Source organism: Amblyraja radiata, chromosome 38 (genome assembly GCF_010909765.2).
Source record: "Amblyraja radiata isolate CabotCenter1 chromosome 38, sAmbRad1.1.pri, whole genome shotgun sequence".
NCBI classification, from domain to species: domain Eukaryota; kingdom Metazoa; phylum Chordata; class Chondrichthyes; order Rajiformes; family Rajidae; genus Amblyraja; species Amblyraja radiata.
In genome coordinates, this window is record NC_045993.1 from 7,204,350 (window position 1) to 7,265,559 (window position 61,210).

Consider the following 61,210-nt stretch of genomic DNA (forward strand, 5'->3'; position numbering starts at 1 on the left):
TCCCTTTAGCCACAAGGGCCACATCTAACTCCCTCTTAAATATAGCCAATGAACTGTGGCCTCAACTACCTTCTGTGGCAGAGAATTCCAGAGATTCACCACTCTCTGTGTAAAAAATGATTTTCTCATCTCGGTCCTAAAAGACTTCCCCCTTATCCTTAAACTGTGACCCCCCTAGTTCTGGACTTCCCCAACATCGGGAACAATCTTCCTGCATCTAGCCTGTCCAACCCCTTAAGAATTTTGTAGGTTTCAATAAGATCCCCCCTCAATCTTCTGAATTCTAGCGAGTACAAGCCGAGTCTATCCAGTCTTTCTTCATATGAAAGTCCTGCCATCCCAGGAATCAGTCTGGTGAACCTTCTCTGTACTCCCTCTATGGCAAGAATGTATTTCCTCAGATTAGGAGACCAAAACTGTACGCAATACTCCAGGTGTGGTCTCACCAAGACCCCGTACAACTGCAGTAGAACCTCCCTGCTCTTATACTCAAATCCTTTTGCTATGAATGGTAACATACCATTCGCTTTCTTCACTGCCTGCTGCACCTGCATGCCTGCTTTCAATGACTGGTGTACCATGACACCCACGTCTCGTTGCATCTCCCCTTTTCCTAATCGGCCACCATTCAGACCACATCCCCGAGCCCGTTCCCCAGCCCGACCAGATCAGGAAGCTCTCATCTGAGGCTTCAGCCACAACACAAGTTCCCGATGTTGGGGGAGTCCAGAACCAGGGGCCACAGTTTAAGAATAAGGGGTAAGCCATTTAGAACGGAGACGAGGAAACACTTTTTCTCACAGAGAATGGTGAGTCTGTGTAATTCTCTGCCTCAGAGGGCGGTGGAGGCCGGTTCTCTGGATGCTTTCAAGAGAGAGCTAGATAGGGCTCTTAACCATAGCGGAGTCAGGGGGATATGGGGAGAAGGCAGGAACGGGGTACTGATTGGGGATGATCAGCCGTGATCACATTGAATGGTCCATTTTTATCAGCATATGACAGTCCCGCCATCCCGGGATTATGGTGTTGAAGGTGGAGCTATAGTCGATAGCTTCTCAGAAATCTATCCTCATTGGCTGTGCTATCTCCCCCTGGTGGTTAAGGTCCACTCTCAGCTGCATGGTTGCTCCCAGTTTGTTCCTCACTCCAACTCGGGCGGTCTTGTGAAAACATCAGCCTTCCTGACAGCTGGAACCGCAACTCCTGAAAAATCCTGTCACGGAATGCTGAGTTGCTACTCCTACGAGACATGTTTCAATTATGAAATCTTACTCCCACTTATCTGCCCCTCTCCTCAATTCCTTGATTCTTTGTGCTAACGTTAACCAATAAGCACTGCTGGAGACACAAAGAACTGTAGATGCTGGTTTACAAAAAAAGGCATGAAGTGCTGGAGTAACTCAGCGGCTCAGGCAGAATCTCTGGAGATCACTGATAAGTAACGTTTCACTTCGGGAACCTTCAGGCTCTGGAGAAGGATCCCGACCCGAAACGTCACCCACGCATGTTCTCCAGGGAGGCTGCCTGACCCGCTGAGTTACTTTTACTAAGCACCGTTGAATGACTTTATTTGTTTACGGCCATGTGCAGCGGCAGGTCTGGTTCGCCACTGTGAGAAGATAAGAGAGTATTTTGGAATCTTTGTCAGCGTGGCGACTCTTTGCAAGGAGGACAATCCCTGGGCGACTGCCTAGGTCAGGGGTCGGCAACCTACGGCCCAGGGGCCGGATCCGGCCCGTAACCCGAAATCATCCGGCCCGCAGGCGTATTTTTTTTCAATTAGTTTTCGCGACCTGGGAACTGTAGAAAGTCCTGGGGACGCGAGCTGATCTGGGAACTGCAGCTAGTCCCGGGGCACACAGACGACCTGGGCAATACAGCCAGTCCCAGGGCAGGTGAGCCGATCTGGGAACTGCAGAAAACAAATTGAAAAACACTTGAAAACGAATGCGAAAAAAACCACCAAGTGTCACGCTACGGTGGCCCACCATCCTCCCCCAGGCACGGGTCCTGGCCCCAATGCAGAACAAGGTTGCCGACCCCTGGCCTTGGTGAAGCCTGCTGTATGGTTTTATCGAATTTTATGCAAAAACACAGAATTTCACTGTACATGTGACAATAACTTTTCATTCATGTTTTAGTTCTGTTTCCCACGTTTACCAGCCCCTCATATCCCCCGTTTATCGTTGCCTCCTCTCCTCTCCGAGTCAGCTTCCCGGCCCACCTGTTTGTAACAGTGGGAGGGATAAGAGTGAGTGGGACTGAGTGAGTGTGAGAAAGGATAAGAATGGGTGTACAAGTGTTTTAATAGAGTGAACACGTGTGCGTGTGGCCGCACTGATCTTCACACTGAGTGTCCGTACACACCCACCCACCAGATGCAACTTTTGTTTTCAGTGTAAACCCAGTCAAGTCACATTGACGTCACGCTACAATGATGTGGGCCCTGACCCACCCTTCAGCCCAGGGCAACTGCAAGAGAAGCAAAGAACACCGGAGGAGGTGAAGACTGTGATCACCAAGCCCAGGTGAGGAGCGCTGCAGTGGAGGAGGCTGTTCAGCCCTTCGTGCGATGTCCTAACCCTTTGAAACAACCCAATAGCCGCTCCCAAATTTCCATCCCTTCCCCACAACCCTGTTTCCCAAGAATATGTCCAATGCCTCTTTGAAACCTATTACTGAACCTGCTTCCTCTTCCCCTAACACTCGCTGCTGCAAGGAGGACAATCCCTGGGTCTCTCCACCGTTCCTTGATCATCGCTGCTGGCTTTGATTTGTTCTTTTCATACCTCTAATTTCCCTCTCCCCTGCCTGACTCGGTCTGAAGAAGGGTCTCGACCCGAAACGTCACCTATTCCTTTTCTCCGGAGATGTTGGCTGGCCCGCTCTTCAACGTCGATGCCAAGCTCAGTTCAATGCAAGGCCATGGATCAAACTAAAGCCCAGTGTTAATCAACGCCCTCTATAACCCTTTGTTTAACTGTTGGTGCCCAAATGCCAATGGACCTCTGGCTTGGGATGAGAGTTGATGCTGGTCATTTCACTTGTTCAGTTCCAAGTCAAGCAGCTTGTTCTGACCCTTGATGTGCACCAGACCACTCCCTTGCTTCATTAGAGTCATAGAACACTGAAACAGGCCCTCTGGCCAAATGTTCACGCCAACCAAAATACTAATCGACCCAAATCCCTCTAAACCTTTCCTATCCATGTACCTACCCATGTGTTTTTAATACTTCCAACATAGTTTAGATGCTAGACACAAAATCCTGGAGAAACTCAGCGGGTCAGGCAGCATCTCTGGAGAAAAGGAATAGGTGACGTTTCGGGTCTGTGGAGGCCGGTTCTCTGGATGCTTTCAAGAGAGAGCTAGATAGGGCTCTTAAAAATAGCGGAGTCAGGGGATATGGGGAGAAGGCAGGAACGGGGTACTGATTGGGGATGATCAGCCATGATCACATTGAATGGCGGTGCTGGCTCGAAGGGCCAAATGGCCTACTCCTGCACCTATTGTCTATTGGGTGGAGACCCTTCTTAAGAAGTGGTCTGAAGAAGGGCCTTGACCCGATTCCTTTTCTCCAGAGATGCTGTCTGACCCGCTGAGTTACTCCAGCATTTTGTGTCTATCTTTGGTTTAAATCAACTTTAGTTCCTTCATACACATGGTTTAGATGTTGTTGATTTCAGGCAGAATCCACTGTCTGTCTGTGTCTCCTCACCTGCTCTGATCAACAGAAATAAATGACTCTGCCCCTAATCTGATGGGCAATTTACCATCCCAGTCTGGCCTTCAAGGGAGCCTTGGCATTATTAGTAGCTCACCATCAGGCTTGCCTGCTGAGTGCCCGGGCCACACATCAGACCCTTCCAGAGAATCACCAGGGACTTCCTGATGCTGCTTTGCTTCAAAGCACATTGGCACAGCAGTAGAGTTGCTGCCTTACAGCGCCTGAGACCCGGGTTTGATCCTGATCTCGGGTGCTCTCTGTACCTTCTCCCTGTAACCTGTGTGGGTTTTCTCCGGGTGCTCCAGTTTCGTCCCCACACTCCAAAGACGTACATCCAACCAGGCTTTGATAAAATTATAAATCATCCCTAGGATGGTGTTAGTGGGCGGGGATCGCTGGCCGGCGCGGACTCGGTGGGCTGAAGGGCCTGTGCCTACACTGTATATCCAAAGACCTCTAATTGCTTAACCCTGCCTACTTGGAGACTCACACTCTCAATAGTTAGATGTTCCTGAGTTAGAGTAGCGTTTGTACCCATTATCATTGAGAATCAGAGTGGGGTTAATGTTCTGGACATGTGGGGTCGGTCAATGTGCTCGTTACGAGTGATGTTTATAGGTTTTAGGTATATTTTTGTCACCTGTACCGGAATATAGTGGATATAGTTTGTTTTGCAAGCTATCCAATCAGCTCAGATAACGCCATTCGGTCTCCTAATCTGAGGAAAGACGTTCTTGCCGTAGAGGCAGTACAGAGGAGGTTCACCAGACTGATTCCTGGGATGTCAGGATGGCAGGAAGATTGTTCCCGATGTTGGGGAAGTCCAGAACAAGGGGGTCACACAGTTTAAGGATAAGGGGGAAATCTTTTAGGACCGAGATGAGAAAAACATTTTTCACACAGAGAGTGGTGAATCTCTGGAATTCTCTGCCACAGAAGGTAGTTGAGGCCAGTTCATTGGCTATATTTAAGAGGGAGTTAGATGTGGCCCTTGTGGCTAAAGGGATCAGGGGGTATGGAGAGAAGGCAGATACAGGATACTGAGTTGGATGATCAGCCATGATCATATTGATTGGCGGTGCAGGCTCGAAGGGCCAAATGGCCTACTCCTGCACCTATTTTCTATGTTTCTATGTTTCTATTGATAAATACAATCAAGTCAAACTCTAAAGAGCAAAGGGGAAGATACAGAGTGCAAAATATAGTTCTCAGCATTGTAGTGCAACGGTCCCAGAGAGAAATGAATGTTTCCTCTACACATCAATTGGATTATGCCCCCTGTAAGGTGGACTGAGTGGCAGGTTAGATTGTCCTGAGCATTCCTCTTACCCCCAGCTCCAACCCTGACCTGCCCTTGGAATATTTCCTGCCCCTTTCCAGAGAGGAGCCCGCGTCCTGCCCCTGACTATCTCTTTGTGATTTTAGTCCCCGTGTCGAGGGCAGCTGGTCCCCCCCTGACCGATCCACACACCCGGCAGAAGGAGAGAGGCATCGGATTGTTAGCCTGTCCTTCGCACTCGCCACTGAAGCCTGCCAACGCAGACAGATCATGGCAGGTAAAAGGCACAGAACTAACACGCAAACTCACCAGCTTCTGCTCACTGGCTTCTGGTAACCGGCCTTGCACTAACCGGCTACTAGTTACTGGTTTCCCCTCTGATTAACTTTTGTTAAACTCCAATAACCAGCTTTAGTTTCTGCTAACCGGTTTCAACTAACCAATTTCTGTTAACTGGTAGTGTGTAAGAAGGAACTGCAGATGCTGGCACAAAAATAACTCAGCGGGTCAGGCAGCATCTCTGGAGAAAAGGAACAGGTGATGTTTCGGGTCGAGACCCCAAAAGTCACCTATTCCTTTTCTCCAGAGATGCTGCCTGACCCGCTGAGTTACTCCAGCTTTTTGTGTCTATCTTTTGTTAACTGGTGTCTTGTAATCAGCATTTAAGGAGGAACTGCAGATGCTGGAAAATCGAAGGCAGATAAAAGTGCTGGAGAAACTCAGCGGGTGCAGCAGCATCTATGGAGCGAAGGAAATAGGCAACGTTTCGGCACGAAACGTTGCCTATTTCCTTCGCTCCATAGATGCTGCTGCACCCGCTGAGTTTCTCCAGCACTTTTGTCTACCCTCTTGTAATCAGCATCTGTTAATCGGCATCTACGGACTGGGTTTCCACTCATTTATATTGCACCCATGTGTTTCTGGGCCAATACAGCCCATCACACCCACAGCCCACTGTAACAGAGCGCATGGCAACACAAGCGACAAGTTCCTAGATGTACTAGAAGCTATTCTCTGGAAATCACATTTTGGAATGTGAGAATGTCTCGTGTGTCTGGTTTAATTTACGGTGTTTACAGTCAGCTTCTGCGATCCTTGTACTGCAAAGTGAACACAAAGACAGCCTGTTCCGAGCGTTGGTTGATGAATGAATGAGGCCATAAAAGAGTCGTCGGTTTATTACACCAGAGAAGGGCACAAGCCCGTCTTTGCCCATTGCCCCCGGAGAGTGCAGTATGAACTGCTCGCCCTGTTCCAATCCATCCTGTTCATTAATAAAGGTGAATTATTGGCCCGAATGCGCTTCAATGATCAACACGTTGCTGATCTGGATTTTGGCCAAGGAAGTCCCCAATTATTAATCACAAATACATCACTGGGAAGTGAAGTCAACCTTGCCTGCGTAAACCACTTGCAGTGCAACCTACAAGGAGAGTAATGCCCCTGTCCCACTTAGGAAACCTGAACGGAAACCTCTGGAGACTTTGCGCCCCACCCAAGGTTTCCGTGCGGTTCCCGGAGGTTTTTTGTCAGTCTCCCTACCTGCTTCCACTACCTGCAACCTCCGGCAACCACCTGCAACCTCCGGGAACCGCACGGAAACCTTGGGTGGGGCGCAAAGTCTCCAGAGGTTTCCGTTCAGGTTTCCTAAGTGGGACAGGGGCATTAGACACAGGCTGAACGCACACACACACACACACACACACACACACACACACACACACACACACACACACACACACACACACACACACACACACACACACACACACACACACACACACACACACACACACACACACACACACACACACACACACACACACACCTGTCCTAGCAGGGGCAACATTGACTAAAGGTCTCTCTGCACTGTCTGCCCACTCCCTCATACACTCCCTAGAACTGTGCCAGCATGTGTGTGATACAGAGACTATTATCTGACCCTGTAGCCTGGACCCATAATTGACTGAGTCCTACCCAGGGCCCCTGTTGAAGCAGACTTCCGCAGCTTTGGCCATTGAATCTGAACGTTCCCATTCTGTTCTTAAAACTCCATCTGGTTCACACTGTAAAAATAATTTGTGGAGAGGAGGAATGGTTGACGTTTCGGGGTCGAGAGCCTTCTTCAGACTGATGTCAGGGGATGGGGCGGGACAAAGATAGAATGTTTTGTGACTTCAGATAGCCTTTGCTTTCTCTCTCCATCCCCACCCCCTTCCCAGTTCTCCCACTAGTCTTACTGTCTCCGACCACATTCTATCCTTGATCCGCCATCAGTCTGAAGAAGGATCTCGACCTGAAACGTCGCCCATTCCTTGATTCTTGGTTCTTGGTTTCTTGGTCCTCCAAAATATTCCAAATGGAATTTAAACTGGAGGTGGTGGAGGGAAGACTTAAGCCAGAAAGGGTTTTTGGGAAGAAAGAGCTACCTTAAATTTAGTTGCATCTGGTTGGGTAACTATAGTAGGGTGAAGATTATTCCATGCTTTAATTGTGCGGGGGAAGAACAAATTGCTGTACACATCTGTCTTGGTAGCTGGAATCCTTCTCTCCAAAGATGCTGCATCACCCACTGAGTTACTCCAGCATTTTGTATCTACCTTCGATTTAAACCAGCATCTGCTGTTCTTTCTTACACAAAGGGGAAATAATTTGCTGCCTTTACCTAATGTGGCCAACCTGTCCTCGAGACCCACACAATGTGGTCGATTCTGAATGGGGTTCAAATTGGCCAGCAAGTCACTAAAGATAGACACAAAATGCTGGAGTAACCCAGTGGGCAGGCAGCATCTCTGGATGCCGGAAGGAATATGTTTCGGGTCGAGAGCCTTCTTCAGACTGAGAGGCAAGGGAGAGGGAAACGAGAGATAAGGAAGGGTAAGGTGTGAAAATGAGAGATCAAAGGGGATGAAGCTCAATGAATATGTAGAATAGATCTCGTGGAGTATATGTCGCTAAATATAGGATAGAATGTAAGAGAGGGTGATGATAGGATAAGTATAGAAGGTACACAAAAATGCTGGAGAATCTCAGCGGGTGCAGCAGCATCTGTGGAGCGAAGGAAATAGGCAACGTTTCGGGCCGAAACCCTTCTTCAGACGAAGGAAAACACTGGATGGGTCTGGAGGGGTGTGAATGGGAGCAGAACAATCTGTTGGATTTGGTTTGGGAAGTGGTGCAGGGACGGTTCAATCTTGCTGATTTCCTCATTTAACCCAACGTGAAGCATGTGCCTCTGGTTCCTTTCAGCTAAAACCCTAGCCGAGCTGGAGAAGTGGGACGAGGTGAAAACCAGTGAGAGGGCGAAGGACAGAAGGCGGCCAGACGATGGCGACTCGGTGGTGAAGCTGGACAGAAACCTCCCTGCTTTATCGGGACACAGAGTGGCAGCCAATGCAAACTCAGGGTATCGTCAAGAATTGGACAATTCAAATTCAGGATAGGCGTCCCCTGTCTCGGAGCCAAATGACAACAGGGAAGGGAGCAACCAATGTTCTGGAAGACAAAGAACCCCCACCGACCCCAAGACTAATGTATGAGTGGGGGCAGGATCTCACCTTGGGAGAAGGTGACAACTCTGCTGCCAGTCTGAACCCCAGAGGCAGTTCAACAGGCAGGTTGTTAAATAACCTCAGTTCCGTGGTGGTGGTAGATTGCTGTCTTGGTCTGGAGCAACTGGTTGGAGAGATCGTGGCAAACAAGACAGCGAGTAGCCAGACTGCCCAATAATGGGGCAGCCTGTGAGATCTGTTAAGACCAACTCCCCTCACTCAATCTCCTAGCGACTCATTGAATCTCCAAGACCATGCTCCTCGTTGCTCACTTAGGTATATCCACCCCATCTCAGTCAGAAGGTAACATCTGGTAGGTAACCTCTGCCAGTGAAGGACTCCTGCCTTGGGGGGGGGGGGGGGGCTTGGCTGCAGAACAAAGACTGGAGGGATTGAAGCGACCTAGCTTGTCCTTGGAATCAAACTGAGATTTCACTGTTGCTTCTGATCAGTTTCCCACCTCACACGTTGATGAAGGATCAGCCCAGATTGCAGAGCGGGTCTGGTGATCTGACCATTGTTAGGTTCGTGGTATCAGAGTCTGCATCTGGGGAGGGTCTTTACCTGCTCAGTTGCTGGGTTAAAATGTCGGACATCTATTTGACCACCCTAGAGATTCATTCTCCCACCCTGAACTCCCCCGTCCAGTGACTCCCTACATATGGGGCTCATTACCTTTAACTCTCCGCCCCACATTATGTATCACTAACCCTTCACCTTGGACAGTTCAGAGATGTGCTGGAGGATCAGCCTTGATCCCCGTAGACAAAACTATGCAGAGTTCTGAACTAGGTACACAAAATTGCTGGGGAAACTCAGCGGGTGCAGCAGCATCTATGGAGCGAAGGAAATAGGCGACGTTTCGGGCCGAAACCCTTCTTCAGACTCTCTCCAGAGTTCTGAACTAATCAGCTCTCAGCTGTAATATTTTAAAATCAATGCATTTCAATTAACATACAACTAAGTTCATAAAGAGTGTGCAACACCATGAGAGGAATTGATCGGGTAGATGCACACAAAGTAAGAGACCAGAGGACATCGGTTTAAGGTGAAGGGGGAAAGATTTAATAAGAAGCTGAGAGGTAACTTTGTCACACAAAGGGTGGTGGTTGTATGGAGTGAGCTGCCGGAGGAGGTGGTTGAGGCTGGGACCATCGCAAATTCGAAGAAGCATTTGGACAGGTACATGGATAGGATAGGTTTAGAGGGATATGGGCCAAACCCAGGCAGGTGAGAATAATATAGACGGGACATGTGGGTCGGTATGGGCAAGTTGGGCCGAAGGGCCTGTTTGTACACTGTATGACTGGAAAACAGCAGCATCTGTGGAAAGCGTTCATGTTTCAGCTTTAGTTCACCGTTGTCATGTGTAGTCTTTTGGCTAACTGGATAGCAGGCAACAAGAAAGCTTTTTACTGTACCTGAGGTTAACATACAACCTGAGGTACAGTGAAAAGCTTTCTTGTTGCCTGCTATCCAGTTAGCCAAAAGACTACACATGATTAGGTGTCCTTGAGACTCTTGAAAGGCGCCCATAAATAAAATTTATTATTATTATTATGATTACAGTCGAGCCATCAACAGGGCAAAGTCCAGGTCAACGGCTTTGTATTGGAACAGCGACATGTTTGAGTGTTAAAAGCAAGTCCGGAGACCGGGAGAAAAGGAGGTGAAGAGAGGGTGAGAAGTCACGTGGTGGAGTGAGGCCGGGTGGGATAGAATGAGAGACGACGGAAGAATGGTGCAAGGCAGGAGAGGGTGACGTTGGGGTGAATTATAAAGTGAGTGGATGGGTCAGGGGCACGGTGGAGTGGAGTGGAAGAATTGTGACCAGTATCTGTAACATGAGAAGCTAAAGTAATGTCACAGGTTAAAATGGTGGAGTCAGTAATGTGCTCGCCATCACCCAAACCCACCAAGTTACTACTTCCGGAAGTTTCTGTTATGTTTGTACAGTCGGGGAATTGGGAATTGCAAGCGGAAATCTCCACTTCACATTAGTTCCTGTCCATAATTGCCCCTGAGAAGATGGGGTACGAGGCTTTTTTTTATTTTTTTTCTCGAATTTATTTTATTCGAAGCAATTGTACAAGGGGTCAGGCGATCGACATAACAGTTATACAACTATTGTACAGCTTCGTTTTTAACATTGAAACCTACATTTAAAAAAAAAAAGAAAAAAAGAGAGAAAAAAGAAGAGAATGAAGGAGAAGAACAACAAAAGAAAGCAAGAAAAAGACCCCTAAGCTACTAAAGAAGTGCAAGTGAGAAGAAAAGAAAAGATGGAGATATACCTTCCCCCCACCCCACCCATCCCTGGCATCGGGTTTAAATTTGTGTTTAACCATTCTGTTGTTGCAGAAATTCAGTGAAAGGCAACCATGTCTTGAGAAACTGATCTGCTTTTTCAGCCAAGACAAGCCTAATGTTTTCTAAATGTAGTGTCTCGGACATATCGGTAATCGGTACGAAGCTTTTATTGAGCTGCTGGAGTTGTGTTGTGAAGGTAGCATAGTGCTTGTTGGCAGGGAGTGCTCAGAGCCTTTGGCCATAATGATCAGGGATCTCTGCAACGTTATATTTTTTCAGGTCAGGATGCTGGAGGTGACGGGATCCTGCAAGTGGCGGTGCACCCGGCAAGTGCTGCCCCCTCCCCTGCTGCTTGTGGGTAGACGTTGCAGGTCTGACAGGGGCTGTCAACAAGTCAAGTCATTTATATTTCTATAGCACATTTAAAAAACAACTCTCGTTGACCAAAGTGCTTTACATTGGTGGAGGTACTAACGTTATACAACATTGGTTCATAGATTGAGGGGGGATCTTATAGAAACTTACAAAATTCTTAAGGGGTTGGACAGGCTAGATGCAGGAAGATTATTCCCGATGTCCAGAACTAGGGATCACAGTTTAAGGATAAGGGGGAAATCTTTTAGGACCGAGATGAGGAAAACATTTTTCACACAGAGAGTGGTGAATCTCTGGAATTCTCTGCCACAGAAGGTAGTTGAGGCCAGTTCATTGGCTATATTTAAGAGGGAGTTAGATGTGGCCCTTGTGGCTAAAGGGATCAGGGGGTATGGAGAGAAGGCAGGTACAGGATACTGAGTTGGATGATCAGCCATGATCATATTGAATGGCGGTGCAGGCTTGAAGGGCCGAATGGCCTACTCCTGCACCTATTTTCTATGTTTCTATGTAAGTACATACATAAATACATACATATAGCCCTCCCTCAGGATGAGTTTTAAGTCTCAACTTAAAGGAGTCGATGGAGGGGGCAGTTCTGATGGGAAGGGGGATGCTGCTGTTCCACAGTCTAGGAGCTGCAACCGCAAAGGCACAGTCGCCCCTGAGCTTATGCCTAGACCGCGGGATGGTCAGTAGCCCCAAGTCGGCCGATCTGAGGGACCTGGAGGTGGAGTGGTGGGTAAGCAGACTTTTGATGTAGGTGGGGGCAAGCCCATTGAGGGCTTTGTAAACATAAAGAAGGATCTTGAAATGTATACGGAACCGCACAGGGAGCCTGTGGAGAGAGGCCAGGATCGGGGTGATGTGGTCCCTCTTTCGGGTGCCCGTCAGGATTCTCGCTGCGGCGTTTTGGACCAATTGCAGGCGGAACAGGGAAGATTGGCTGATGCCAGTGTAAAGAGAGTTGCAGTAATCGAAGCTTTAGGCAGTGGTTCATGCAGTGCCTGCAGTGGTTCACATCTGTGGAAAAGCCTGGGTTGATGTTTTCAGAAATGTCCTGCACCTGATTGAGTCCGTTAACACCGCCTTACCCGTCTGAAGAAAAGACACAATGTGCTGGAGTAACTCAGCGGTTCAGGCAGCATCTCTGGAGAACATGAATAGGTGACGTTTCAGGTTGGGATCCTTCCTCAGACTAATTGTGGCAATAAGTGTGTGAAAAGGAACTGCAGGTGCTGGATTATACCAAAGATAGATACAAAGTGCTGGAGTAACTCAGCGGGTCAGGCAGCATCTCTGGAGAAAAAGAATGGGTGACGTTTCAGGTCGGGACCCTTCCTCAGACTGATTATGGTAATATTGATCAGTGGTCTTGGGGTGAACTCCCTCACCATTCCACTTTCAATCTGAAGGATGCCGTACCGAAATGTCGCCCATCCTTTCCCTCCAGAGATGCTGCCTGACCCGCTGAGTTACTCCAGCACTTTGTATTGTGGCAATGAGTTGATTGATAAGAGGCATGATGGATAGGTGATTGATAGATAGATAAGAAGGTGAGCGAGTGGAGTTGAAATTGTCACGGTTGAGTTGGGAGGAAATGTTTTTGGAAAGTTGGGTGCATTCCAATGGGAGAATGGGATGGCGATTTGCCAATGAGAGCGTTTCAAGGATCTTTGGAAATCATGGAGGTGAATTGCAGGAAAAGGCCGACTAACTTCTCAGGAACGTTTTTCTACGGCTATTTGGGTTCAGTTTAACTGTTCTTTTGGGTTAGAAATTGGGATTTTGTTTGGGGCTGTGACTTAGCAGAATATTAATGCTTGAAAGGGAAATAATTTAAGGAGTTCCTGTTCTTTTGGATAAGTCTATCTTCCCAATGAAAAAAATGCTGGGGTGACTCAGCGGGTCAGGCGGCATCTCTGGGGAACATGGATGGGTGACGTTTTGGGTCGGGACCCATCCTCTGACTGATTATGGTAATATTGATCATATGTGGACCCCTCACCATGGCTGAGCAATGGGGCAAGAGACATCCATCCACCTCTTGCTTACACTGCCCAGTGTGCAAGAGGCTTCCTTTCCCCTCCCTCCAAACCCCACACACAAGTGATCACCCTGCGAAATAAACACTCCTTGCTTGCTGGAGCAGGTTGTGTGATCGGGAAGATGTGGCTACTTCCAGGCTGAAGGAACTGGAGCCAATTTTGCTCCCGACCTTCTGATCATCCCTTTGGGTTAAGCACAACACCAAGCTGGGGAACGTGATGCAAAGAATGGAATGATATGAAGATGTTTGAGCAGAGATCAATGTAAGATCTACAGTATACAATGCATTAAAGAACCTTCTGCTTCACCTGGACCATGTTTAATGCTTGCTATGCAGGGGCAGGTGGAAACTAGAACCATGCTGGACATGCAACACCTTTACAGCATTCTTCTTCTTGCGTATGGCGTGCACAGCCTAAAGTTGTAGGTCAACTTGTTCTATTTGATTGCATTTGTCGAAACAGGACGGACCACGTGAAGGTTGCAATCTCCCCCCCCCCTTTACAGCATTGATATTAGACAATAGGTGCAGGAGTAGGCCATTTGGCCCTTCGAGCCAGCACCGACATTCAATGTGATCATGGCTGATCATCCCCAATCAGTACCCCGTTCCTGCCTTCTCCCCATATCCCCTGACTCCGCTATTTTTAAGAGCCCTATCTAGCTCTCTCTTGAAAGCATCCAGAGAACCAGCCTCCATCGCCCTCTGAGGCAGAGAATTCCACAGACTCACCACTCTGTGAGAAAAAGTGTTTCCTCGTCTCCGTTCTAAATGGCTTACTCCTTATTCTTAAACTGTGGCCCCCTGGTTCTGGATATTACCTGATTGAATCCAGTGTGTCATTTATGCTTTCTATTTGATCTATTTGTTTGTGCACGTTGGGTTGGTTGCATTAGTCGAAACAGGGTGGACCACGTGAACGTTGCAATCTCCCAGCCCAATGCTGGAGTAACTCAGCGGGACAGGCAGCATCTCTGGAGAAAAAGAATCTAGTGCTTTGGGTTAGGACCCTTCTTCAGTCTGAAGAATAGTCCTGATCCAAAACGTTGACTGTCCATGTTCTCGAGATCAAGTCAAGTCAAGTCAAGTCAAATTTATTCGTCACATACACATACGAGATGTGCAGTGAAATGAAAAGTGGCAATGCTTGCGGTCTTTGTGCAAAAAGACAAACAAACAAACAACCAAACAAACTATAAACACAATCATAACACACATATTCTTTTACATGATAAATATTGGAAGGAAAAACGTTCAGTATAGTTAGTCTCTGGTGAGAAAGGCATTTACAGTCCGAATGGCCTCTGGGAAGAAACTCCTTCTCAACCTCTCCGTTGTCACAGCATAGCAACGGAGGCGTTTGCCTGACCGTAGCAGCTGGAACAGTCCGTTGCAGGGGTGGAAGGGGTCTCTCATGATTTTATTGGCTCTGGAGTTGCATCTCCTGATGTATAGTTCCTGCAGGGGGGCAAGTGAAGTTCCCATAGTGCGTTCGGTCGAACACACTACTCTCTGCAGAGCCTTCTTGTCCTGGGCAGAGCAATTCCCAAACCAGATGGTAATGTTCCCGGACAAGATGCTTTCCACCGCCGCTGCGTAGAAGCACTGGAGGATCCTCGGAGACACTCTAATTTCCTCAATTGCCTGAGGTGGTAAAGGCGCTGCCTTGCCTTACTCACAAGTGCTGAGGCGTGTGATGCCCATGTCATATCCTCGGAGATGTGGACTCCCAGATATTTAAAACAGTTCACCCTTTCCACAGGATCCCCATTTATCCTCAATGGAGTGTAAGTTCTCGGATGATGTGCCCTCCTAAAGTCCATGATCAGCTCCTTCGTTTTTTTGATGTTCAAGAGGAGGCTGTTATCCTGGCACCAGAGTGCTAGACCAGCCACCTCCTCCCGGTAGGCCTTCTCGTCGTTGTCTGAGATCAGGCCCACCACCACAGCGTCATCAGCAAACTTAATTATTGAGTTGGAGCTGAACCTAGCCACACAGTCATGTGTGTACAGGGAGTACAATAGGGGGCTGAGGACGCAACCCTGGGGCGATCCTGTGCTCAGGGTGAGGGACTTCGATGTATTCCCTCCCATCTTGACTACCTGGGGCCTGGCGGTGAGAAAGTCCAGGACCCAGGCACACAGGGAGGTGTTGAGCCCCAATTCCAGTAGCTTCCTCAATGCTGCTTGACCTGCTGAGTTACTCCAGCACTTTGTGTCTTTTTTTTGTAAACCAGCAGAATTAGGCCATTCAATCATGGCGGATCTATCTTTCCTTCTTAAACCCATTCTCCTGCCTTCTCCCCATAACCCCTGACACCAGCACTAATCAGAAATCTAGCTATCACTGTATCGATCTACTTCTTGTTTCTACATCTAGTGTTAAACAGCAAGAATGAGCATTTCGGCAAGTTGCCAGGTGCCATGGATACTGTGGAAACTGAGGAAGTGGACGTTAGCATGAATCCTGAAGTTTAATTTAAAAGCCAACACTGGGTTCCACTCTACTCCACCATATAGACAGAAAGCCATGGACCCACACAGGAGCCTTCCAGATTCAGGATCATTGTGAATTAGGCATTGTTTGTCTTTTTTAAACTCTCAGACAAAGGGAGGAATTAGCTCCAGCCTCCACCTAAGGAATTATGTACATTAACAGCTTCTGCCCTGGGTTTCCCAATACATAGATACATAGAAACATAGAAAATAGGTGCAGGAGTAGGCCATTCGGCCCTTCGAGCCTGCACCGCCATTCAATATGATCATGGCTGATCATCCAACTCAGTATCCCGTACCTGCCTTCTCTCCATACCCCCTGATCCCTTTAGCCACAAGGGCCACATCTAACTCCCTCTTAAATATAGCCAATGAACTGGCCTCAACTACCCTCTGTGGCAGAGAGTTCCAGAGATTCACCACTCTCTGTGTGAAAAAGTTTCTTCTCATCTCGGTCCTAAAGGATTTCCCCCTTATCCTTAAGCTGTGACCCCTTGTCCTGGACTTCCCCAACATCGGGAACAATCTTCCTGCATCTAGCCTGTCCAACCCCATAAGAATTTTGTACGTTTCTATAAGATCCCCTCTCAATCTCCTAAATTCTAGCGAGTATAAGCCAAGTCTATCCAGTCTTTCTTCATATGAAAGTCCTGACATCCCAGGAATCAGTCTGGTGAACCTTCTCTGCACTCCCTCTATGGCTATAATGTCCTTCCTCAGATTTGGATCCAATACATCTGCCAAGCCAATCTTTAACCATGAATCAATTCCAAAGCGTGTCTGGTGCCTGATGTGTTTTTAACTTCACCTTTAGTGAGCTCAAAACACGTGGCCTCAGCTTTGCCAATACAATGCCGGTTGCAATCCAAACCGGTTACAATCAGCCGACACCAACAGCATCATGGTGAACTTCACACAGAATCACAAGGTGGTGACATTTCTTCCCCCACAAATTAACAGGTTTGCGGAACAGACTCTGTGCGAGTAGTTAAAAGGTGCATGAATTAACTTGGTTAAATGAGAACTGCACTGATATTGTGATTGAATATTAGAAGAGACTAATGATCATTATCTGGCAAGGTGAAGTGTCGATGGATGGTGTAATGTGCCTCAGGGTCCAGGAGTTCATCTGTACAGAAAACAGAAACTAGTTCATTCAGTCGTCCTGTCTTTAACCAGACACACAGGGTGAGCAGTGTAGGAAGGAACTGCAGATGCTGGTTTACACCAAAGATAGACACAAAACGCTGGAGTAACTCAGCGGGACAGATAGCATCTCTGGAGAGAAGGAATGGGTGACGTTTCGGGTGGAGATCCTTTCTTCAGACTGAGAGTCAGTGGAAGGAGAAACTGGAGATAGGGTGTGGAAACGACAGATCAAAGCAGACATGGTCGGAGAGCAGAGGGGGAGTAGCGAGAGAGGGCATTGAGTTAGTTTACACAAGAGACTGTGAGACGCTCCAGAGAATGTTCACGTTTTGAAGGAAACTTGAAGATCAAAGAAAACCAGCCCTGAAACTGAGTGTTCAAGTGCCGATGACACGTTTTTTTTCGCCAAAAGGGAAAGTTCCAGGAATGGAGATTGAAGCAAAACATGATTGTAAGTGGAGCATAGATGTGGTGGGACAGGGGGTGGATATTAAAGAATTGGGAGAGTGGTTGGGGTATTAATGGCTGTGGGGAGTGAGAGACAGTGGAGTTTGACTCTAGCTTATTAAAGGATATGAGAGTGAGGGGTAGACCATGGATTACCAGGAGTAATGGATAAATAGACTTCTCCTAAGTAGGACGTTGAATAGTATGGAGAGAGTGAGGTTAGACTTGGTTGGATATTGATAGTGAGTGAAACAGTAGGAACATTTGGATAATAAAGAGAATGGGAGATTGTTAAGGAAAATGGATGATGATTTTTTTTGGTTAAACACTTCTTCTATCATATGTCTTTTAGACCTGCAGTTCTGTTGAGGCGAGCCAGGCCTACGTGTCATCGTCCAGGTCAATCAGACCTCGTTCACCATTCGGTGGCCGGTGTTTGGGGCAACCGGTGACTATGCGCTCCACTGTCAAACACTTGGTGTTCCAAAAGCAATATATTTCAGATGCTGGAAATCTGAAAGAAATAACAGAACATGCTGGAAATACTCAATTGATCTTTCATTAGAGAGCTAGATGGGGCTCTTAAAGGTAGCAGAGTCAGGGGATATGGGGAGAAGGCAGGAACGGGGTACTGATTGGGGATGATCAGCCATGATCACACTGAATGGCGGTGCTGGCTCGAAGGGCTGAATGGCCTACTCCTGCACCTAATGTCTATTGGTCAGGCAGCGTCTGTGGGGGAAAAAAACAGAATCAATGTTTTGGATCTAAAATCCTTCATCAGTAGCAAAATAAGGGAGAAAACCTTATTTTAATTCCCTTTGCCATTCACCAGCACCTTCTCTGAAACTTGCGATTACTCATTTTCTCACTTTTCCAGTTCAGATGAAAGGACTTTGACTTGCAAAGTTAACTTGGTCCCACAATCCAGAGACAAGTACAAATCCTACCATAATATCTGATGAATTAAAAATCAGATTTATTAAATAATCTAGAATGAATTTAAAATCACAGCACTGCTGTGCTGTCATAAAAAAGGAAATCTGCCTCCTCTGGAGTCAAGGGTGTGTTATTGTCATGTGTCCCAGATAGAACAATGAAATTCTTACTTGCACAACAAACTACAAAGTGATGAGGTATATTTGACCCTAAACTCACAATGGTGTGATGATTTTTAACCATCCTTTAAAAGGAACCAGGAAGCATTCAACTCAATGACTATTGTATTTAAGAAGGAACTGCAGATGCTGGAAAATCGAAGGTAGACAAAAATGCTGGAGAAACTCAGCGGGTGCAGCAGCATCTATGGAGCGAAGGAAATAGGCAACGTTTCGGGCCAAAACCCTTCTTCAGACTGATAGAGGGTGGGGGGGGGGGGGGGGGGGGGAGGGGGGAGCCTCCATCACCTTCTCGCACCCTCCATCAGTCTGAAGAATGGTTTCGGCCTGAAACGTTGTCTATTTCCTTTGCTCCATAGATGCTGCTGCACCCGCTGAGTTTCTCCAGCACTTTTGTCTAACTCAATGCCTATCGCTGTGTTAAAGCAGGTAGACCAGTTAGCATTGGCCCTGGATCCAGACACGGCCAACCCAACCTTACAAAGTTCTCCTAAGGAACTTCTGGGGACTAGTGTGGAACTTAGGGGAGTGTGTCATAGGCTTGTCCGTCTGCCAGACTCGTAGAATTATTTAAAAATGCCACAAGCCAGATGCCTTCATCATAATCCCAGGGTGGCATTGTCTTAGTGGAAAAACAGAGCCACTAGAGGTGGAACACAGAGGTAGTGTGAGGATGTTCTCAACACCTTGAGGTACCAGGTCAAGCACAGGCACTGAAACCTGCTGATCATCCCATATTCTCTGAAGAAGGGTTTCGGCCCGAAACGTCGCCTATTTCCTTTGTTTCATAGATGCTGCTGCACCCGCTGAGTTTCCCCAGCAATTTTGTGTACATCCCATATTCTCATATTTCCTTACACGTGTGGAGTCCATTCAGCCTGTTGTGTCAATGCAGTCTCATCAAAACTATTTACCTACTTTATTTTCTTTAGATATACAGCACAGAAAAGTACCTTTAGGTCTGCACTGGCTCCACTATCATGCTTAATGAAATAGACTAAGAACTGACCTGGCAGCTCAGAACTGGGCATTCACGAGGATACTGAGAACCGTCAGCCGCAGCGGAACCGTACATCACCACAATCTGTCACCCCATGTCTTGCTTACTGCAACAAGAGAGAATCGAACCGCCCACCCTTGACACTCTAATGCACGACTAAGGTAAGGCAAGCTATAGGAGAGATTAGGCAAGCTAGGACTTGATTCCTTGGAGCATGGAAGGCTAAGGATGATATTATAGTCATAGTGATAGTGTGGAAACAGGCCCAACATGTCCCAGCAGAATGGCGGTGCTGGCTCGAAGGGCAAAATGGCCTCCTCCTGCACCTATTTTCTTTGTTTCTACACTAGTCCCACCTGTCTGCGTTTGGTCCAAATCCCTCCAAACTACATTGTGCACGTGGCCATTCCAGTTAGTCAGAGTCATAGAGTGATACAGTGTGGAAACAGGCCCTTCGCCCAACTTGCAACACCGGCCAACATGTCCCAGTTACACTAGTCCCACTTGCCTGCGTTTGGTCCATATCCCTCCAAACTTGTCCTATCCATGTACCCCTCTAACTGTTTCTTAAACATTAGGATAGCCCCAGCCTCAACTACCTCCTCTGGCAGCTTTAACCCACTATCATTTGTGTGAAAAAGTTACCCCTCAGATTCCGATTACATTTTTTCCCCTTCACCTTGAACCCATGCCCTCTGGTCCTCTGATTCCCCTACTCTGGGCAAGAGAGTTCGGTTTGTGGTCTGTAGAACGGCATGCCAGAATAACCACAGGCATAACCAACAACTGAAGCTACAACCTGGCACAGCTACAATACATGAACCCTGAAGAGAAAAACAGGATGCAGAAACAGCATACAATACCACGACCAGCAGGCTGGATACTCTGAAGACCTAACATCTCATTATAAACATTAGGAGGGAAACACGAAAAATAGCCAACAAGCGGAGGAGACTCCAAGGACAACCCCACCCTCAATAATCATGGAACTGTGAATGGTAAGCCTGAAAACATGTGTAGCCATTCACAGCCAAGGTATGAAGCGATTCCTCCTGAGCTTCCCACACAATTGGCCACTGGCCAATTAAATTCACAGGTGTCAGAGGTTATGGGGAGAAGGCAGGAGAATAGGGTTAGGAGGGAGAGATAGATCAGCCACGATTGAATGGCCCTGTAGACTTGATGGGCCGAATGGCCTAATTCTGCTCTTATCACCTATGAACTTCAAGTGAAACCAGGAAGTGTGAGAGAGCAGGGGCCAGAGCTAAAGATCCAGCATCACACAACTTGTATGTTACAGTGCTGAAGACTTGCGCCTGAGAATGAGCTGTGTTAAGATGCTCAATACTGCTGGTGCCATTTTAACAGGCAAAAAAACAAACTGTTGGAGGAACTCAGCGGGTCAGGCAGCGTCTGTGGAGGGAATAGGCAGACCCAATTTAAGGTCGGGACCCTTCTTCAGACTGAAGGAGATGGGGAATAACGGACAGATGGAACTATACAGGATACTGAGTTGGATGATCAGCCATGATCATATTGAATGGCGGTGCAGGCTCGAAGGGCCGAATGGCCTACTCCTGCACCTATTTTCTATGTTTCTATGTTTCTATTTAGGGGAGGGGAAGGAGGAGAGGTTTGATTGAACAGCCTGTTCTTGTGATGGAACAGTTTACAAGTTACAGGGCACCAACTGATATCTATTGAGAACACATTGAGGACATCTCTTGTCCAGAGTTGGGGAACCGAGGTCCAGAGAACATCGTTTCAAGGTGAAGGGGAAAAGATTTAATAGGAATCTGAGGGGTAACTTTTTCTCACAAAGGGTGGTGGGTGTATGGAACAAGCTGCCAGAGGAGGTAGTTGAGGCTGGGACTATCCCAACGTTTAAGAAACAGTTCGACAGGTACGGGAATAGGACAGGTTTGGAGGGATATGGACCAAACGCAGGCAGGTGGGACTAGTGCAGCTGGGACATGTTGGCCGGTGTGGGCAAGTGGGCTGAAGGGCCTGTTTCCACACTGTATCACTGTATGACACGGGGAAGCCAATGAGCCCGAAGGGTGCCATCGTTAAGTGTAAGACACACTCAAAAAGCTGGAGTAACTCAGCGGGACAGGCAGCAACTCTGGAGAGAAGGAATGGGCGACGTTTCGGGTCGAGACCCTTCTTCAGACCCAAAACGTCACCCATTCCTTCTCTCCAGAGATGCTGCCTGTCCCGCTGAGTTTTTTACCCCTGTCCCACTTAGGAAACCTCTGGAGACTTTGCGCCCCACCCAAGGTCTCCGTGCGGTTCCCGGAGGTTTTTGTCAGTCTCCCTACCTGCAACCTCTGGCAACCACCTGCAACCTCCCGAAACCGCACGGAAACCTTGGGTGGGGCACAAAGTCTCCAGAGGTTTCCGTTCAGGTTTCCTAAGTGCGACAGGGGCATTTCTCCAGCATTTTGTGTCTACCATCCAAAATCAGTACCCCGTTCCTGCTTTCTCCCCATATCCTTTGATTCCGTTAGCCCTAAGAGCTAAATCTAACTCTCTCTTGAAAACATCCAGTGAATCGGCCTCCACTGCCTTCTGTGGCAGAGAATTCCACAGACTCACAACTCTCTGGGCTGGCAGGCAATGATGCCTGGAGCCACGTCTCACACAAAGTTAGATGGAAGTAATCTGACGCGGACTCTAAACCAGATCACACTGATGAGGGAGGGAGTCTCGACCCGAAACATCACCCATTCCTTCTCTCCAGAGATGCTGCCTGTCCCGCTGAGTTACTCCAGCATTTTGAGTGTGTCTTCGGTTTAAACCAGCGTCTGCAGTTCCTTCCTATACTCTTCTCGCACATTCATTGACGTCTGGAAAGTGTCGATGTCAGCTGATTGTGCTGAGCGCAGGCGGACCCTGCTCTATAAAACTGCGCCGAGGCCACCGCGGCCGGGAGCTGGGACTCACATCCACCGACCGCACCGGCCATGGCCACTCGCTGGGGCATCTGCGGCGCCGGCAGAATCTGCCACGACTTCATGGTGGCTCTGAAGACCCTGCCGGACACCGACCACCAGGTACAGAGAGGGGAGAGGGGAGAGAGAAAGGGCAGAGATTGGGAGAGAAGGAGGGGAGAGCGAGGGAGAGGGGGAAAAGGCAGAGAAAGGGAGAGAAGGAGAGGAGAGGGGGGAGTCACAGGATGGGCGAGAGCCGAGGAGAGGGGGGAGAACGGGTGGGAGGGGAGAGTCGGAGAGAGTGGAGATGAGGGGGGAGTCAGGGGAGATGGAGAGAGTCAGAGGAGGGCCCAGAACCAGGGGCCACACAGTTTAAGAATAAGGGGTAAGCCATTTAGAACGGAGACGAGGAAATTGTCCCTAGTGTGTGTAGGATAGTGCTGATGAACGGGGCTCGGTGGGCCAAAGGCCCTGTTTCCGCGCTGTATCTAAACACCATTTGACATTTAAGACACTCTTGGCTCACCGCCAGCTAAAGGCAGTGGCCGTGGAGAGCTGGAACTGAGCAGTTGCTGTAATCATGTCTTGTGTAGGAAGGAACTGCAGATGCTGGTTTACACCGAAGATGGACACAAAATGTTGGAGTAACTCATTGGGACAGGCAGCATCTCTGGAGAGAAGGAATGGGTGACGTTTCGGGTCGAGACACTTCTTCAGACTGATGTCAGGGTAGAGGGAGAGACATAGATAAGGAAGTGTAAGGTGTGAAAATATGACAAAGGGAATGGAGATCACGGAATTATGTAGAATAGATCATGGTTAGCTGGGATTTCCTTTAACCCATTCCTTGTCCTATTTTCGCACCTTACACATTTTCAGTCTGAAGAAGGGTTGTGACCCGAAACGTCACCCATTTCTCAATAGACAATAGGTGCAGGAGTAGGCCATTCGGCCTTTCGAGCCAGCACCACCATTCAATGTGATCATGGCTGATCATCCCCAATCAGTACCCCGTTCCTGCCTTCTGCCCATATCCCCTGAATCCGCTGTTTTTAAGAGCCCTATCTAGCTCTCTCCTGAAAGCATCCAGAGAACCTGCTCCACCGCCCTCTGAGGCAGAGAATTCCACAGATTCACCACTCTCTGTGAGAAAAAGTGTTTCCTCGTCTCCGTTCTAAATGGCTTATTCCTTATTCTTAAACTGTGGCCCCTGGTTCTGGACTCCCCCAATATCGGGAACATGTTTCCTGCCTCTAGCGTGTCCAAGCCCTTAACAATCTTATATGTTTCAATGAGATATCCTCTCATCCTTCTAAACTCCAGTGTGTACAAGCCCAGCTGCTCCATTCTCTCAGCATTTGACAGTCCCGCCATCCCGGGAATTAACCTTGTAAACCTGCGCTGCACTCCCTCAATAGCAATCCTCCTCTCCAGAGATGCTGCCTGTCCCGCTGAGTTTCACCAGGTTTTTGTGTCTATCTTTGGTTTAAACCAGCATCTGCAGTTCCTTCCGACACATCCTTATCTATGTATCTCCCTCTCCCCTGACATCAGTCTGAAGATGGGTCTCGATCCAAAACGTCACCCATTCCTTCTCTCCAGAGATGCAGCCTGTCCCGCTGAGTTACTGCAATGTGTTATTCTCTCCCCAGGCTGTGGCCGTGGCCTCCCGAGACTCATCGCGAGCTCGCGACTTCGCAAAGCGGCACCAAATCCCCAAGTGCTACGGTTCCTACCAGGAGCTGGCGAATGATCCCAATGTGGGTAAGGATGACCGGGACCTCAGCAATGCCAGCATATCTTAGAGGCCCCAGGGATTTGGTTAAGCACCTTGGGTTTTACTCATTCAGCAGCTATGGGAATTGCTCGGGTAAGCCAGCATTTATTTACAGATTTGTACAGTGTGTGGCTGGAACACGCTGCCTGGGGTGGTGGTAGGGACAGATGCAAATGGATTTCAGATAGGCACATGGATATACAAGAAACGGAGGAGTGCAGACCAAGTGAAGGTAGATGGGATACGGTAAGTAGATGGGTTGCCCCTTCCCATTCCCACACAAACCTTTCCGTCCTGGGCCTCCTCCCCTGTCAGCGTGAGGTCTCTCCGTTGCCGGACCAGCAGGTCCAGGAACAGCATCTTCCCTGCGGCTGTTACATTACTTAACTCTGTTCCTCTGTGATTGCCAGTCACCCCCCCACCTCCTCCGACACTCTTTCCCCCAGAAAAATCACTACGACTGTATGTACGTATATATATTTATTGCTCATGTTCGCTCTTCTGGGGAGATGCTAACTGCATTTCGTTGTCTCTGTACTGTACACTGCACAATGACTCTGAATCTGAAATGCAAATTGGAGGAACAGCACCTCATATTTTGCTTGGGCAGCTTACACCCTAGTGGTATGAATAACTATTTCACTAACTTCAAGTAACCCTTGCATTCTCTCTATCCCTCCTCCACCCTAGTCGTCATCCTACTCGTTTCATTGTCATCCTCCTTAGTTTCACTGTCTGTATCCACTCGTTATCACCTTCTCCACAGCCAACAATGGACCATTGTGGGCTCCACCTTTATTTGATCATCGTTGCTGGCTTTGATTTGCTGGCTTCATACCTTTCTTTCATTTGTTCTTTGTACCTTTTCATATCTCTAGTCTTCCTCTCCCGTGACTCTCAGTCTGAAGAAAGGCCTTGACCCAAAACGTCACCTATTCCTTTTCAAGAAGGAACTGCAGATGCTGGAGAATCGAAGGTGGACAAAATTGCTGGAGAAACTCAGCGGGTGCAGCAGCATCTATGGAGCGAAGGAAATAGGCAACGTTTCGGCCAATTTTGTCTACCTATTCCTTTTCTCCAGAGATGCAGTCTGACCCGCTGTGTCCCTCCAGCATTTTGTGTCTATATATTTGGGATTAGTTAAAATCTGTACCATAGTCAGCATGGACAATGTGGGTAAGGGGTCTGTCCAGTGCTGTTCAATGTTTTATGTTTTATTGAATATCCATAACTTTGCGCTACTTGAGTCACCGTGATGAAGCTCCACTTTCCATGCTGTTTGACTCCATGGCATAATGTTCAACAATGTCTTTGGCAGACATCGTCTATGTGGGGACCATTAACCCCGAGCACCTGAAGGTGGCCCTGCTCATGCTGCAGGCAGGCAAGAATGTCCTCTGTGAGAAGCCCATGGCCATGAATCTGAAGGAGGTCCAACAACTCATTTCTGCAGCCCGGAAATGCAACCTCTTCCTCATGGAGGTGAGCGCACTCGCAACTGCCGCTCAAAAACTCGCCGGAAACAGACGAGGTGGGAGCTAGAAGTTTAGTTTAGAGATACAGCGCGGAAACAAACCGAGTCCGCGCTGACCGGCGATCCCCGTACACTAGCACCCTTCCACACGCTGGGAACAATTTACATTTTTACCAAAGCTAATTAACCTACAAACCTGTACGTCCTTGGAGTGCAGGAGGAAACTGGAGCACCCGGAGAAAACCAACGCAGGTCTTTTGAATAACCGGAAGTTCAATAATTTCCCAATTTCTAGTGTCTGGCACTCACTAACAAAGCAGGAATTAGAAAAAAAGAGTAAAATCTCTATATTACCCCATCATCCATTCCCATTGTTGGTACAGCAAGGGGAAATTACATAGCTTCCTTCCTGCCAAAACATAAATTCAACATGGGTTAGATTAAACTGTCCATTGCTCCCTTGTGCAAAATAATTAAGTTCTCTATCTGCAACATCCTAAACATATTGTCAATGTCTGTCCCGCTGAGTTACTTTTGCAGAGATGCTGCCTGTCCCACTGAGTTACTCCAGCATTTTGTGTCTATCTTCGGTTCATACACAACTGCTTTGTAGATTAGATTCCAGAATATCAGAAATCAGAAAGATTATGTGCTGTATGGGATGGCTGATGGGGTGCAAGACGAGGACAGGGGACACACACACACACACACACACACACTCTGTCCCTGTGACGAATGAGGGGAGGGGGAGCAAGAGCGGAGCTGCGAGATATCGAGGAACCCCTAGTGGGAGCCTCATCTATAATGGAAGAGGTGAACCCCTGTTCCCTAACGAATTAGGACATCTCCGATTACCTGGTATGGAAACCTCACCTTGGGCACAGATGCAGTGTAGATGGAGGAATTGGAAGTAGGGGATAGAGTCTTTACAGGACGCGGGGTGGGAAGAAATATCATCAAGATAGCTATGGGAGTCGGTTATAATATACGTCAGTTGATAGTATGTCTCTTGTGATGGAGACGGAGACATTACGAAACGGTAGGGAGATGTCGGAGATGGTCCATGTGAATTTTAGTGTTGGATGGAGATTAGCAGTAAAGTTAAGTCGGTGAGTTCTGCATGGGTGCAGGAGGTAGCACCGATGCAGTCGTCAATGTAGCAGAGGTAGAGTTTGGGGATAGGGTCAGTGTACGCCTGGAACAGTGATTGTTCGAAGTACCCTACAAAGAGTCAGGCATAGCTGGGGCCCATAGCTACACCTTGGATTTGGACGAAATGGGAGGAGAAGTTGTTATGGGTAAGGACCAGTTCTGCTAGTTCAAGGAAAAAACAGAGGTTTTAAGACCGTCCTAGTGGGGCATGGAGGTATTACAGGCATCAAAAGCATCTACATGAGGCACTGCCTCAAGGCGACATCTATAATTATGGATTTCCCCCAGCCAGGCCATGCCTTCTTCTCGCTGTTACCGACAAGCAGGAGGTACAGAGGCTTGAAGTCCCACACACTTAAGTTCAATGACACCAGTTATCCTCAGTAATTAGGTTCTTGAACCCACCTTCATAATCTTAATAGGTAGACAAAAATGCTGGAGAAACTCAGCTGGTGATCCTATATCAGCAAAGGAACACTAGACCACCTCTTGAACTACCTTGGACTAGTTTTCTAATTGTTGGAGTAAAGAGGTCCTTCTGCAGTCGTACAGGGCCCTGGTGTGACCACATCTGGAATATTGTGTGCAGTTTTGGTCTCCTAATTTGAGGAAGGATATCCTTGCTATTGAGGGAGTGCAGCATAGGTTCATGAGATTAATTCCCGGGATGGCGGGACTGTCACGTGAGGAAAGATTGGAAAGACTGGGCTTGTATTCACTGGAATTTAGAAGGATGAAGAGATCTTATAGAAACGTATAAAATTATAAAAGGACCTGACAAGCTAGGTGCAGGAAAAATGTTCCCCATGATGGGGGAGTCCAGAACCAGGGGCCACAGTCTTAAGAATACAGGGGAGGCGCCATTTAGTACTGAGACGAGAAAAAACATTTTCACCCAGAGTTGTGAATTAGTGGAATTCTCTGCCTCAGAAGGCAGTGGAGACTGATGGTTTACTGGATGCATTCAAAAGAGAATTAGATAGGGCTCTAGGGGCTCGCAGCATCAAGGGATAATGGGGGAGAAGGCAGGCACAGGTTACTGATTGTGGATGATCAGCTATGATCACAATGAATGGTGGTGCAGGCTCGAAGGGCCAAATGGCCACCTCCTGCACCTATTTTCTATGTTTCTAAGGTACACAAAAATGCTGGAGAAACACAGCGGGTTCGATTTTCCAGCATCTACAGTTCCTTCTTAAATTCTATGTTTCTATGTTTTCTATTTCACAGTAATGCTGTGATTTTTTCTTGCAGTCTTTTCTTTTGGATATACATGCAATTTATGTTTTTGTGTGGTGTCTGTATGTAAATGCTACAAGCAAGATTTTTATTGACCCCGTACCTATACAATAACAATGTACATATGACAATAAGCTGGACTTGGGGTCCAATTTTCTCAAGACATGCAAGACTATGGCATTGGGATCTGGAACCATGCATGGCTGCAGGTTGCAATTCAAATGCTAAAGTAAATTTGACTCGTTAAAACAAGGTCACAGGCTTCCATTTATTACATCTTCCTGACACGGGTCCTTTTGAGTTTTGTCTGTCATGTTTACAGGGTCTTTGGACACGGTTCTTCCCGGTCTCCCACAAGATTCGACGTCTACTGTCTATCAATAATGTTGGGGAGATTAAAATGGTGAGAGCAGAGTTTGGCACGTGGATGCTGGGAACACCACGGCTGGTGGAGAAGGAGTTGGGTGGAGGAGTACTCTTGGACATTGGCTGCTACTGCCTACAGTTTGTCTGCATGGTGTTCAATGGCGAGAAGCCAGACTCTGTCCACGCCACAGGATTCCTCACAGAGAAAGGCAAGTGTGCAATGGACCGCTCTACAAAGAGCAGTTCAAACCAAGCTCTCCCTTCCTCCATCCATATCGCTCTGAATCTGATAAGAGTTGAATCTGTCCACTGGGAGCAAGCTTCCTGATGCCATTTTTCCTTTTGTATCGCTGCAGGTGTTGACGAAACAGTGACCATCATAATAAAGTACTCCAGGAAACGCATGGCCATAGTAACTGTAACGATGGCATCACAGCTTCCCAACCAGGCAATCATCATTGGTACAAATGGCACAATCACGGTAACTCTCTCTACCTTTATACTGTGTACAATACCATTCCTTGCTTTTGATGATGGATCTATGTTGCTCTTACCCAAAACTGGCAGCTGCAACGTCGGTTGAGATTTGATGTTCTTTTCCCAAGAGATCATTAGGCACAAAGTTCACTCTGTAGGACAGTTTTACTCAGTGTCTGGACACATGAATGCCATAGAGTCATTGAGTGAGTGTGGAAACGGGCCCTTCGGCCAACATGTTCCAGCTACACTAGTCCCACCTGCCAGCATTTGGTCCATATCCCTCCAAACCTGTCTTTTCCACGTACCTGTTTCTTAAATGTTGGGACAATCCCTGCCTCAAATACCTCCTCTTGTTCCACACCATTTGTGTGAAAAATGTTACCCCTCAGATTCATATTCAATCTTTTCCCCTTCACCTTAAACCTATGTCCCCGATTCACAAGACTGTGCATCTACCCGATCTATTCCTCTCATCATCTTATACACCTCTATAAGATCATCCCTGAACCTCCTGCACTCCAATATATAGAGTTCCAACCTACTCAACCTAATTATCAATTACCAACTTGCACGCTGTCCCCAGTTTAAAATCGACTGTCTTATGTACAGCCTGTTGATACAATCAAGTGTTTGGGCCACCTGCAGGATGAATTTGCCAACTGCTGTGGGGCTGCAAGTGACTGTTTCTGACACCAACTGAATCTTGCAACCTTGAACCCAGGAAGAATCCATTCTAGTTAACACTTTTACTTCAGAGATACAGCGCAGAAACTGGCCCACAGGGTTTTCACCGACTAACGACGCTACATTTATGAAACTATATACCTGCACCCCTCGTGTCCTGTTCTACCAGGGCTCTATCTTTACCATGCAAGGCCTGTCCTGGTTTATCCTACCAAAGTGCAACAGCTCGCATTTACCTGAATCTACCACTTCTTGCCCCAGTTGATCCTGATCCCATTGTAACTGTAGAACACCCTCTTTGCAGTTCACAATACCACCAATTTTAGTGTCATCCACAAATTTGCCAACCATACCATCAACATTCACATTCTAATTATCAATATAAATAACAAACAATAGTGGACTCAGCTCCAATATCTGTGGTACACAGTAAACACAGATGAGAAATATTAATTTAACATCTCATTCAAATGGACCCATTGATCTTCCAGTGCAACTACCCCATTTAAATTGTAATTCACAAAATACTCCAGCTGTGGCCTTAGCAATGTATCAGAGTTGTCTCAATACCTCCATAAAATGTGAGTAGGTGAAAATGGGAAGGCTGTGGCCTAGCGTTTAGAAGACAGGAAAAGCAGAGTGACATATTGTGGGCAGACACACACACACACAAATAAGACAAGACTTTTAGTTATATAGATGGCCAAAGGACTAGCTTGCATGGGCATCTTGGTAGGCATGGATGGGTTGGGCCAAAAGACCCGTTTCTGCTCTGTAAGACCATGAATTCAGCTTGGTCTAACCAATATTTTATACAATGTCGGGAATGCTACATCTTCTGCTCTGCCATTTATATTTTGTTCCAAGGTACCAGGGCACATGTGGTGTCCCACAAGCCTTATGGTCAATGGAGACAGAGAGGAGTTCCCACTGCCAACTCCATCTCAGCCCCTCAACTTCACCAACAGTACTGGCCTACGGTACGAGGCTGAGGAAGTACGGCAGTGTCTTAAGAAAGGTAAATGAGCATCTGCCAAATACCACTTGCCAGTGCCACTAAACATGCCGCACATCCTGTTGGATTCCCAGCACACAAACTGCCCTGTGCACCATAGGGAGACATTCATTGATTTAACAGGACACATTTCCAGTGGTTTGAAGTAATTGGGAGGGGAGGGGAGAAGAAGTGAGGAGTGATAGGAAAATGGGATAATATGAATCAAAGCTTCAATATTACTAGTCTACTGAACCACCAACATTATAGAGAGAACCTTTCCCATTTTTACTGAACTACCAGATTCAGATTGCGTTCCTGGATTTGGTGCGAGTTAGTGCTCCCTGCTTGTAAAAGGAACTACGTGCACAAGATATTTTGAGAGCAACTGTGTTTCTGTTGTTTTACTTGCAGGACTGAAGGAGTGCCCCCAGCTGACACTGGCTGACAGCGAGCTGATCATGAGCATCCTAGACGAGGCTCGGCAGCAGATCGGGGTTGTCTACTGTCAGGATACAGCTTGAAGGCAAGAACTCAGCTGTGTAGTCACCAACTGTACTGGGACTGGTGCGCACACAGACACCATTAAAAACAGTCACACGTCCTTCATGCAGATTTTTGTTGCAACACTAGTCTGAAGACCGCGAATCTCCTGGTAGGCAGCATTGCTTCAAAGACGTAAAGTTGTATAAAGAAATATCAAGTATGACCTGAAGATTGAATTCATCACAATAAACTGCACCAAACATGCGAACACTGCGCTGATTTGATCACCAATCACTGCATCTCACAACAGCTGAGGAAACCGAGAGATGGGTCCCCATCTTTTCCCCATCACTACCAGCTTCTGATGTTTCAATGAAATTCTGGGCAACGTGTGGCATTTTCTCATAAAGGCTTTATTGTAGATGATTCACATTACAGTCGCCCTTAAAATTTCTGGAACTGTTTCTTGGCTCCTGCGGCCTTGGTGACTTTGAGGACGTTGAAACGCACTGTCTTACTGAGGGGCCGGCACTCCCCAACAGTCACACTGTCTCCATTCTGCACATCCCTGGAACAAGCAACAAAACAGTCAGACCAATGAACAAACCTAGCCTTGGTTAATTACACAAAAGCTCAATATCAGGACTAAGCAGAAAGGGGCACTGGCTCATTGGATAAATTATAAACTCATGCCAGCAGGATCACCACAGTAATCAGGAATTACATCCATTGTATTTCTTCCCCAGTCCATAGACTCTTCAGATGCTATTCTCCCCAAGAGCCTTTAAACTCAACATTCACATCACTAAAGTTAAAAAAAAAACAAATTACTGAGTAAACTTAGTGGGCCAGACCATCGGTGGAGAGAAAGGATTCTGATGAAGAACCTCAACCCAAAATGTCACCTATTCCTTTTCTCCAGAGATGCTGTCTGATCCACAGTTTACTCAGTAATTTGTTACTCCAGCATTTTGTGTCTATCTACAGGGAAGTGGTCAGGTGAGGTTTCAGGTTGGGAGCCTTCCTCATACTCAGACACTCATACACAGATGCCGAGTTTCTTTGCTCATGACTCCAGTGTTTGCAGTCTTTCGTGTTTCCATTCCTATCACCACCCTTTTGATGGCTGGGTTACATTAGTTCCCACATTACAAGTCTACAAACCCTCGGTGCAAAATTAAGTGTGGGGATGAGAGGGGAAAAATTGAAAAGAAGCTTTTAAGTTTCAGCTGAGGGACCTTTTGGTTAATTGCACTGCAGGATGCAACCAGAGTCAAAAAGGCTGATCCCAACATTAATCCAGTTTGTGGAATTAGGAGATTCCATTCAGACTTGGTTATCCCTGCTTCCGTCAACTACTCAGCACAGAAACAGCACTGTAAAAGAAATGCAGGTCTGGAAAGCAACAGGAGTGGAATGCACAGTGCTTGGGCTAACACCAGTATCACCCCTCCCCACCACTTAAATGTCTGCCGACTAATTCTCTCTCCTCTAAACAAAAGTATGACCATAAAACAGAAGCAGCAATTGTGCACAGTACAACCAGACAAATAAGAGTGTACCTGAAGCAAGGGGACAGGTGCACAGACATGTTCTTGTGTCGCTTCTCAAAGCGGTTGTATTTCCTGATGTAGTGCAGGTAGTCTCTGCGAATAACAATGGTCCGTTGCATCTTCATCTTAGTGACTACACCTGGGTAAGTAGGAGATGATGGATAAAACATCCTTAGAGTCACACCATGTATTACAGAGGCCAACAGTATTTAGTGACTGAAATGTAGGATAGACTAGAATCATAATCAGAACTACGTTGTCCAACAGCTCACAGCCTCAGACTTTTCTCCTTCACCAACCCCCGAGCTGGTGAGTGCAATCACTAAACACAACCCTCTTCTCCAACTACACCAACCGTTATTTGTGATGATGCCGCAGTTAAAGCTCTAGACTGGTTTCCAACAAGAGGAACTTAAAAAAACAAATAACCCTGACAACATAACATTCCCACAAAAGGAAGCAAAAAACAATATACAGCATAGATTCTGATATTTGCTCCCTTGGAGAGTAGTAGTCTTTATGCTTGCTTGCTTATTTCTATCCCCCATAGTTAATGAGCAAAAGCAACCCCACTCAGCACAAGACGTGGATACAAGGAATTGCAGATGCTGATTTCCCTGTACTGTAGTAAGTGCTGGAGTAACTCAGCAGGACAGGCAGTATCTCTGGAGAACAGAGCTAGGTGACGTTTCAGTTTGGAACCCTTCTTCAGACACTCAGCACCAAAACAGATATCTGGGTGACACAACAGGGTATCACCATACCAGAGTCTGCTGGAAAGCACCAAGTTACTCTCCAACCAATCCAAATGACCACCTTTGCATGCAGTTTTCTAACCCCACCCAGAATACAGTATGCACATTGCTAGTCCTCATGGGATGTCCTCAATAGTCGAGATCCTGCATTGAAAGACCGAGTTAAACCAATCCACAGCCAGGGTCAAATTACCTCTCGCATACACTTCCATATCAACTGTTCCATTTCAGATCCGGTACAGTGCCAGTTCATACACCCACATCTACATACAGGTGCACAACCTTTTATCCGAAGATCCAAATAACGAAAACCTCCAAATAGCGGCCATTTTTTCGGTCCTTGAAGAAAGGTCCTTGAAAACGTTCACCGAGGGCGGCCCGCAGAGGTGACAGCGGAACCTCCGGTCGGTCCTCGAAGAAAGGGGAACTAAATCCCCATTCATAAAAGAGAAGATGAGGGTATATTGCGCGGGAGGGTTAATAATTGACAATATGCTGCGGCCTGCCCGCTGAGTTAAAAAGTTCCCACGGTAGACTCACGATACACAGTGCAGATTGTCGCTCCCTTCAGTTTCACCCCACCTACGCCCCTCTGCTTCCCGGCCATATGTGTGACCCCTTCCCTCCCCTCTCCAGCTCCCCGCCCATTGCATCGGCGCGGGGGCTTTGCACTGTCTTCACGTCGGCGATTGCAGCAGGACCGTGCCAGTCACCGGAGACGTCAGGACCAATTGGACACCGACCACCAGGCCCACCGCAAGCACGGAGATCCCAGAGACCCACAGCCAACAGCAGCCCAGCCCAGCCCCACTCCGACTACAGAGGAACCTGGGTTACGGATGACGGGGCGCAGCTCGGGGCGTCGTAGGGGCCCATCGGGGAGCGGCCACTCAAAGCCACGCCGGGCGATGTAGGGTCCTGCCCCGGTCTTGATGTTGGAGCCCCCGGCGGGCGCTAGCAAGTCCGCGGCAATTTACAACCGCACCGGGCGTTGTAAGGGCCCCCTCCAGGTCACTGTCAACCCCGTAATTCGGGTGGGAGAAGTCGCCGCTGCCGGTGCCCCGCAAAGCAGTCTCCCACCGGGGACCCGCGAGCTCCCGGTGTCATCGTCCACCGAAGTCGGGTCGCAGCAGCTCGCCCCCGCAGCTCTCCACGCTCCGAAGCTGGCTAGCTCCACGGAGGTAGGTCCGTAGGTCCACAGCTCCACAGCTCCCACCGCCGCCCACCGACCCCCAGGCCCACTGCAAGCACGGAGATCCCAGAGACCCACAGCCAGCAGCAACTCCAGCCCAGCCCCGCTCCAACTCCAGAGGAACACGTAGGGGCAGAAGCTGATGGTGTGCAAGGTACGTCTTGTTCTTGGGGTGGCGGATGAGGGGGCGCAGCTCGGGCTGTGGGCAAACTGCCACTTGTCGCCGTAGCGGCCCATCGGGGAGCAGATTCCTCTGGAGTTGGAGGGGGAGGGGGGTATTGTGCTGTTTGATCGCCCCCTGCTATCCCAGGGACAGGGAGACACAGCGGCTTTTTAGACTGGTGGGCAATCACTTCCAAAGTTCTGCCCACACAGTCAGTACACCTCTCCTACACTGCATTTCATACAAACATTTATTCTGCAAGAAAAAACGACATTGAAGACTCAAACTCGCGATCGAGTAACTGCCAGGATCAAGGCGCAAACTCGCGACCTTGCGGATATGAGCCGAGCACTCTACCACTGAGCCAGCCAATAAAATCTACGCTAAAAAAATTCCATTCCGAAGACCGACAAATTCTGAATTACGAAAAGTGTCTGGTCCCAAGGCTTTCGGATAAAAGGTTGTGCACCTGTATTACCAAATAGCTTTAACCTAATTTCCACCCTACCTGTCAGGATGCGACCTCGAATAGACACATTCCCGGTAAATGGACACTTCTTGTCAATGTAGGATCCATCAATGGCCTAGGAGACAAAGGATCATGCAACACATAACTGGGCGAGGAAAGGTAAATTGTGCGGCAAATAAGCCCAGTTGCAACAAAGTACAAATGTTGCGAATCAGGCCTGCGTGAAAATCAAATGCTAATTGTGTTTCAATACGTAATAGCTTAGGTTAAGGAATCAAGGGACGTGGAGTTAGTGCAGGAAAGGGCAGTGAAATAAAAGATCAGCAATCATCTCACCAAAGGACAGTGAGGCATGAGGGGTACAGGGGCTCAGTCTTGCTTCTTGTAGATGGCAGGAAGAAAATTTAGGTTAAAAATCTGAACATGAGACTGCAGAACAACAAAAAGATTCATCACGTAATTAGAAAGACAAGAGGTACATTGGCTTTCAGTGCAAGACATTAATGGAATCAAGGAATAAATGCTCGAAAATGTCGTTGATTAACTATGATCCTACTGCATGGTGGGTCAGATGGAAATCTAAGAACTGCAGATTCTGGTTTACAAAAACAAAAGGCACAAAGTGCTGGAGTAACTGAAAGGGTTGGACAGCCTCTCTGAAGAACATAGGTAACTTTTTGTGTCAGAACCTTCCGAATGAAGAAGGGTTCAGCCCTGAACATCGCTTATCCATGTTCTCCACAGATGGTGCCTGACCCACTGAGTTACTCTAGCACTTTGTGTCTGACTTTAAAGAAGCAATTGAGATCAGACCAGGCGCTATAATTTAGAATTTCGCCCAGAGTGTTGATCCTAATGATACTTCTAGTGCGAGAGTGTGCAGGGGCCGCATCAGTAAAGCCATTAGGCTGTGTCTTCAGCATCTCGGTGAGACTCGGAAGACCATCGTGAGAAATACCATCATCTGCTGCCCGGCACCTCTCATATTAATCCCTCTCGAGGAGATTGCGATCAACACCGCCACAGACCGACCCACCCACCCCACCGACCAAGACCCCGGCCTCACCTCCCGCGGAGTCTTGAAGCCCAGGCCCACGTTGCGGTGGTAGCGCGGCACCTTCTCCTTGGAGCCTTCGGCCGCCAACACCCGCTTCTTGTTCTGGAAGACGGTCGGTTGCTTCTGGAAGGCGCGCTCGGTCTGTGGAGGGGATGCAGGAGAAAGTCAGCGGCTTGACAAGCCCGGTTACAGCCTTGGGCCTACACACCTCCCCATACACCCACCTGGCCTTGGCCCGGTCACCGCACACACTGTCCCGGTCCCAGGCCCGGCCGAAGGCCCAAAACGCAGCGCCCCGGCCTCGACTACAGCCCAGGCCCCACTCACAGTCACACGGACTTGGCAGGATCACCAGGCCCGGGGTCCGGCCACACATCCCGTCCCGTTCCCCCCCGGCCTTGGCCTTAGCTCCAGCCCCACACACCGCCCCAGACCCCCCCCAACACACACACACACCTCCCCTCCCCTCCCGGCTACCGGCTGCCCTCACAGCCTCCCCCTCCCTCCCCGGTACCTGGTTGTCCGCCATCTCGGCCGCCGCGCGTTGACGAAAGAGAGCGAAGGCAGGCCACGGGGTCGCTTAAGCGCCACTGCACGGAAGGAAATGACGCGCAAGTGTGGGCGGAAGTTCTTATCGATATGCTGGAGTTTGGGCAGATTGGGCGCCGCCATGTTGTCTGCCCCCGCTTTCAGCGTATGAGTCAAGTAGGCCCAGCGCCCATGCAGAACAAAGATCTCCGCTATAGCATCTTTGATGCAGAAGACCTCCAAATAATCATCATCATCATCATCTCCAGAAAAAGAGAGAGCATTACTATTTCCATTGCTGATTTGTGGGGTTTGAGGAAGCTGAAGGAGGTGAGAGATTCAGACATGTCTACGGATGGAGCGTGTAAGGGAAGGAACTGCTGGTTTACATCGAAGAGAGTAACTCAGCGGGACAGGCTGCATCTCAGGTGTCATAAAAACATGGGAAATAGATGCAACTCCACCGCTCCTGCATTGACGTTTTAAGTTTCAGCAGAAATTGTTTTATGTTGAAGCAAGGCAGCTGGCCACAAGGGTGTACACGGTTAATGAAATGCAAGGGGATGTGGTGATCAATACATAGAAACATAGAAAATAGGTGCAGGAGTAGGCCATTCGAGCCTGCACCGCCATTCAATATGATCATGGCTGATCATCCAACTCAGTATCCTGTACCTGCCTTCTCTCCATACACCCTGATCCTTTTAGCCACAAGGGCCACATCTAACTCCCTCTTAATTATCGCCAATGAACTGGCCTCAACTACTTTCTGTGGCAGAGAATTCCACAGATTCACCACTCTGTGTGAATTTTTTTTTCTCATCTCGGTCCTAAAAGACTTCCCCTTATCCTTAAACTGTGACCCCTTGTTCTGGACTTCCCCAACATCAGGAACAATCTTCCTGCATCTAGCCTGTCCAACCCGTTAAGAATTTTGTAAGTTTCTATAAGATCCCCCCTCAATCTTCTAAATTCTAGCAAGTACAAGCCGAGTCTATCTAGTCTTTCTTCATATGAAAGTCCTGCCATCCCAGGAAGTAGACCCAGCGCCATGAAGGAGACCTCCAAATAATCATCATCTCCAGAAAAAGTCCTACAGCATTATTATTTCCATTGGTGATTTGTGGGGTTTGAGGAAACTGAAGGAGGTGAGAGATTCAGACATGTCTACGGATGGAGCGTGTAAGGGAAGGAACTGCTGGTTTACATCGAAGATAGACGCAAAATGCTGGAGTAACTCAGCGGGACAGGCAGCATCTCAGGTGTCGATGGGACACCTACAACAAAGATACCATATCACACGGGACCAAAAACTGGATAACTCAATAACAAGCAGTTGAAAGACAAAAACTGCCGATGCAATTACAGAAAATACTGGAAATATTAATGATGGATTTACTGATGAAAAATTGTTGAAGTGAAATTTTAACTAAATCTCCTTTGACAAATGTTACATGACCTGCTGAGTATTTAGCATTTTCTGTTTTTATATCAGCAGTAAAGTAATTTCACTTAATTGTCCTTTTCATTTTTTCCCCACAGTGGGGTACAACATGGAATAGGTACAGAGTATAGCTTCTACTGTACTGCCTAAACCACTCCCACAGGACGATAGACAATAGGTACAGGAGTAGGCCATTCGGCCCTTCGAGCCAGCACCGCCATTCAATGTGATCATGGCTGATCATCCCCAATCGGTACCCCGTCCTGCCTTCCCCTGACTCCGCTATCTTTCAGAGCCCTATCTAGCTCTCTCTTGAAAGCATCCAGAGAACCTGCCTCCACCGCCCTCTGAGGCAGAGAATTCCACAGACTCACATCTCTCTGAGAATTTTTTTTTCCTCATCTCTGTTCTAAATGGCTTACCCCTTATTCTTAAACTGTGGCCCCTGGAGTTGCAGGATGAGTCTGTTACAGAGTAAAGTGTTCTCTGTAATGTCCCTTCAAACACTCCAATGGTAAAAAGGGCAGGTAGAACACAAAAAATGGCAGGGGGAATCACTTATTCAACCTTTGGTGCCACATAATGACCATGAGCAGTGTCAGCATCGTGACCACTTGGAATTAGTTACGGAAAAACCTCCAGACTCCTTGTGTGCATATATGTAGTGTCAATCTCCCACGATAAATGGATTTGATGAATGTGGTCAGATTGCCCTGGGGCTCAACAATGCTAAATATCTGCTTCCAAAGAATGAGCTCTCAGTTATCCTGTGAGTTTTAAACAAAATACAGACGATAAACCACTTGGATTTTGAGTCGGGCTTTAGTGCAAGATCAAATACAAAGCTACTGTAAACATTAAAATTCATCTCTCACTTAATCATTTCTTCCTGAATAACTCCAGGTCCTTTGTTATATCACACATTGTGAATCCATTCAACATGTCTGCGTTTACAACATTTTAACTGCACATTTTATTCTTTGCTTTATTTTGTTTAAGAAAACAGCTACACATACATGAAAATGCTCATGTCAAGAGCGCCTTGACTTTCTGTTAAAGTGACATTGATATTACTGGTTAATTCAAGTTCAGCAATGGAGCAAATAGTTAAAAGATTTGGTAGTGTTTTCAGTTACATCAGTCTTCAGTTATTTCAATAAAGAAGAAAGGATTAAGTATGCAACATGTGGACTCTGGCCAAATTGAAGCAAACAGTTGAACTGAGAAAAGAATCTCGTTACACCTGTAAGATTCAAACGAGGGCATTGATCAGAGAGTCCTGAAGATTAAGAAAAGTATGCTCAGATGACTAAGGAAATTCAGCATTTCTCACTTGACACATCAATATTCTATAGATGCACATAGAAAGCATCCTATCGGTATGCATCACAGCTTGGGTTGGCAACTGGTCTGCCCAAGACATGAAATTGCAGAGTTGTGGACAAACTTAGTGCATCACGCAAACCAGCCTCACCCCAATGACTATTAACACTTCACAATGTCTCGGGAATGCAGCCAACACAATCACATACTGCTCACTCTCCAATCATTCCCTCTTCTCCCTTTGAGCAGACGATACAAAAGCCTGAAAGCACGTCCCACCAGTTTCAAGAACAGCTTCTTCCCTGCTATTATCAGAGTCTTGAAAGCACCTCTCATTAACTAAGGATGTGTTCCCAATCCCTCGATCTATCTTTTTACAGCCCTTAAATCCCTTCTTTTGTTGCACTTTGTATCTGTAGCACTACATTTCTCATGGTTATTTGTATTCATGTATAGATGTTTTACTTGGCTAGCATACAAAACAATGTTTTACACTGTATCTCGGTACGTGAAAATGATATAAACCAAATTAATGTGTATGGATACACAAAATAAACCTGGTGTTAAGACATCACATCCTACCACGTTGAAAATCATGGACAGGAACAAACATCTATCTTTAAATATTTTCTTAAGAATGATTTAAGGGTTGTGCACTTGACCAGGAGAACATTCCATTCATGTACCTTGTACTGCATGGGTTCAGGTCATTTGTGGAATGGAAACTTATTACACACAACATTGCAGAATATGCTTGTATGTACAATAACTCCATTCAAATTCTAGCTCTTGCACTCCATGTAAAAAGATAAATAATCCGATCAGGATCACCACATTCCTCATCTTGCACGGACAGTCAGATTCATGTAGGTTCTCCAACAACTCCTGTGGGATGTGTCAGATTTTATAAGGTTGTATTTCGCAGTCAAACTTTAATTTCCCCACTTCCTTCAGTGCTTGATGTGGTGGCCTTCCCAGGGCTTGGGGCTGTTTGATGAAGTTCAGCAGCAGCAAAGCAAAACGTAACCTCAAGCTCCTATTCCACACCTATCTAGTCAGGAATGGGCATCATGATCAATACACCACTCGCAGACTGACACCACCAGCAAGTGTTGCAATTTACTTAAAAGATAGATGTCTGGCCAGCCAGCCAGAGGCACTGAAGACCATCCCTAACATGGGCAGCTTCACCCCACAAGCTATTGCACATTAAAAAATCCACACACTCATTACTACCAATAGTCCATAGGCAGAAGCAAATGACAATGAGCCAGCTGCATATTACTCTGAGAAAGAAAATTGATCACGTCATTAAATATTTTAAAATCCTCTTTGCGAGTTATAAACATCCAAACCTATGTAAAAATGTTCTCTAAAAAATCATTTGTTCCACAATAATATTACACACATGCTGTCACAAGTGGATTCCTTGCACTGAGGCACTTAAATCATCAACACACACGCACGCACACACACACACACACTCTATAACTGCTTCACAAGCCAATGCTTATATAAACTAATTCTCTGTCACAGTCTCCACAAGTGAATTTTTCATCTCTCGATGAAAACATTTGTTCAGCTGGATACTTGTATTTCCCCCCCCCCCCCCCCCAAATATGTGGACATTCCTCTTTGGGGTACAGTCTTGAGGTGCAGTTCCTGACTCTCTGGGGTACAGTCCCAATGGTGTTCACTCAGGGATAGTTTTTGTCTCTCCTGGGGGTACAGTTTTTGAAGGTGCCAACTCTCTGTGGTACAGTAACTAAAGGTACAGAGCCTCCCTGAATTGTTGATTCTCCCCGGAGGCAGTACCCTCTGTCCCTTTTAAATACAGATGTTTATCTCGGCAAATGTTACTGTTTTAAATTTAAAAGCTGAACACTGACATGCTCACATATAATTTTTAATCAGGAATCCGTGCCAGAGAGTGACTGGGTACTGTAATCAGGAGCTGGTAACCCTGGGCAGTGAACAGGATTAGGGATCCCCAGGCAGTGATCATGAGCTGAACTTCCAGGGCAGTGATTGGGAATGGGAATTCCTGGGGCAGTGATGTGGATCAGGAATCTCTGGACCATCTCACCTCCGTCAACCCATACTCTTATGGCAGTTCCATCACTGACAGCTGCCAAAAACTACCCCAAATACACCCTCACCCTATCCCCGCAGTCTTTCTCACTTTCTCCTCCTACCTGGTCTCCTTATTGGAGTCTCATCCTTGCTTGGGATTCTCCCTTTCCCAACCTAGCTTTGTTTGGAAGCATTCCAAAGCCTGAGTAAGATCCCAGGATCTACACTTGACTTGCAATCTCAGATTGGGAGTTGCAGTTCTCATTAACAATCAATGGCAGAGGATGCTTTCCAAGTTAAAGTTCATTGCATCCACTCCTTAATTCACCACTGGTTTAATTAGAAGGCTAGCATCAGGTTCAGTTATGACACAAGGGAGAAAATGTAGCTGGGGCAGTCCAGTAACCCTCAATTAATTCTCGTCTGAGTTTAGAATCAAGCTCAATCCAAAACCGCCTCGTCAAGAGGCAGGTTTGCTCAGTTCTGAGCAGGTGGACTGGGAAAGAATATTACTTTCTTTTCCAGTTTGTGAATGAATAGCCCACGAGGGCTGTGCTCACTCCTTACCCAACCCCAGCCTTACTGACACCAGCATATTGATCAATGGATGGAGATTCAGAGTAGATATCCCAACAATGAACATCAATAAACCCTGGCATTGGATTATTTCTAAAGCTAGAGGCGCATTCACCAATTGAGACAGAGGAGGAAGTTGGTACAATATCTGTGGCGGGATCACATTCTGGATTCAGGATCCGAGAATCTCAGACGGACCAACAAAATGATGCACAGACTGCTAACAAATAGGGCAAGGCAGCATTAGTAGTGAAGCTATTAAACAGATCTCTGGAGGATTTCCTCTCGAGAACTCCTGCAGCAATACATTGCTTGGCGATAAGATGTGCTCCAAGTATACAGGCTTGTGTAGCTAAAAATATGAAACATGATAGCAGTGTTCTTGACAGTATTTTGGATCCTTTTGACAAGTGATTAGAAACAGGCAGGGTATTTTTTAATTTCACAGCACTGCCTGATCCTAAAGAGTCCTACACAGAGTATTCATCTCTTAATAGAATTTGGCTTCCAGAGCACATGGGCAATTGTTCCACCCCACTATTGAACTAATCATTTTTTAATCAACAGTTAGCACTTGACAGGGATCAGCAGTGACTCCACAGAGGGCAGCCACTGTTCCAGGATCGTCACATGATGCTAGATCAGACATCAAGCTCTACACAGGGTTCTGGCCAGCCATCCTACACGGTATGCCAAATCTGGCAAAAAGGCATGTAGTCCCATAGATCAAGATCATCACTAGCTAAAGCAGTAAAAGGAAAGTCAGTTATACATTAAATAACACCCCCTCACCTGTATCCACATATAACTTGACTTGCCCCCCCCCCCTCCCCACCTCTCTCTCCCCCTTACTACAATCAATGTCCCGATCCGAAACATCACTATTCACTCCCTCCACAAATGCTGCCTGACTTGTCGAGTTACTCCAACATTTTGTGTTTTGCTAAATCTTGCTGGGCTCCATATCTCACCAGCAATCTCACAGACACTCTGTTTCTACTGGAGGGAAGCTGGAAACCAGGGTGGTAGCTTGCAATGTTGTGGCTTGCTCCAGTAGCTGGATCCAACTATAATTTAAAGATAACTACAGCATACTATGCAACAAACATAGGCAAAGATTTCTTTCCCCCCCCACTGAAAACCAAGTAGGTACAATTTTAAATTCTCTACAATGGGATGAAATTGTCCTAATTCTTGCCACAAGGTCAATTTATGACATTCAGCTTTGTAGATAGCACACTCATGTGTTTGAACCGTGACAAGCTGCTTAATTGTAATAGGATGGGAATAGAGGTGATCCTAGCTTGCCATCACATTGCTTTTAGACTGGGTCCCTGATAATTAATCTGCAGCAGAACACTGTTTGACTTTCATTGCAATCAGGATGCCAAAATGAGCAATATCAGTCTGCACAAGGTCAGCTAATCTATCGCAGCCTACAAACTCCTGGAAACCCTTGTCTGATCAATATTGCCGGTTTGTCTGAAGCTACAAAGAAGCTGTGATAAATATATATTCATGATCTATAAATAAAATATAAAGAAAATTCTTGGCTTTCTCAAACCAGCTTCATAGCAATGCAGGTCCCAATATACAATGTCTGCATCTTCCTGTGGCCCCAGGTAGGAAATACGGCCAGTCTCAGCCGACACAATGGCTGATCCTGGGGGAAAGGACAGAGAATCCCTTTGGGCTGCCCTGGCTTCAACATTCAATTATCATGATAGGGGACTAGGATTATCTGAGGATGAAGGCAGAATAAGGAGGGCATATCATTGAATGAAGCTCCACTTACACTGGAAGATCATCTGGAACAGTGGTGGGTGATGGAGTTTGGGGAGGGAAGGTATCCTGACACAGTGTAACCACTGTGGTACTACCATCAGGCACAGACAAGACAAGTAATTATCAAACCATATGACATGTGTGTGGATGGAGACATGTCAAGCTACCAGCCTGGATTTCATGCATACAGCAATTATATCCAAGCACATTTTATTAATTTTGAAATAATTCTGAAATACTTCAGACAGTAGTTAAAAATATTAGGAACTGCATAGCTAAAGCAGCTGGTTGTCCAATTATCAGCTGAATAATAAAATCAAGCCTGGAGGAGGCAGGAAATTGCAGACTGTGAGTCCCTTTTGCATCTTTAACAAAACATATGATTAGTCGGCTGATGAAAAACGGATCAATGAGAGTGTATCAAATTTAAACAATATCATTAATTAGATTATTTTCAAAGGGGTTGCGACTAATCATTTCAATGCATGATATGCCGAAGATACCATGCTAGTTAGTTTACCCCCACACGACCTTGGATATATTATCCAATTGGGATTCTTCACACAAGGTGGACAGAGAAAAAACATGGGTTGTTCAACTCATCCACTATTGTGTCTGGAATCCAGAATCTTTTCCTTTATTGGCTGAGCCAAAGAATATAAGAGCCAGAAAGGTCTATGTTTAGGTCACAGCATGGGGTATTTGTACAGATATTGTCACCACACAAAAGAACGAGAGGCTGGAGAGGATATTATGAGGATATTATAAGAGCTGAAAAAATTATGATTATGAGGCAAGTGCGACTAAATTGGGTTAGTTCACTTTGGAAAAGGGGAGGCCAAATGGAGAATTGACGGAAATAAAACAGCGAAAGACCAAAATATGTTGGATAATGAGAACCCACACCCTTTAACAGAGTGGTAAGAAGGGGAATAGAAAATACAGGAATAGGCTAAAGGATTAAAAATAATTGCAGATGGTAGTGAATTCACTGCATTTAAATAGCAAAGATAGACACAAAATGCTGGAGTAATAAATAGCAGTTGGCTGAGCATTCGGACACTGTCAGTCTCAGCTGTGGAAGTTCCAGACGTGTCACTTGATTCTCCTGGCTGGCCTTCCATGTAAAACTGGGCCCTAACTCACACCGGCTCAATTCACACTCATCTCTATGCTTGCTGACCCACGTTGGGTCCCAGTTAAGCAACGTCTCATTTAAAATTAACTTCTGGTTTAAAAATCCCACGGTTTTCATTCCTTTTAAATCCCATTCCCTCAAGAGATTTCTCTGCTCCGCCAGTCCTGTCCCTCTGATCATCCCTATATTTAATTGCTCCTCTTCCAGTAACTATGACTTCAGCTGCCAAGGCCTTAAGCTCTGGAATATGCACATCTCGTATGTGTATGTGACAAATAAACTTGACTTGACTTAAATCATTTTTTGGCTTCTCTCTCCTCCTTTACGATGCTTTGTTGACCAAGCCTTTGGTCATTTGTAGCAAAATTTGCGTATGTGGCTAAGGTATCAGTTTTTGTTTAAAAACACTCCTGTGAGACACCCTAGGATATTTTGCTCCAATGAAGGCACTATATAAAGGCAATATGCTTTTGTATTGTAATAATACAGAACTCCGGGGCAATGTTCTGTGATACACGAATCGGCTGGGTAGCCCTTTATCCCTCTGTATAGGAGATGATGGGTTGAATAGCCTTTTTTAGTGACTATTTCTGGGGTGGAAAATTGCAACCTTCACGTGGTCCGCCCTGTTTCGACTAATGCAATCAACTCGACGTGCACAAACGGAAGATCAAATAGAACAAGTTGTCCAACAACTTTAGGCTGTGCACGCCACACGAAAGAAGAAGTGACTATTTCTATTAACTGTTCTGGGCCATCACGGCCAAGGCAATCTAATCAGAACATCTACTAATGGCTAGTGCACGCTGCTGGATGTTCCTCTTTCTGACCGGTGGATGTGGACGGTGGCTCAGATTAGTTACCTGAACAGAGACCCAGGAGCCGGGTCTTTCCTGCTCTGTGGTGCCAGAGTGTGATCCAGGCTGATGCAGCCACTCCGAGCCGAGTTTGACAACTACTTGCAGGGTTTGGAGGAAGTTCAGCGGTGGGGCATGGAAAACGGAGGAAGGTTAAGCTGTTCCCACCTTTATGGTGGCTACCTCTACCGCACATTGTGTTCACTCAAAAGCTGGTTCATATTCCTGGCTAAACACTCGTTGGTGCGTGGGGGGCTTGGGTTTGCAGAGTACGTCGATCTTCCCCAGGCAGAACTGGTGTGGGGCTTGTACGGCTCGGGCTCAGTGCACCGGCAGTTTATACTACGTGTGTGGCCATGTGCCTCTCCAGCAGAGTCTTGTGCGAGAAACGCTTGTTACACACGTGGCACTCGAAGGCCTTCTCGCCACGGTGGAGCCGCATGTGCACGTTAAGGGAGCTCTTTTGGGTAAAGCGTTTATTGCACACAGGACACTGGTACGCTCGCACGCCTGTGTGCGTCACCATGTGCTTTATCAAGTAGTCCCTGAGCGAGAACGAACGCCAGCACACGCTGCACTGATGAGGCTTCTCACCTGCGGAGGAGGTGGGGAGAGGAAAGACATCAGTAAATCAGAGACTTCAACTGCACAAAATGAACAGTGATTAAAACCATTCAGTAAGCAGCAAATCAGTGGAAAACTGGTGTGATAAAAGGAGCATTCTGCACACATGTTTACACAACCCTTCGTAGCCTGAACCCAAGGCTTGCAAGCGATATTATTAACTCCAGAGCAAGGGAGAGAGTGAGAGCCAGACAGACCCTGCTCCTGACCACTGCTCTTCACCTCAGTTGGAATGTGGCCATCATTTTAAGTCAGCTGAGAGATATTTAGTAGTTAAACACCGAACTTCAGCATAGAGTAGTGACTCGACTGAATAGACAGTGCTGACTTTATGGATTCCAATGAGACAAAACATCTTCAAAAGAGGAGAAGGAAGATACTAAGAATGTACACAATTAGTACTAGGCAAGACCTGCCAAGAAGCAAACATAGGTAGTTCACTTACCAGTCAACGAGGTAAGTGCCACAAATGTGGACAACTGAATTAAAGGGAGTGATGCCTTCTAATATTTGCAGAAATGAATTTGATTATTTCCAGGAATACATTATTCTATGTGCACATTCAGTTGCATTATGGCTGCTGCACATTCTCTTTACATCATCCAATGGTTAGTTCTCTCACTTGAGTCAAAAGGTCAGGGATTCAATTCCCACACCTAGAAACATAGAAAATAGGTGCAGGAGGAGGCCATTCATTGTGATCATGGCTGATCGTCCCCAATCAATAACCCGTGTCCCTGGCTTCCCCCCATGTCGTTGGCTAACACTCCAGTGCAATTCTGACGGAGCAGAAGATGGTATCTATAAAACAAAATGTTATGCTGAGGCTCAATATGCTCATCGAGACGACTGCAAAAGCTCTCATAGAACCAGCTTGAAGAGCATGGTGCTTTCTCCAATATTTATCCTTCAAAGAACTCGGAGGTATGGGGAGAAGTGGAACTTGCTCTGGTAGAGTTGGCGCGGACATGATAGGGCCGTTCAGGACTGCTTTCTAGTTGTGCTCGGATGATTCAGTTGCCTGATAACAGCTGGGAAGAAACTGTCCATGAATCTGGAGGTGTGCGTTTTCACACTTCTATACCTTTTGCCTGATGGTCGAGGGGAGAAGAGGACTTTTCAAAATATTGATTGAGCTGTACAATGGCTTCAGCACTGAAGCAGGGCATTCAGCTCCTATCATGTCCGTGCCAACTCTACCAAAGTACTTTACTCCCATTGTTCTATTTTGATGGCAATTTTCTTGTTGATAGTGCTGTGACAGGCACTATAGTTATTTTCCCACTATTGCTCACGAGTCTTTTCCTCAATCTGAGACCGAGGAACTCCAGTCTGAAGAAGGGTCTCGACTTGAAAAGTCACCTGTTCCTTTTCTCCAGAGATGCTGCCTGACTCGCTGAGTTATTCCACCACTTTGTGTCTAACTCCTCACACATTTCAGTCTGTGCTTCCATTCATTCAAATATCAAGTATCCTCTGCTTTCCAGCCGACAATGCAGCAATGAATGGTTTCATTGTACTGAGAACAGGAGCACACTGCCAAGGTGGACTCTGACTCATCCCCAGACCATGTGTAGTGCTTGCTATAACCCACTTGTGGCAAGTCACATTACTCCTTATTCATTAATCCTGTCCACTAACGCCGACAGTTATCTCTTCATGTCCGGTTCCAGCCCTATGTTATTTATTGCCGACTGTAACAGGCACACATTACCCAGAACCCTTACATTACAGCGCAGTAGTGGTGAACCTTACAGAGCCAGCTACCTTTGGTAGATATCCACCACCTCAATTTGGGTACCAGATACTTAATGCATAGAAAACATATGGGGTGAGCGATTCCTCAGAACCACTCAAATTACCTCATCTCCTCACAGACCACTGAGCAAGAAGAGCAGATGCACACAGGAATAAGGTTTCCAACCCAACTCACATTTTAGTCTTTATTACACAGAGATGTTAGCTGCAGCATAGCCTGGGCTCATGAAGAAAATAGATCAATGCCAAGTGAACTTATACAATAGAATGTCACACTCCAGTGGGAGCCACTAACTTTGAATGCTGTACCCCAGGCTAAGGCGGTGCAGTGGTAAATTTACTGCCTTAAGGGGCTGTCCCACTGCGGCGACCTAATCCGCGAGTTCAGAAGAGTGTCTTCGACCTTCAAGCTCGAGGGCACTCGCCTGGAAAACCGCGAGCTGGATCGACCGTCAGCGATGAAACCGCGAACTGGATCGACCGACCGCACACACACATTGCAAAGGTGGGGGCCAGGGAAAGCGGGTGGAGCGCTGTCTGAAATTTACACCCACGATGAAGAGGAAAGTAAAAGTCGGCTGCACAGTGTACGGTAAGTCCTTTAGAGAGCGCAGGGGGGGGGGGAGTTGAGGGAGAAGGAGTGGGGACACTTTTAAGAAGTCAGGCAACGTTTAATAATGTTTAGCGGGCATTTAACCTACCGGTCGGTTTTCCTTGGTCCTGAAAACTCCAATGTGCCAATTAAAATGCCCGGTCAGCGAAGGAGATTACCCACGGCTGCCCTCGACTGCCTGGAACTACATAGCGACCCCACTCCACTGCACCATGAGTTAAAAAGAACCATGCCAACCAATTTTTACTCAATCTTGACTATCGCTGCTGGCTGTACGGAGTTTGTATGTTCTCCCTGTGACCTCATGGGTTTTTCCAGGTGCTTTGGTTTCTTCCCATGTTTCCAAAGGCATGTTTAATTGGCTTCTGTAAATTGTCCTTAGAGTGTCGGATGCGAAAATGGGATAACATGGTACTAGAGTGCTGGTCAGCGTGGACTCGGTGGGCCGACGGGCCTGTTTCCATGCTGTACCTCTAAACTAAACACCGAGTAGACTCACTCACTGAGTCTGTGAGACTGGCTGACGGCTGCTCTTCCCACACCTGCTCGCTATCCTGTCACAACTGTTTCTGTGGCAGAAGAGCGAGCAGATACTATACTTGCTCATTCCTGACCTACAAATAGTCTGGGGTACAAACAGCTCCTAGGAATGGAACTTGGTTTTACCTGTACATAAATCTTTGAAATTGGCAATTCCTGGTGAGAGAGGCATTAGCAAAGGAAATGGCATACCGTGTTTCATAAATACACAAGGAATACAAAAGCAGGCAAGATAGGAAACACTGGTTCGCTAAGCCATAACTGGGGCTTTCGGTCTAATTCCCGTCACTACATTTTAGGACGGTGGTGAAGGTCCTGCAAAATGTGCAAAAAACATTTGCTTTAATGGTTGCAGGGACTGGGAATTTCAGCTCCAAGATTTGGTTGAAGAAACTGAGTTTGTTCTCCTTGAAGGTTGGAAGATTTGCTCGAGGTGCACAAGGCTATCATAGATAGGATAAATGGAGATTAGCTGTTCCCATTACCAGACTTCAGGTCGGGGGAGTTCCCACCGTCACAGGTACCATGTAATCCCGTGCTACCTGCTCCATGGTTGGATAGTCGGAGACTAAACCGTCTCCCTCACCTGGCTTGCCAGGCGAGGGAGGGGGCTGTGGACCCCCAGCAGGACCAAAAACAAGACCTGTCAAAGGGCAGATGAGCTCCTTGCGAGCCAACGGCCATCCAAACTTCAGTAGAAGTTGCGATCACTGTCGTACACGGCATTGTAAGGAACCGTGCCCGTTGATGTTTTCAACGGTGTTGATGATTAGTAGATGATTGGGTGAGTGCGAGGACAGAACTCAAAGTAATAGGGCAAATTCCAGATGATGCAAAGACATTGTTTTCTCTCTAAAATACAGTGATTATGATTTTGAACACAATCTTTAAGGAGAGTGTAAATGGAGGTAATCAGGAATTTTTGAGAGGGAGATATACTTTTGGGGAGGTAATAAATTGCAGTGCTCTAGGATAAGAGGGGAGATATAGGACTGATTCTTATTCAACAAAGCAATTGGCAAAATGGCTTCTGTTTGTACTATAAAAATGCTATTAAAAAAAGAACCTGAAAGATTGCATTTAATAAAAGAGAACAACAATGTTGAACCTACCGGTGTGGACAAACATGTGCTTGGCATAGTTCTGTCTGGAGCTGAAGGTTTTCCCACACTGCGTGCATCCGTAGGGTTTCCTTTCGGCATCACCGGGATTCGCTGGAACTGCCTGGCTTCCATCTGGGAATACCGGGGCATTCTGGCACGAGGGCTGTGCCGGAATGCTGGACACACACGTCTGAGAGGTGGAGGCCAATGGTGGGAGATGATGAGACTGAGGAAGGCCCATTTGGTAAAGGCTGCGGTGAGTAGTTGCGCCGGCTCCAGTGGGGTCTTCTTCAACATCATATTGTGCAGAACAGCCCTGGTTACGTAGGTTGGATTGCATGGTCGATCCTGGGAGAAAGTCTTGCATGAATGTTGAAGGCCGCGGAAAAGAAGCATCAAGCTGCGACTTGCAGTCCGCTTTGCGATTTTGCTGTACGGCAGTGTCCTTCTCCTCCTTCTCCCCCTGCCAAAAGGACTTCAGTTCTTCTGGTAAGAGATCACTGGCATTGAAAAATTCCATCTCATCTCCTTTGCTGCCCAAACTCAGATGACCGGCAGAGTCTCGTCGGTCCTCCATTGCACTCTGGTTGGGGTTAAACGCATTCGCCTCAGTGATTTCCTCGGTCTGTTCATCTTGGTTGCCTTGCTGTGCGATTTGGTTGGAGACGGTTCGGACAGCGATGCTCTCCCCACAGTAAAGGAGATCATCGTCTTCTTCTTTGATGGTCACTTGACTTCCGTCAGCCATTTGAAGTCTGATTGGCTGCCGCTGCTTGCGGCTGTGACTGCCCTGTGACAAAAGCCCCATCTCGGGCCGCTGGTTGGCTGCAGTATTGTACCAGATTCCACGCACCTCATTATTGCGGCCAGTCTCCATTAGAGTCAGGTTCTCCTGGTCGGTTATGCCCTGCTCTCCAACTCCCTTCTGACGTGCTAATGTTTGTTGCCTGCACAGAATGGGGACCATTTCTTCTGTCTTGTACCCACCATCACCTGTGGCTGTGTTCTTTGAGCCTCCCTGTACAAAGTCAAACTCTCTCTCAGCAGTGTGGGGTGACAATGCTGTTTCAATAAAACCCATGGGAAACTTGTGGATCTGGTCACCAGTGTTCTGGCAAAGAACTGCTTCCTTCTCATCGGAGAGGTCCATCTTTTGCTGGTCCCCCTGAGCCTTTTGTTGGGCATTTTGTGAAATGATCCGTGTGCACTCGTCGATTATGGTTTTAATCTGAAGGACACTCGCTGCCGTGAGGATCTGCAAAGCCTCCACATGAGAGACCATCAGTGAGCCACTATACATAAAATCCACTAGTCGTCGCAGAGTCTGGGCTGAGACCAGAGGTGGGACCTCAATCTCGCTGTAGCCCAACAAGAGTTTATCGTGGAAAAAGGGGCTAGCTGCAGCCAAGACACAGCGGTGGGCTCGGAGAGCTGTGTTATGGATACGTACGGTTACATCGCAGAAATGACCACCCAGGCGCTGCGAGTTCAGCGTCTCCAGAAGGGACCTGCTGAAATTCTGGAGGTTGATGCTATGAAGTTGCTCAGCCATTCTGCTCTGTTTCACTGCACAAGTCAACCTGCAAACCAGAATCATAGAAATCACAGAAAGTTTACCATGCAGGCTATACAGCCCGTCATCTAAATGTCAGCTGTAAAAGAACTGCCCAGTCTAATCCTGTCCTCCAGTACTAAATCGGTAGTCCTACAGATCACGCCTCTTCAAATGGATACCCAAATTCTTTATGGCTTCTATTTCCATCTTCTTTTCAGACATGGAGTTTCAAATTCTTAACATACTAATATTCCCCAAAGGATATTCTATCTTATAATTCAACATTATCTTACCCAACAGATGTTGAAAGAGGGAGAGGAGCAGGATGGGAACAGGGCAAACAATAATAGCATGAATGGGAGGGGAGATTGTAAATATAGAGAAAGCAGTGGGGAATAACGAATTAGGTAGGAGAGTGGGGCAAAGCATGACACGGAGATGCTAGATATAGGGCAAGGCCTGCGATCACAACCTGCCGTCAGATATTTGCAAATCAGCTTCACTTCAATTTCATTTGCTGGATGCTTTTCCAATAAACACTGCCAATCAACTTAAGCTCAAGGTAGACACAAAATGCTGGAGTAACTCAGCGGGCCAGGCAGCATCTCTGGAGCGAAGGAACGGGTTGGAGAGAAGGAATGGGTGACGTTTCGGGTAGAGACCCTTCTTCAGACTCGTGTCAGGGGAGGGGGCTTCCGCAGACATCAGCCTGACCCACTAAGTAAATCCAGCACTTTTTTCTTTTCTTGTGGATCTTCTGCACCAAGGCTGAGGACTCTTTACTGAGGCTATGGCAGTGCCACCCGTGCCCTGGCTGCCATCTAACAGAGCCTCTCCTGGGCAATTCATGGAGGTTGCAATTGGACAATAAGCTGCAGACCCATAAGGAGGGATAGGGAACATTTAACAGGCCGGTGGATTAAGTAGGGATATGGACCCTATAACATGTCAGTGGGGGGGAGGTTAAGGTGGGATATGGCTCCCTTTATCAGGGTGGAGGGGGGGGGGGGTTAAGGTGGGACACGGGCCCTTTAAATCCGAGACGAGGGCAGCGGGGCCTCTGATCACGTGTGTGCTGCGGCCCATTGGTGCCATTGACCCCCTGACCCGCAGAACAACGTACCTCCGCTTTCTCCCGCGGTGAACCGGCGCTACGCCTCTGCGGGCGGCCCTCGCAAGCCTCACGTCAGACGTGTGGGGGATGTGGAGGTCCCGGTGCCGCCGCCGCCGCCGCCGCCGGCGCCGATCACCCTCTCGTCTCCTCTCGGCATCGACAACCCCTCGGGGGGGGCGGGTCGACCGGACCTGTGCGTCATCACGCAACGCGACGCGTGTGTGGTTCGGCACGCATCCCACGCATGCGCTGTTCACGGCCGGTCGAAGATTGGGGGGGGGCATTGTGTGATGACGTCACGAGGAGCCAATGTGGCCGCCATTTTGGTGAGGTCGACTGGACAGAGTGAGGCAGAGAGCGCGCAGGGAGGGAAGGATAGAGGGAGGGTGGAGGCTGGCAGGAGGGGGAGGGGAAGAGGGAAATGGGAGGGAGAGAAGTGGGAGGGAGAGAAGTGGAGGGAGATAAGTGGGAGGGGAGAAGGCATGCAGGAAAGGAGGGAGGGGGAGGAGGATGGGAGGAGGGGAAGAGAAGAAGAAAAAGGGAGGTTGAAGGAGGGGAGGATGGGGAAGGAAAGGAGGAGGGGGGAGGGGGGAAAGGAGGAGGGGAGGATGGGGAAAGGGGGAAAGGAGGAGGGGGATGGGGAAAGGAGGAGGGAGGAGGAGAGGAGGAGGGAAAGGAAGGGGAGGGAGAGGGGAAAGGAGGAGGGGGGAGGGGGAAAGGAGGAAGGAGGAGGAGGGGAAAGGGGAAGGAGGGGGGGAGGGGGAAAGGAGGAGGGGAGAGGAGGGGAAAGGAGGAGGGGAGGAGGAGGGGGGAAGGAAGGAGGAGGGGAGGATGGGGAAAGGAGGAGGGGGGAGGGGAAAGGAGGAGGGGAGGGGGGAAGGGAAAGGAGGGGAGGGGGAGGATGGGGAAAGGAGGGGGAGGAGGGGGAAGAGGAGAGGAGGAGGGGGAGGATGGGGGAAAGGAGGAGGAGGGGAGGAGGGGGGGGGGGAGGAGGGAGGAAGGGAGGAGGGGGGGAGGGGGAATGGGGAAAGGAGGGGGGATGGGGAAAGGAGGAGGAGGGGGGGTGGGGAAAGGAGGAGGAGGGGAGGAGGGGGAAAGGAGGAGGAGGGGGGGAGGGGGGGAGGGGGAGGAAAGGAGGAGGGGGGGAGAAAGGGGGGGAAAGGAGGAGGGGGGGGGGGGGGGGGAAAGGAGGAGGGGGGGAGGGGAAAGGAGGAGGGGGGAGAGGGGAAAGAGGGGGGAAGGGGGAGGAGGAGGGGGGGGGGGGAAAAGGGGGAGGGAGGATGGGGAAAGGAGGAGGGGGGATGGGGAAAGGAGGAGGGGGGGTGGGGAAAGGAGGAGGGGGGGATGGGGAAAGGAGGAGGGGGGGAGGGGGAAGGGGGGGGAGGGGATGGGGAAAGGAGGAGGGGGGGGAGGGGTAAAGGAGGAGGAGGGGAGGATGGGGGAGGGAGGGGGGGGGGAGGGGGGAAGGAAGAGGAGGGGTGGATGGGGAAAGGAGGAGGGGGGGATGGGGAAAGGAGGAGGAGGGGAGGAGGGGGAAAGGAGGAGGGGGGGAGGGGGAAAGGAGGAGGAGGGGAGGATGGGGAAAGGGGGAGGAGGGGAGGAGGGGGAAGGGGGGGGGGGGGGGGGGGAAGGAGGAGGGGGGGGGGGGAAGGAGGGGGGGGAGGGGGAAGGGAGGAGGAGGAGGGGGGGGGGAAAGGAGGAGGAGGGGAGGAGGGGGAGGGAGAGAGGAGGAGGAGGGGGGAGGGGGAAAGGAGGAGGGAGGCGGGGATGGGGGAAAGGAGGGGGGAGGGGGGGGGAAAGGAGGAGGGGGAGGGAAGGGAAAGGAGGAGGGGGGAGGGGGGGAAAGGAGGAGGAGGGGAGGAGGGGGAGAGGAGGAGAGGGGGGAGGGGGGAGGAGGGAGGAGGGGATGAGGAGGAGGGGGAGGAGGAGGGAGGAGGGGGAGGAGGGGAAAGGAGGAGGGGGGGGGGGGGGAAAGGAGGAGGAGGGGGAGGAGGGGGAAAGGAGGAGGGGGGGATGGGGGAAAGGAGGAGGGGGGGGGGGAGGGGAGAGAGAGGAGGGGGAGGGGGAAAGGAGGAGGGGGGGGGGGGGAAAGGAGGAGGGGGGAGGGGGAAAGGAGGAGGAGGGGGGGAGGGGGAAAGGAGGAGGAGGGGAGGAGGAGGGGAAAGGAGGAGGAGGGGGGGAGGGGGAAGGGAGGAGGGAGGGAGGGGGGGAGGGGGGAGGGGGAAAGGAGGAGGAGGATGGGGGAAGGAGGAGGAGGATGGGGAAAGGAGGAGGAGGGGAGGATGGGGAAAGGGGGAGGATGGGGAAAGGAGGAGGAGGGGAGGATGGGGAAAGGAGGAGGAGGATGGGGAAAGGAGGAGGAGGGGAGGAGGGGGAAAGGAGGAGGAGGGGAGGATGGGGAAAGGAGGAGGAGGGGATGGGGAAAGGAGGGGGGGGGTGGGGAAAGGAGGAGGAGGGGGGGGTGGGGAAAGGAGGAGGAGGGGGGGGGGAAAGGAGGAGGGGGGGGGGAAAGGAGGGGGGGGGGGGGGAAGGGGGGAGGGGGGGAGGATGGGGAAAGGAGGAGGGGGGATGGGGAAAGGAGGAGGGGGGGGGGGGGAAAGGGGGGGAGGGGGGGAAAGGAGGAGGAGGGGAGGGGGGGAGGGGGGGGGGGGATGGGGAGAGGAGGAGGGGGGGAGGGGGGGGAGGGGAGGAGGGGGGGGGGAAAGGGGGAAAGGAGGAGGGGGGGGGGGGGGGGGGGGGGGAGGGGGGGGGGGGGGAAAGGAGGAGGGGGGGGGGGGGGGGGGGGGGAAAGGAGGAGGGGGGGGGATGGGGAAAGGAGGAGGAGGAGGGGGGGGGGGAAAGGAGGAGGGGGGAGGGGAAAGGAGGAGGGGGGGGGGGGGGGGAAAGGGGGAGGGGAGGGGGAAAGGGGAGGGAGGAGGGGGGGGAAAGGAGGAGGGGGGGATGGGGAAAGGAGGAGGGGATGGGGAAAGGAGGAGGGGGGGAGGATGGGGAAAGGAGGAGGGGGGGTGGGGAAAGGAGGGAGGATGGGGAAAGGAGGAGGAGGGGAGGATGGGGAAAGGAGGAGGAGGGGAGGATGGGGAAAGGAGGAGGAGGGGAGGATGGGGAAAGGAGGAGGGGGGATGGGGAAAGAAGGAGGAGGGGATGGGGAAAGGAGGAGGGGGGATGGGGAAAGGAGGAGGGGGGGTGGGGAAAGGAGGAGGGGGGGAGGATGGGGAAAGGAGGAGGGGGGATGGGGAAAGGAGGAGGGGGGGGGGGAAAGGAGGAGGGGGGTAGGGGAGAGGGGGCGGGGGGAGGGGGAAAGGAGGAGGATGGGGAAAGGAGGAGGGGAGGATGGGGAAAGGAGGAGGGGAGGATGGGGTAAGGAGGCGGGGGGATGGGGAAAGGAGGAGGAGGGGAGGATGGGGAAAGGAGGAGGGGAGGATGGGGAAAGGAGGAGGGGGGATGGGGAAAGGAGGAGGGGAGGATGGGGAAAGGAGGAGGGGGGATGGGGAAAGGAGGAGGAGGGGAGGATGGGGAAAGGAGGAGGGGGGGGTGGGGAAAGGAGGAGGGGGGGATGGGGAAAGGCGGAGGGGGAATGGGGAAAGGAGGGCAGAGACCAGAGCAGGGAGGGGGGCTTGCGGAGAGCAAATTACCCTTGTCATCATCACCATATCTGCCCCTCACCCCAAATCCCCCCTTCTTCTCCTGCCTTTGGCCACCCCTCTCTTCCTGTTTGGTGCCCTTCTCCCCCACACCCCTTTGGTTGCCTCTCTCTTTCCCACCCCCCACTTTGCTGTCCTCTTGACTCCCTGTCTACTGCCCATGTCTCCCCTCCTCCCTCGCCTTCCCTTTTGGCCCCATGACCACTGTTGTCTCCTGACATTGGCCCTCTTTAATGGCCCGTTTGGGGAATAGGGAAGAATGTGGAATGATGATCATTATGAGACTGAAGCCTTCTGTGGTTTCTCTCAGGCTGCTCCCAAAGTGCCTGCCATGCCTCGTCACTGCTCTGCTGAGGGATGCAGATCTAGGGACACAAAGGACTCGCGAATTAATGGCATCACCTTTCACAGGTCAGTACAGCAGCACCAGCACGCCTGGCCTCATTCCTCCTCAGCATGCCTGCAATATTCCATGTCACACTACTTCAGTATGTTGTTTGATTTGTCTTGGTTTACACAGGTTACCAAAGAAAGGGAAAAGTCAACGTGAGATCTGGTTGCTGAACTGTTGTCGAAGGAACCCGGATGGAACTGTCCCCTGGACTCCTTCATCGCAATTTGTCTATTTTTGCTCAAAGCATTTTGAAAAACAGTGCTTTGAACTTGTGGGACTGAGGTAATATGCAGCATCAGTGTGACTGCTAATAGCTTAAGTGTTTAAAAAAACGCGGTAGAATAGAGGATTAACTGTTCAAGGGGGACTGAAAGCTCAATAGCCTTTGTCCACCATCCATGCATCCACCTATCACTTACAGGCTTGTCCTACCCCCACCTCTCCTCCAGCTTTCTGCCTCATACTACAATCAGCCAAGAGGTATAGCAACCTGAAACATCACATATCCATGTCCAGAGTAGCAACCCGGCTCCAGCATGTTGATTTCTATGCAAGAATCCAGCAGCTGCAGTTCCTGATGTATCCATGCTGCATTACTCTGTTCCTTACTCAGATAAAGATGCGCAACTCTACCTAAGCTGACATATATATCCCTGGTTTCTGTCCTCTTCCACATCACCTGGAATCTCCTCGTCCCCAGCTCTCATTATTCTCCTCTTGTCCAACAATGGCGTGACAATTACTTTGACCCTGATCTTTCATACTTGGACTATGATGTCTGACCTCTGAGTCTGGCACTTCTGCACCCTCTCGTGCTTGTTGCAGTCCCTCAATTAAACAAAAATCGTCTTGGCGTAATCTGTCCATTTTCAGTCTTCCATGAAGATGACACAAAAGGAAGAAGGGTCTCGACCCAAAACGTCACTTGTTCTTTTTCTCCAGAGATGCTGCCTGTCCCGCTGAGTTACTCCAGCTTTTTGTGTCTATCTTTGGTTTAAACCTGCATCGTTAGTTCCTTCCTACACAGAAGGATGTTGCAGTGTTCTAGCCTGTGACGTTCTGGTTGTGGGGAGGTCGTGGTCGGAGTTCATCGTTCACCTTCTGTTTTCACAGTGGTTATCACCGGCTGCGCGATGACGCGGTCCCCACGTTGTTCCAACCGAGTCCTCGAGGAAAAGTGAAGTCGACCAGAGCAAACAAAGAAAAGGCAGCAGCACCAGTGGCCACCAGTGAATGGTGAGGGGTTGGTGCTTTAACACTTGATTTTTCACCAAAAATCTGAGTCCTTTGCTCCCTTGCTGGCTCTTAGTGCTTTGAATGGCAGCAATCAGATGGTCAGTCCATAAGAGTGCGTCCAGTCTTTACCACCACTGGAGCAGAGATAATAAGAACCAATGTCCCCAGGCTGGCTATGTAGCAGATTCAGGTTTTAGTGTTGATGCCTTCTTGAGTGAATATCATTGAATATTTGCTGTCAGATTATATCAGGACTTGAAGGCTTCAGCTTTATTCCATGGAGTGCAGAAGGCTGAGGGGTGATCTTATGGAGGTGTATGAAATCATGAGAGCAATAAATAGGGTGAATGCACAGTCTTTTACCCAGAGTAGGGGAATCAAGAACCCGAGGATATAGGTTTAAGGCGAGAGGGGAAAGATTGTTGAGGCGGGTAGTATAACAACAATTAAAAGGCACTGGACAGGTAAGTGGATGGGAAAGAGTTAGAGGAATATAGGTCAAATGCGGGCAAATGAGACCAGCTTAGAAGGGGCATCTTGACTGGCATGGACGAGTTGGGCCAAAGGGCCTGTTCCATCAAAGAAGGGTCATGGGTGAGCTATTGAGACTGGCTGTGTGTCAGGAATAGCACTTGGGAAGGGGAGAAAGTTGGCATTGTTGCCTTGTGTGCTCATTGTAAAGCTTCCCCTATGTTTAACTCCCCTCTTCTATCCATCTCCTCCAGTCTCACTAACAATGCTGATTTACCAGATGCGGATCTCGGGGACCCCACGTCCAGTTTGGAGACGAGCTTCAGCAGTTCCCAGGATGCTTCCACCTTTGTCCTAGATTATTCCGTTCCCCAGGCGAGGGTGAGTGAAAGCATTTGCTCGAGCAATACGCTGCTCACCGAAGCCCCGCTGTGCTCGAGTCAGGCTGAGCTGGAGGCTTCTGTGCCCACTGTAATTTACCTGGTGGACACCGAGTCAAAGCCGGTGGAATTGGACAGCACCGAGAGTGAAGAGGAAGCCTGCATGAGCATCCTGTTGTCTCAGCCCGATGTGTTGACTGACCTCCCGGCCCACAGCCAGGAGGAGCTGCAAGATTTTGGGACCCTCATTCCCATCGCGCTGTACATGGCACGCCTTCCCAGTGTGCCCATGAACCCTGGGGCCCACGTCGCGGTCGAGCACAGCTATACCGTGGGCTGCCCGCTGGTTTGGAAGAAGAGGGCGGAGGTCCTGAACGAGGCCTTTGAGAAGGTCAGCAAGGAGCTGCGGGCCAGCAAGAAGCGCGAGAGCCGGCTCAGGTCCCGCATCACCTCCTTCCTGAAAACACGAGTCCGCGGGCGGCGGGTGAAGCTGGGCTTGCCCAACCATCTGGCCCAGCCGGTGGAAGTGTTTGAGGTGCAGGTAATAAACGACGCTGTTGAACTGTGTAACCCAGTGACCAGCTGAACAGAGCCAAGCCTCCAGGATGGTGCCCAGAGCAATGAAGGTGAAGAGCCGTCACACACAGAGGAGAGGTAGGGAGGGAGAGGTGTGCTGGGAGTTGAATTGATCTACAATGAGGGGAGAGGACTGAGAATTATGGGGTTTATGGGACGGGGAGGCGACTGGTGGGGAGGTAATCAGTGCATGAAGAGGAATGGTTGGGGAGGTGAGAGGAGAGTGCTAGGATAGGTGGGGTAGGTGGATAGAGGGGATGGGATGGGATCTTCTGGGATGGACAGAATGGGTTAGGGAGAAGCATGAATCCTGACTGAGAGAAGAGGAGAGATTAATGGGAGAGATAAGATGAGGCAGAGAAGAACAGTGTGAGATAAGTGGATAGGAGATGTGGAGTGGTAAAGAGACCAGGGAAGAGATTAAATTAGGTGAGGTTGAAGTGGCTGGGCAGGGAATTGAGAGGGAACTATATGACAGCAGTGTGTGGTGACTGGCACCATTGTTCTGAGGCACCAAGATGTGCAGGAGGGCATTTGTTCGCAATCAGTTGTTGATGTTTGCCTGACATGAAATGTAACATTTGAATATGCTACCTTTTTAAAATAAAGTAACTTGGATCATTACTATGGAGCACTTCAGTTCTGTAAAACGCTGTTAATCCCCTTTTGTAGTTACAAACTTGACTTTTCCTTGATCAGATCTTTTTTCTTATTTTGATCAGCAACGTTCAACATCATTGGGCATCATTGACCATGGCTTCTCCCACCATGTGGACGTGTGTTGGCTCGGGTAGGGTCTGACGATGAAGAATAGGATTTTCCAGGGTGGATTTTCTTTTGTTGCTCTGCCTTAAGGGTATCTTCATTATGTGTAAACAAATTGGATCTGAGCACAAAGCTGGATTTGTGCAAGGGAAGATTGGGGAGGTAATGGGCAGAGCTGGCGTGGGTGGGGAGCGAGATGAGAGGAAATAGAGCACAGAACAGTTAACAGTACAGCACAGGAACTAACCCTTTTGCCCACAATGTTTGTGCCGAGCATGAAGCCTAGTTAAATTGATCTCATCTGCCAGTACATTAATCCAAACCACTCTTTTCCTTGCATTTCCACGTGCCTATCTAAAAGCCTCTTAAACGCCACTATCGTATCTGCCTCCGCAAGGCAGACTGATGAAATGCTGCTAGAAAACTCTTTTTTAAAACGTGCT

General features: G+C 48.5%; 5 protein-coding genes and 1 non-coding gene across 7 annotated transcripts in view; 3 read left to right on the plus strand and 3 right to left on the minus strand.

The window, feature by feature from the left end:
* LOC116966791 (pleckstrin homology domain-containing family A member 7-like) overlaps positions 1-9,336 on the plus strand; it is a 27,128-nt gene extending 17,792 nt beyond the window's left edge. Inside the window, exons 12-14 of the mRNA XM_033013130.1 lie at positions 2,398-2,528; positions 5,151-5,281; positions 8,254-9,336. Of these exons, the coding sequence (XP_032869021.1) occupies positions 2,398-2,528; positions 5,151-5,281; positions 8,254-8,447 (456 nt within the window). The 3' untranslated portion in view covers positions 8,448-9,336. The remainder of the gene's footprint in view (positions 1-2,397; positions 2,529-5,150; positions 5,282-8,253) is intronic.
* A 12,981-nt stretch (positions 9,337-22,317) lies between these two features.
* dhdh (dihydrodiol dehydrogenase) lies at positions 22,318-31,313 on the plus strand. The gene is made up of 7 exons (XM_033013029.1): positions 22,318-22,555; positions 24,085-24,196; positions 25,528-25,691; positions 28,397-28,649; positions 28,797-28,921; positions 30,472-30,622; positions 31,013-31,313. The coding sequence occupies exons 1-7, from the start codon at positions 22,466-22,468 to the stop codon at positions 31,120-31,122; spliced, it is 1,005 nt and encodes a 334-aa protein (XP_032868920.1). The 5' UTR covers positions 22,318-22,465; the 3' UTR covers positions 31,123-31,313.
* A 163-nt stretch (positions 31,314-31,476) lies between these two features.
* On the minus strand, positions 31,477-36,903 carry rps11 (ribosomal protein S11). Its single transcript, XM_033013030.1, has 5 exons — positions 36,788-36,903; positions 36,283-36,414; positions 35,256-35,331; positions 32,647-32,776; positions 31,477-31,652 (listed from the first exon to the last, which is right to left on the minus strand). The coding sequence occupies exons 1-5, from the start codon at positions 36,800-36,802 to the stop codon at positions 31,529-31,531; spliced, it is 477 nt and encodes a 158-aa protein (XP_032868921.1). The 5' UTR covers positions 36,803-36,903; the 3' UTR covers positions 31,477-31,528.
* On the minus strand, positions 36,099-36,185 carry LOC116967139. The gene has a single exon (XR_004410156.1). It is a non-coding gene; the product is annotated as a small nucleolar RNA SNORD35 (small nucleolar RNA).
* A 2,145-nt stretch (positions 36,904-39,048) lies between the features above and the next one.
* LOC116967031 (zinc finger and BTB domain-containing protein 20-like) lies at positions 39,049-53,506 on the minus strand. Its single transcript, XM_033013472.1, has 3 exons — positions 53,314-53,506; positions 50,645-52,215; positions 39,049-46,591 (listed from the first exon to the last, which is right to left on the minus strand). The coding sequence occupies exons 2-3, from the start codon at positions 52,185-52,187 to the stop codon at positions 46,335-46,337; spliced, it is 1,800 nt and encodes a 599-aa protein (XP_032869363.1). The 5' UTR covers positions 52,188-52,215; positions 53,314-53,506; the 3' UTR covers positions 39,049-46,334.
* An 82-nt stretch (positions 53,507-53,588) lies between these two features.
* thap7 (THAP domain containing 7) lies at positions 53,589-60,626 on the plus strand. Of its 2 annotated transcripts, XM_033013181.1 has the most exons (5): positions 53,589-53,649; positions 57,256-57,356; positions 57,466-57,621; positions 58,453-58,575; positions 59,301-60,626. In XM_033013181.1, the coding sequence occupies exons 2-5, from the start codon at positions 57,277-57,279 to the stop codon at positions 60,010-60,012; spliced, it is 1,071 nt and encodes a 356-aa protein (XP_032869072.1). In that variant the 5' UTR covers positions 53,589-53,649; positions 57,256-57,276; the 3' UTR covers positions 60,013-60,626. The 2 variants fall into 2 exon arrangements, with proteins under 2 accessions (XP_032869072.1, XP_032869071.1); XM_033013180.1 differs by lacking the exon at positions 53,589-53,649 and having other exon boundaries at positions 56,873-57,356.
* Positions 60,627-61,210: the final 584 nt, after the last annotated feature.

What these genes read in the sequence shown, in the direction of transcription:
- thap7 (XM_033013180.1), top strand. Translation starts at nt 57,205, where the DNA reads ATGTGGAATGATGATCATTATGAGACTGAAGCCTTCTGTGGTTTCTCT. An exon ending in AATGGCATCACCTTTCACAG is followed by an intron (nt 57,357 to 57,465) that starts GTCAGTACAGCA and finishes TGGTTTACACAG; the next exon opens with GTTACCAAAGAAAGGGAAAA. An exon ending in TTTGAACTTGTGGGACTGAG is followed by an intron (nt 57,622 to 58,452) that starts GTAATATGCAGC and finishes CTGTTTTCACAG; the next exon opens with TGGTTATCACCGGCTGCGCG.
- dhdh (XM_033013029.1), top strand. Translation starts at nt 22,466, where the DNA reads ATGGCCACTCGCTGGGGCATCTGCGGCGCCGGCAGAATCTGCCACGAC. An exon ending in GGCGAATGATCCCAATGTGG is followed by an intron (nt 24,197 to 25,527) that starts GTAAGGATGACC and finishes TGTCTTTGGCAG; the next exon opens with ACATCGTCTATGTGGGGACC. An exon ending in GCAACCTCTTCCTCATGGAG is followed by an intron (nt 25,692 to 28,396) that starts GTGAGCGCACTC and finishes TCATGTTTACAG; the next exon opens with GGTCTTTGGACACGGTTCTT.
- LOC116967031 (XM_033013472.1), bottom strand. Translation starts at nt 52,187, where the DNA reads ATGGCTGAGCAACTTCATAGCATCAACCTCCAGAATTTCAGCAGGTCC. An exon ending in GCACATGTTTGTCCACACCG is followed by an intron (nt 46,592 to 50,644) that starts GTAGGTTCAACA and finishes CCTCCTCCGCAG; the next exon opens with GTGAGAAGCCTCATCAGTGC.
- rps11 (XM_033013030.1), bottom strand. An exon ending in GCTTCAAGACTCCGCGGGAG is followed by an intron (nt 35,332 to 36,282) that starts GTGAGGCCGGGG and finishes TTTGTCTCCTAG; the next exon opens with GCCATTGATGGATCCTACAT. An exon ending in TCGAGGTCGCATCCTGACAG is followed by an intron (nt 32,777 to 35,255) that starts GTAGGGTGGAAA and finishes CTACTTACCCAG; the next exon opens with GTGTAGTCACTAAGATGAAG.